The 55,903-nt window shown below is 47.9% G+C and overlaps 2 protein-coding genes and 1 pseudogene across 4 annotated transcripts; 2 read left to right on the forward strand and 1 right to left on the reverse strand.

Moving 5' to 3' along the window:
• The first annotated feature begins 7,474 nt into the window (after window positions 1-7,474).
• On the forward strand, window positions 7,475-11,343 carry PLA2G2E (phospholipase A2 group IIE). Of its 2 annotated transcripts, none has more exons than XM_045585095.1 (5): window positions 7,475-7,677; window positions 8,173-8,262; window positions 8,875-9,013; window positions 9,193-9,299; window positions 10,890-11,343. In XM_045585095.1, exons 2-5 carry the CDS (start codon window positions 8,223-8,225, stop codon window positions 11,030-11,032), a joined length of 429 nt encoding a protein of 142 aa, XP_045441051.1. In that variant the 5' UTR covers window positions 7,475-7,677; window positions 8,173-8,222; the 3' UTR covers window positions 11,033-11,343. The 2 variants fall into 2 exon arrangements, with proteins under 2 accessions (XP_045441051.1, XP_036301357.2); XM_036445464.2 differs by having other exon boundaries at window positions 7,476-7,885.
• An 8,441-nt stretch (window positions 11,344-19,784) lies between these two features.
• Window positions 19,785-21,476, forward strand: LOC118723153 (annotated as a pseudogene).
• Window positions 21,477-22,339: 863 nt separating this feature from the next.
• OTUD3 (OTU deubiquitinase 3) lies at window positions 22,340-44,783 on the reverse strand. Of its 2 annotated transcripts, none has more exons than XM_045585097.1 (8): window positions 44,433-44,783; window positions 37,868-38,016; window positions 33,649-33,761; window positions 29,089-29,211; window positions 26,524-26,610; window positions 25,893-25,989; window positions 24,372-24,556; window positions 22,340-23,462 (listed from the first exon to the last, which is right to left on the reverse strand). In XM_045585097.1, exons 1-8 carry the CDS (start codon window positions 44,645-44,647, stop codon window positions 23,289-23,291), a joined length of 1,143 nt encoding a protein of 380 aa, XP_045441053.1. In that variant the 5' UTR covers window positions 44,648-44,783; the 3' UTR covers window positions 22,340-23,288. The 2 variants fall into 2 exon arrangements, with proteins under 2 accessions (XP_045441053.1, XP_036301353.1); XM_036445460.2 differs by having other exon boundaries at window positions 26,479-26,610.
• Between the last annotated feature and the right edge of the window lie 11,120 nt (window positions 44,784-55,903).

A 55,903-nucleotide genomic window follows, 5' to 3' on the forward strand; every position in this document is an offset into this window, starting at 1 on the left:
TTTTAGCCCTAGCTGGTTTGGCTCAGTGGATAGAGCCACTGAGCCAAACCAGTTTTGGCAACCCCTCACTTTTTATTAACACAAATTCCCCTAAAGCAAAGCAGATATACATATAAAAGGTAAGGTTTGGTATCAAGTTGGGGGAACTGATTTCAGCTGTTCCAGCAGCAGGTAATAATATATGCAGATTTTCAGCCCTACTCAAAGCCCAAGGTTCACCAACCTTTTGATGAACTTCTGCATTTATGACCTGCTGGAATTAGACCCCAGCATGCAAGTCCATGCATTATGACTCTTATTTGGCTGTTAGTAGCAGTATTACTTGTTGGCACAGAGTTGGGGCCTCCCTACAAAGGTCCTTCCTGCCTGGAACCTCCCCTCTTCTTTTCTGGAGATCTCAAGGACCGGTTCTGGTTGATAGTGTTCAGGTTCACCCCTATCATTCTAACCTTTGCGGGCTCTGGGTTCCTCATGCCATGTGTCTAAATCTTTAAAAGTCATTGATCAATCTGACAGACTGGAAAATAAAGCATGTTCAATCCTTTCTAAATATACTTTCCTAGCATCAAATTAAAGAATACATGGAAAGCTAATTTCCTTGTGACTGAAAGTCAGAAATATGTCCAAATTGATTGAGTTGAATTATTGATATGTGTGTCTGTGTGTTCTGTGGATGGATTGGCAATGTTTGAATGACTTAGAAAATATAGACATATGTACTTCATAAATTGTTACACATTTATTCCATAAAATTACTTTCTCATTTCAGCAAATTCTCCAGTTATGTTACAATCAAATTCTTTTGTAATTTATGTTTCTCTGACAGTAATGGCATAAAAATTTTAGAAAGTGTAATTGTACACTCTGGCCAGTGTGTCTCAGCTGGTTGAAGCATCATCCCATGCACCGAAAGCTGGTGGGTTCAGTTCCTGGTCAGGGCAGATGCCTAGGTAGTGGGTTCGATCCTGTTCAGGGTATATATGGGAGGCAACTGATGTTTCTCTCTCACATTGATCTTTCTCCCTCTCTCAATCAACAAAAACATATCCGCAGGTGAGGATTAAATGGTAAAGTAAAAAATGTAATTGTATTTGAAGTGTATAAAATCCAATTCTTTTTTCAATAAAAACTCGAATTAGAGTAAATCTAGAGAAAAAGGTAAAATTATTTTAATATTTCAAAAAGATTTTCTTCTAAAAGAGTCTAAATTCTCTATTAAAATTAAGAGGCAAAATATACATTATAGTTAATGAGTATAAAACATTTTAAATAAAATTAGTTGAATAAAGTTGGCTTAAAAAGTTTTTTTTCACTGAAATTTAGTTGCATCTTACCTAATATTTACAAAACCATCTGCCATTCTAGTGTTCAGCATCATCTAGGTGCCGATGTAAAGAGTTGCTCCATGACACAGGTTATGTGTGGACCTGAATTTACATAAATTGATGAGTAAAATGCAGTTCGTTTGCATCACCAGGTGTTCCTTATCGTCCTGAATTTCCCACCAATTCACCAGCATCTCCAGGCCCCTGAACTGTAGGGAACAGAGGATGGATGTTTAGAACGAACGGGAAGGGACATTTTGTGATTTAAGACCTGGTGCGCTCAGGCAGCAGGGGAAGATCTGCCAGGGACCGTCCCTGCTGCTCCTGCTGCTCGACCCCTTGGAAGCCGCAACTGCTGTCTCACGATGTGGCAGCAGCACAGCCACAGCCTCCCTGGCACTTTGATGTGGTAGTTTTTTGTCTCCAGGACACAAGGCAAGAAACCAGGGGCTGTGTTTCATGGGGGCCTACAAGTGCTAGTTATGAGAGAGGATGTTCAAGGTTGGTAACTGCCCTGCCTCAGTCAGTGCCGAGTGCTGGTGAGGGACATAGGCACTCACAGGCCTTGGAGAAAAGTTAGTGTGGATGGATGGGTGTGTGTGTCTGTGTGCGAAGCTCCCACTGCACATGGCCCAAGCCCACGCAACGCAACATTTGAACATTCTGGTGATAGTCAGAATGGGGAAATGACACAATCCCCAGAGGAAAGAAAATGAGGAGTCACCAAGAAAGGAAATTAGCAAAATTGAAGCATGCAACATGACAGAAAAAAGAATTCAGAATAATGGTTGTACAATTCATTCACTGGATGGATGAGAAAATCAACAACCTATGCAAGAGTCAGGAAGAAATGAAAAGTGACATAGCTACAATCAAAAACACCATGGCAGGTTTCAGCAGTAGACTAGAAGAAGCAGAGGACCAAATTAGTGTGTTAAAAGATAAGGTAGAGAAACAAGTTCAATATGAACAGTAACTGGAGGAAGAAATTTAAAAAGTAGGAGGAGAGCCTAAGGGAGCTTTGGGACAATACAAAACAGAGTAACATACGTATAATAGGGCTGCCAGAAGGGCAAGAAGAGTAGCAAGGATTAGAAAATCTATTTGAAGAATAATAACAGAAAACTTCCCGGATATGGGGAAGAAAAAAAGTTACCCAAGTAGAGAGAGTCCCAAGCAAGATGAATCCCAAAAGACCCACACCAAGACACAGTATAATTACAATGGCAAATGTTCACAACAAAGAGAGGATCTTAAAGGCTGCAAGGAGAGAGAGAGAGAGAGAGAGAGAGAGAGAGAGAGAGAGAGAGGTACCTACAAAGGATACCCCATCAGATTATCAAATGATTTCTCAACAGCAACACATCAAGCTAGAAGGGAATGGAAAGAGGTATACAGAGTGTTGCAAAGCAAAGAAGTAAATCCAAGAATACCCTATCCAGCAAGACTATCAATCAAAATTAAAGGGGAAATCAGGAGCTTTGCAGACAAAAAAGAAAAGAAAAAAAGGAGTTTATCACTACCAAGCCAGCAATGCAAGAAATGCTAAAGGGAATGCTGTAAAAAGAAGAAATAAAAAGGTAAGAAAGAACACAAGCACAAAAATAGAAGTGACTACAAAGAAGTACCTTTCAATAATAACTTTAAATGTAAATGAACTAAATGCTCCCATTAAAAGACATTGAGTGGCTGAATGTATAAAATAAAAAAAAGAAAAAGAAAAAGAAAAAGAAAGACAATCCATATATATGCTGTCTACAAGAGACCCATCTCAGAACAAGGGACTCACACAGACTGAAAGTGAAGGGGTAGATGCTGAAACCGGTTTGGCTCAGTGGATAGAGCGTCAGCCTGTGGACTGAAAGGTCCCGGGTTCAATTCTTGTCAAAGGCATGTACCTTAGTTGCAGGCACATCTCCAGTAGGGGGTGTGCAGGAGGCGGCTGATCAATGTGTCTCTCTCATCCATGTTTTTAACTATCTCTCTCCCTTCCTCCCTGTAAAAAATAAAAAATACTTTTTTAATTTATTTTTTTAAAAAGTGAGGGGTCCAGAGATTCAGAGAACTTGGTTACTATACTAAGTCTCCTCTGGCATTCCCAAGAATGCCTTCCAAATTTATATTACATGTCTAGTCTCTTTATTAATTTACCTCAGCTCCTTCTCCAGGTTCCTGAAACCTTCTAGATGCTGAGAAACACCCCGGCACCTGCAGGTTCCCCTGAGGTATTGTTCTATTAACTCTGCCAACAATGTCACACGACAGATGCTGTTATCCGCCCCACCGCACAGAGGGGTAAATAGAGTCAGGACACCGTGGCACTCAGAGTAAAGGGGCCCCTCACAGGCACTGACAGCAAAACTCACAGGCCTCGTTCTGCATGTGGCACCTGCCCGGCCTCTGTGGGCATACCCGCTCCCCTGGGCCCTCCCACACCTCCCCACTTGAGTCAGCAGTGATGCATTGTGGGATGAGGGTCCGCAGTTTCCTCTCCCTCCCGTAACCACTGCACCCATGAAGGGCGTGTGGCCCGATGCACTCACACCCCTCCTCAGGCTCCGCCACCCAGCCAGTGCGCCCAGCACAGCCCCGCCCCGTCATCTATGCCTGGGAGCACCCTGCTTCCAACCCTCTCTTCCCTCCTATTCGCTCTCCTCTTGGCAGCTGGAGCATCTTGTCCCAACATGGGTATGCGCCCGACACCTCCTTGCTCCAAGCCCTCACTGGCTCCATTGTTCCCCAGACAAACATCAGCAAGGCGTGGCCATATCGTTTATAATGACATTGGTCACCTTCTGACAGGGGACGGCAGGCCCACACCAAGGGCTCCTGTTCTTGACTCTCCGTCACAAATGGAGAACCCCGCGGTGATGACAGCTGTTCCCACGGAAGGGACAGGCCTCCCTGTGGGCTCCCATTTGGGGTGAAAAGAACTGCCTCGTTCTGCGAACTCTAGGCCACCTGCCCATCAGGCTCAAGCCAAAGGCTCCCGGTGAGGTCAGTGGAAGGGCAAGGTCCCTGGATCAACTTCCCAGTGAATCACAGCCTTCAAGGCTGCCCATCCCCAGCCCAGCTACCCGGGCCTCCTTTCAGCCCTGCCTGGGTAGCAGGTCCCTCTGACACTGGGCCTTTGCACAGGCTGCTTCTTTAGGTAAATCCTCTCCGCTTCCATCTTCAGCCGGTAAATGTCTTGAGATCCCTGCTAAGTCATTTCTGCCGCAGAGACGCCCTCCCTGACCTCCTGCCCAGATCAGACGCCCTGTTAAACGTTCTCATAGCCCCGTGGAACTTACCTCAGTTTGCCATGCTACTTACCTCAGTTTGCAAGCTTCCATTCAGCAGGTAGTCTCTAATGTCTGTCTGTCTGCTGGTCTGTCAGACAGGAGGGCAGGAATCGTACCCGGTTTTGCTCTCCTGCGTATGCCCAGCACGTAGTAAATCCTCCATATAGTGTATTGACAGAGCAGGCAGACTCCTCAGGGCACCCCACTCTGCTGGGCGTCTGCAGGATTCTTCGCAGACACAGCAGAAGAGAGAGGCCCAGGCTGGTGCTGGCACTGCAGGAGCTACGTACGTGCAGTCGTCTTGCCGCTGTTATTGTTAGGATGGTGACCATGATGCCTTCTAAACCCAGAGATGGAGGGCAGAGCTCTGTGCCCTCCACTCCCCTCTGCCCCAGCCACCCTCCGCCGTGGAGTGAAGACCTGCAGAGTAGGGGCAATAATCCCACGGAAATGCTGGGGGCCCTGGCCCAGCTGCGTGGGACCGGGGATGCTTTGGGGTACTGGCCCAGCAGCTGTCCTCTGTGGCCGGGTAAGGAGGAAGGGAGGGAGGGAGGGAAGCACCCAGTATTTCTGGGCCCTCCTACTGGGCATGGCATCTTGCAAAGGATGCACACGGTTTGTTTCCTTTCCACCTCGTATGGATGATGAAGCGGGGCCCAGAGAGGTGACAGGACTGGCTAAGGTCACACAGCTTCTTTTTTTTCTTCTTCTTCTTTTTTGTTAATTAATTTTTTACAGAGAGGAAAGGAGAGGAATAGAGAGTTAGAAGCATCGATGAGAGAGAATCATCGATCACCTGCCTCTTATACACCTCCTACTGGGGATGCGCCCGCAACCAAGGTACATGCCCTTGACCGGAATCGAACCTGGGACCTTTCAGGCCACAGGCCAACCCTCTATCCACTGAGCCAAACCGGCCAGGGCTAAGGTAAGACAGCTTCTGTGGTGGCGCTCACACTCCAGTCCCTGTCTTGCTGATGCAGAGACAATCTGGTGAGAGAACCAGAAAGCCAACCTCATTCCCTGAATACCTGAAACTCTCTTCCAAATCCAAGTCTGTCCAACATCCCCCCCTCCCACCTTCAAATGGCAGGCTTCCTCCAGGAAGCCCGCCTGGATTTCCCCACCTGGCTCCGGCCCTACAGTCCTCAGTTTCCTGTCACAGGTATACGCACTGGCCAGGCCAGGATTCAAAATGGCTCACAAAGGGATTGTCTCAGACACGCTGCCGCCCTCCTGGGAAACACCCTGCAGCGGCTGCAGGAAGGGCTGTGGGCCAGGCCTGCCCAGGACTCAAAGCTAATCCATGGCTGTTTAGGAGGCAGCTCCTCCATGACTCACCGGTTGGCTTTGTGACCAGGCCAGGAGCCGGGGCTGCCACGAGGCGCCCTCATTAAACCAGAAGGCGATGGTGAACACAGAGGCGCCGCTGACTCACCGCAGCCAGGCTGCCGGGCAGGCTCACCTCTCCGGCCCCTGGGCCCCCAAGTCTGCTCTAAGTGGGCGAGAGCCCGGCATGAAGAGTCCCAGGAGGAGCTTCTAGCACAAAGTGGAGGGGCAGGAGGCAGGAGGCGGGAGGCGGGGCCGCACCCAAACTTTACTGACTTTACCTTCATGTCAAAAACCTCTCATGCCAAACCTGTGCCAGGGATCCCAGCCTCCGCCTGCCTGCCCTCTCCCAGGGGACACCTCCCAGGACTCCATCCCGGCGGTGGGGAGAGGGAATCCTGCCTGCAGTGTGCACCCCGCCTCTCCTCTGCAAGGAGGTCAAGGCCAGTCAGCTCCCGAGAGGGTGCTCTGGCCTGAGGTCAGCTCAGGGCCGCAGAGGGAGGGAGGGAGGGAGGGAGGGAGAAAGATGCTGTGACCTCACTGGTATGGAGAGAAGTAGAATGCAGACTGGATGATAGTCATTCTTCTGATTTTAAAGAAATGAGAACATTGTGAGGCACCGAAAGGCATTGTGGGCGCTGGGCAATGTTGGCAATTAGTTAAGCCCTTTGATCTGCCTGGCCAGATCCTGCTCACCATGGACGTAGCGTGTGCCTCGGTTTGCCTCTCTGTAGAGTGGGCATGAGGTAGCAGTCACCTCGTGGGGCTCTGAGAGGCCCTTGAGACCCACTGAGGGGGGCTGGGCGTGCGGGCTGCATGTGAGCTTCCCACGGAGGAGGCAAGGGTGCGAGGCCTTCTCTCCTCATGACAGGAAAGCCAGGCTCTGAGCCAGGAAAGGCCCTGCCAGCGGCCACGTAACAGCCCTGTGGCTCAGTGGTTAGAGTGTCGGCCCATGCACCAAAGGGTGGTGGGTTCGATTCGTAGTCAAGGGCACATGCCTGGGTTGCAGGTCGGTCTCCGACTCCCATCAGAGCACGTGAAGGAGGCAGCTGATTGGTGTCTTTCTCACATCAATGTTTTTCTCTCTCTCTCTCTCCCCCCCTCCCTTCTTCTCTCTTTTCCTCCTTTCCACTGTCTCTAAAAATCGATGGAGAAAATATCCTCGGGCGAGGATTAACAAACAAACAAAGCCACGGGATAAGTGGTGGAATTGGGCCTCGGAGGCCAGGATGAAGCAGCTCCCAGGCCCCACACGAGGATGGAAGTGGTTGGTCAAGTTATCCCAGTCCCAGGCCAGGAAGAGGGAGGGCTGGCAGGAGGGAGACGCCAGGCCTGTGGCCTGGAGGGAGGGGCAGCCGCCGGCAACCCAGGGCTGTGAGTGCAGAGCCCGTGGGATCTGGCATTTCTCACCCAGGACAGAGCTTCCCTCTCCTCTCCCCTCTGACCGGCACAGCAGCTAGCCCGTGGGGGGGGGGGGGAGAGACACGACAAGCTGGGCTGGGGGCCACTGTCTCCCCGACCCAGCCCCAGTGACAGCAGCAAGCTGGAATGCGGGTTCCGCTGACTCAGGCCCCCTCTCGGGCAGCCACACTGCCCAGCCCGGGGCTGGGGAACTTGGGGAGACGGGACTCACATCTGGGAGCGTTTTCACTGCTCACAGACCACAGGAGCCTCCCCAGGAAAGAACAGGACAGAAAACCCCGAAGCTCAGCCGGCCAGCTCCCAGGCTTCGGCTGCAGGTTCTTAGACAGAGGCCGCCCAGGCCCGGGCGTCCTGCGGGGGTCCAGCTGCTCTGGGCTTCCCTCTGGGCAGCAGGGAGGCCGGGGTGAGGTGCAGGCGGGTGGAGGGCCCGCTGGAGCAGCCGGCACAGGGAGAAAGGACCGACGTGGCATCCCCAGGCCACGTGAGCACCTCTCTGGGCCTCAGTTGCTGCATCAGTAAAACAGGGTGAGAACAAATACCCAGAATGCAAAGCCCCTGGCACAGCCCCTGCCTGGAGCCCGCCGGTCAGGAGCCCCGGGGGCTGGGGAAGGGGCGCTGAGATGGACGGGAGGGGCTGAGAACAGAGCCACAGCGGCCCCTCCCCCGCCTCGGCCTGTCAGACCTGGACGTGTTTGCTCACGGGGCACTCAGGGGTTAATGATGGGGAGTGGACAGGACCTGGGTATTTAACTATTGAGGGAGCGCCAGCCGCAGACCAGAGGGGCCCCTGCTCACCTCCTCCTTCTCCGCAGCCCAGCTCCCGGCTCCCGGCTCCCGGCCCTGCTCACCGCCCTCCCCCACGATGAAGCCTCCCCCTCTTCTGGCCTTCCTGGGCCTCCTGGGTAAGTGACCTCTGTGACCTCCACCCTTCCCCTGGCCCAGCCAGGAGCCCCAACCTCCCGGAGCCCGCCCTGGGAGGGTGTGGCGGGTCATCCTGAGGCCCTTGATCCAGCGCTGACCATTGGGGAGCACTGACCAGTGGGTGTGGGGATGCCTCGGAGATGGCCTGGGGGCAAGAGAAAGGGGCCGGCTGGGACCCCACGCAGCACACACGGGGCTCCATCACCCACACTCCAACCCCCACCCTCACTTCCCCGGTGAAAAGATCTGGAGGAACTGGGGGAGGTCCAGGGGATTAGGAGGCCCAGCTGGTGGCATCCGGTGGCACTTGGAGGGAACAGGGCGCATCTGGGGGCACAGGCCTGCTACCTGGGAGCAGTGGGGTTATCCCGGGAGGTGGCAGCGGGGAGCGGAGGGGATTGGGTGCAGTGACGTGAGGGGGCGGGGAGGAGACCCAGGGGCCATGGCTGTCACGGAGGTATTATTACCGATTGGCGTGATGGATGTTGGGAGGGAGGTGCTGGGGACACGAGGCTAACTGGACAGCCGGAGAGCTGTCTGACTAGGATGGGAGGGGACCTCCGGGGACGCTCAGGGCACCGCCCGCCCCGCAGTGGCCCTGGCCGGCGGGAACCTGGTCCAGTTCGGGGTGATGATTGAGAAGGTGACCGGGAAGTCCGCGCTGCAGTACAACGACTACGGCTGCTACTGCGGCATCGGCGGCTCGCACTGGCCGGTGGACCCCACGGACTGGTGAGCAGGAGGCGGGGATGGGGGTGGGGGGCCCGCCTGGGGGGCGGGAGCTGGGGGAGCATCCCTGGAGGAGGGAGGAGCCGAGCCATCCGGGAAGCGGGGCTGACAGCTCCTGGGAGCCCCCCAGCAGCCCCCCAGCAGCCCCCAGCAGCCCCCAGCAGGCCCCGTGACCCTTCCAGGTGCTGCCACGCCCACGACTGCTGCTACGGGCGCCTGCAGAAGCGGGGCTGCGAGCCCAAGCTGGAGCGGTACCTCTTCTCCGCCAGCAGGAGCAACATCCTCTGCTGTGAGTGCCGGGGAGGGGCGGGGTCTCCCGCCACCGCGACCGGGAGAGGCGTGCCCCCCCCCACCTGTCCCGCCTGGCGCCCAATCCACAGAGCCCAGGCCTCCGGCGCTCCGACACCCCCGCCCAGAGGCCTCCTGCTCCAGCGGCTCGGAGGGGAGCCAGGGGCAGAGCTGAGCCAGGCCCCTGAGGAGCCGGACCCCCACACCCTCCCCAGGCCTGGCGGCAGCTCTGGGTAAACCCAGGACAGAGCCTCAGGGACGGGCCCAGGCAGGGAGCTGGGGCTCTGATTGGGACAGCAGACCCCGTGCCCGAAGGCCGTCTCTCCCTGGGGCTGCCAGGCTGGCTGGGCCCATGTGCTCAGCTCTGCCAGGCCCAAGGCCCACCTGGACCAGCTCCCTTTCCTCCTGGCCCCACCCTGAGAGGCAGCCCGAACCATGTCAGAGTGCGAGGGCTTCACACAGCCCAGCTCCTGGGCACCCTATTAACCCAAACCCAGCCATCTCCCAGCTGCAAACAGGGGCGGCCTGGAGGGAGGGCAGGTGCCGTGTGGGGCGCAGGGGGGGGGGGGGGCACAGCAGACTCAGCTCAGACCCCGGGTTTGTGCTGGGGGAAGGCAGAGCCAGGACCACCGCCGCCGGGGGCAGATCTGGCTGTTTCTCGCTCCCGCAGCCTTCTGCTCAGCGAGGCGGCTTTGTGAGGGAGTGAGCTCCCCATCCTGGGGTGCCTGCAAGGCCAGATGCCCCCGTCAGGGCTGTGCTGGGAGGTGTCAGGGGGGAACAGACACAGGCGTGGGGCTGGGCACCCCCCGGAGGCTGCTGCCTCCTCATCTATCAAATGGAGGTGGTCACACTCACTCGCCCAGCTCCGGCCCAGCTTCTGCAAGAACCAGCCTAAAGAACGGCTCGGCCCTTAAGCCCCTTCCAACTCCGAGTTTTGCTGAAATGGCAGCACAGAAAGTGGAGAGCGTTCCTGAGCGGTGGGCGTATTCCTGGGACAGAGAGGAGCCAGAGCCGCGGGGCAGACAGGCGGGGAGGGAGCGAGGCTTAGGGCCCCGGGGCCTGGTACCAGCTCTGCTCCGCCTGGGTGTGGGCACACACGTGGAGGGGGGTGTGTAAGGTAAATGTCAGAGAATCGGGCTCCGTCCACTCAGACACAAGCACAGACGGGGGCCCAGCTTCAGGCCCCGTGGCCTCCAGTCTGGGCGCAGGCTGCTCTGGGGTTGGGTGGCTGTCATTCGCAATTTTCCTCTCTGCTTGATGGCTGCAATCCACCGTCAGCAGTACTCCACACCGGGCGGGAGCTGCCTAGAAATCCCCTGGCACCCCTCCCCCGGCCTCCCCCCCCCTCCCCCCACAGATGAGTTAGTGGTCCAGCTGCAGGGTGGAAGCGGGTGGGGGGAAGGGGAGGGCAGAGGGGCGAGCTGGGGGAGGAGGGACAAGCTGGCAGCCTCCCAGCGCCCTGGCCGGGCAGCCCTCCTGTGTCCGCCCTCTCTCACCATCCCTGCGACATCCCCATGAGAATGAGCTTCCGGCAGGACAGGGTGAGAATGTGGGCCGGAGCTCGGGTCCCTGACTCGCCTTGTCCCCGCAGCCGGCAGAACCACCTGCCAGCAAGAGACCTGCGAGTGTGACAGGACGGCAGCACTCTGCTTCCGCCAGAACCTGGACACCTACGACCGCAAATACGCCCACTACCCCAACAGGCTGTGCACAGGCCCCACCCCCCCCTGCTGAGGCCGCGCCCCTCCTCCCTGTGGCCTTCCGAGGCCCCGCCTCCCGCTGCTGCAGCCCAGGCCTGGGGAACATTGGCACCAAAGGCCCTCCTTCTGGAACATTCCTTTCCTGCAAACCCATCCCGCCCTGAGGATGCCCAGAGTGTGGCCTAGACCATCGCTGGCCTCCCAGGCCATGCACCCTTTAGGAAGAGACAGGCCCCAGAAGCTTCAGCGCCCAGAAGATTCTATAATCCACCCCTGGACCCTCAGTTCCCTCTTCTAACTGAATGCTTCCCATCCTATATAATAAAGAGGTAATATGCAAATTAACCCTCACGCCCTCACAAGATGGCTGCCTACAACTCAACAACTGAACAAGCAGGCTGCATGAGGTGACCAGGCCGGCAGAGGGGTTAGTGAGGGATGACTAAACAACAGAATAGCAGGCTGCGTGGGGCAACTCGGCTGGGGGGGGGGGGGCGGAGGGGCAACCAAGCTGGCAGGTGGGGGCAGTTGGGGGCAACTAGGCCAGCAGGGGGTGACCAGGCCAGCAGGCAGGGTAGTAAAAGGCAACCAGGCCACTGACGGGGTGGTGGGGGAGGGGGCTCTTAGGGGCAACTGGGCTGGTGCAGGGGTGCAGTTGGGAGTGACCAAGCTGGTGGGGATGGGCAGTTGGAGGCTATTAGGCTGGCAGGGGGCAGTGAGGGGCAAATAGGCCAGCAGCAGGGGGGCAGTTAAGAGTGACCAGGCCAGTATGGAGTACGGGTAAGTAGGAAGCGACCAGGCTGGTAGGGGGGTCAGTTAGGAGCGATCAGGTCAGCACGCAGAGGCAGTGAGGGGTGATCAGGCTGGCATGAAGGGGGGGGAGTGCAGTTAGGGATGACCAGGCAGGCAGGCAGGTGAGCGATTAGAAGGCAGTGGTCCAGGATTGTGAGAGGGATGTCCAACTGCCAGTTTAGGCCCGATCCCTGGGATCAGGCCTAAATCAGCTGTCAGACATTCCCCAAGGGGTCCCAGATTGGAGACGGTGCAGACTGGGCTGAGAGGATCCCCAAACCCCCCACACGAATTTTGTGCACCAAGCCTCTAGTAATTCTAATATTCTCAGATTCTATCTTTATAGAATTTTATTTCATTCACTCATTCTTTTTTTGAGCACCACCCATGTGTGGGCAATGAGCTAAGCACTGGGAAGCAGCTGAAACAAACCAGTAAGGGTGGCCCCTGCATGCGATGCCAACATTCTGTCCCTTTGAAAACCCAATAGACCTGAGGGCTCTCACTCTGCAAGGAGGTGTAGCAATAGTGCCCTCTTGTGAACATTCTGAGAACAGCACCCTAATAAGGAATTAGCTACAACAGTGCCATCTTGTGGACATGGACATTAAGACAACTGACTAGTAAGTGGGTCAGTCATAATAGCGCACTCTGATGGACATTCTGAGGACAGCACCTGAGGAAGGGATTAGTCACCATAGAGTTCTCTGTAGACATTCTGAGAACAGTAAATTAGTAAGATATTAGTTACAATAACATTCTTTGGTGACATTTTCAGGACAGTACCCTAGTAAGGGGTTAGCTGCAATAATGCCCTCTTGTGGACATCCTGAGAATGGCACCCCAGTAAGGTATTAGCTTGCAATGCTGCCCTTTTGTGGGCCTTCTAAGAATGGTACCCTAGTAATGAATTCTGGAAGTCTAAAAACCTATTAGAGAGGGCTCTCAAAGCCTTTGGCATTTACCAGGCACTGTTCTATATAATTTTTTAAAAGATATTTTTATTGACTTCAGAGAAGGAAAGGGAGAGAGAGATACAGAATCATTGATTGGCTGCCTCCTGTACATCCCCTACTGGGGATCAAGTATGCAACCCAGGCATGTGCTGTTGCTCTATCCACTGAGCCAAACCAGCTAGAGCCGTAATTTTTAACTCATTGAAAGGAAGGGAGGAATGGAGGGAAGGAAATGGGGAAGGGAGGGGAGGGGAGGGAAAGGACAGATATAGGGACTACGTCAATGCTGGAGAAGGGACCGTGTTGCCTGATTGTTTCATATCTTGCCTCTCCAATTTTGATGACAAGACTGGTATTGGTTTTGCTTTTGTTCTCACTTAGTCCCTAACAAAGCTATTAACGAAGACCTCAGTTAAACAGCTTGCTTGGCATTCAGAGTTCAATTATGATTCCAGGGACAATTGCCTGCTCCTTTGGGGGTCTCTGCAGTATCAATGGAATGCTGTCTTGGAAGTTCACTCCTCCATAAGCTTTTCTACAAACTGTGTTCCTGGCTCCTTGCCGAAGGCTGATGTGTCCAACAAGCAGGCACACCCTGGTTATTCCACACCGTAAATGCTGTGACAGCTCAGACTGGCATTTCAGAGCCAAGGGCTCTTCCCACCGTCCTCCATCCAGTCTCCATCCAGTCTCCATCCTGTCCACTGATGCCACCTTCGCCTTTTGGCAGCTTGACTTCTATCACGTCACTCCTCTGCCACTGAACCGTCGGTAGCTCCCCATTGTTGCCAAACCCTGGCAGTCAAGCTTGGTGCCATCTGCCTTGCCAGCCTTGTTTATCCAGCTATTTCTCGATACTTCCCGCCATTCCAGAGCACACCCTCTGCTTTCCTGCCTTCACACCTCTGTCCAGTAGCTTCCTTCCACCTAAAGCTTCCCTGTTCACAGGCTCCCTGTCCCATGTTCAAGTCCACACGGGGTAGGACACATCTCCGATGCCACCTTTCCCTAATGCTTTTCCACCAGGAGGATCCGCCCTCCTCCGAACAGCCGAGCAAGGTGTTCATCCCTCCCCTGGTTATCTGAGTTCCGGGGTTGGTTCCTATACAGTGGAGCAGATTGCCCTGGGTTCAAACCTTTGTAAAATGATGACAGAACCACCAGCCTAAGGGTAGCTTTAAGGTTCAAATAAGATGCCTTATTCAAAGTGCCTGGAGCATCTAGACTAGGTCGTATCTTGCCTCCCCTGCTGTCTCCATCACACAGTAGATGCTAAATAAATTCTGTCCCTACTGATCACTGGAACTGTTTCAGGGAAGTGGCATCATGCATATGGTAAATAGTATGCTAATATTTTAATAGCCCTCTGGCCCGCTATTCTGTTCATTTATCTTAAGTGGACACACATTTGAAAGTCATTAACCCCCAGTGCCCTAAGCGGATGCCCCAGAGGCAGAGGCAAAACCGGCTGCTGGAGAGAATTCTCCTGGAGGGCTGCTGCCTGTGGCGGTGGCCAAGGTCATCACAGGCACCCACGGGCCAGCTCCTGACAGAGACACGGTCAGAATAGCACTCTCGATCTTTGGAATCCACGCAGCACATGACCAGCATTTGTAGCTCAGCCTCTCTCCACATGAATTGCACATCCTTAGTCAATTCTGTCCTAAGCACGTGGGTCGGCCGGCTCTAGTTTCATTTATGCTGGTCTTTCTGTCCAAAATGATTTTGTCCCCATTTTCACATCCCATCCCCCTTCCATGCCCGGTCCAATGTCATGTCCTCCAACGAGCCTTCCTGGAGCTCCTCTGAACTCACAGCCCCTCCACCCCCCATCAGCCCTTCTTCAATGGCCTCTCTCCACGTTCACACAGGTCCAATGCCCAGCCACACAGCACCCCCACACAGCACAGGTGCAGTCAATGTGGATGGGGCCTGGATGTCTGGGTGGGTGAACGAACTGCATAAAAACCGAGTCTCTTGAGATACTCAAGTCCCTCAGCCGCAGGGAGGTCCAGATCCCGCCTCTGGGGTGGTACGTGTTCCTTCTGCCACGCCGGAATCGAGGCAGCGGCAGGACTCTTGCTCCTTTACAACCACAAAAGCTCACCATGGCCCCAGTGCCCGCAGTGGGCAGCCAGAGCCACACTAGCGCAGGGCACCTACTATGGGGATTGCACCTCAAGGCACATGCACGTGTGTGCACTGGGGAAGGGCTCTGAGGTGTCCCTGTGACGTAGGAGCTCCACCCTGAATTCCCAGCTCGGCTTTCTCTAGGCACCAGGAGCGGTTACCAAGAGACAATCCCCCCGTGGTGTGTCACCTTTGGCTTCATCAACGGCCACTCAGCCCAGAGGGAAGCGTGGTAATAAGTCTTATGTTCTGATTATTCCTGACGGGCCCGAGTACATCCCTGTCCTTAGACTTCCGCTCTCATCCACAACCTTTCCGGTCGCCCAGACCAGGCAGCAGGCCCCTCCACCACCACCCAACCTGTCAGGGGGCTCTCAGCCCCAGCTGAACCCTCAACAGAGAATTAAGGAGGCCACAAAAGTAGTCTCAGGCAGGATGTTTCTAGAAGAACCTCAGGTTTACCGGGTCGGAGTCTGGGCCCCATGGGCTCTGGAACCTGACAGCAGGCATGCCCCCAGGTCTCTGGGTCCCGGGATGCGGTGAAAACCACACAAACAGGAGGATTCTCTGTATCATCGCAGTCACAGGGAACCCACTGGACGGCTCCTTGATGCACAGAAACCAGAGGGAGAGCGTGCGAGTCTCGGGTTGCGAGGCCAAGGCGAGGCCTGGTGAACTGTCTTGACCTCAGTGTGACCAGATCCCTGGTGTGGGCTGGGCCCTGCTGGAGGTGCTGAGGATTCTCCTCCCTCTGCTTTTTTTTTTTTTTTTTTTTTTTTTTTTTAATATATATTTCATTGATTTTTCACAGAGTGTAAGAGAGGGATAGAGAGTTAGAAACATCGATGAGACAGAATCTTCGATCAGCTGCCTCTTGCACACCCCCTACAGGGGATGTGCCCGCAACTAAGGTTCATGCCCTTGACCGGAATCGAACCTGGGGCCTTTCAGTCCATAGGCCGATGCTCTATCCCCTGAGCCAAACCGGTTTGGGCCTCCCTCTGCTTTTTTGTGGCCACCCCCCGCCCCTACTCCCACCCCCGCCACTTCGGAGGACGTCTAGGTGAGTCACTGCTGTCCGAGTGTCTAGCCCCCTCCTAGAATGATCAACCTGACCCCTGGAGTTCTGGAGACCCCAGGTGGCAGCCACAGACAGCTGCCCCGGATTTCAGTGCTCCGTCCTCAGAGCGGCTTAGGTATCAGCAGAAATCCCAGTGTGCAGCCCTCGGGATGGCTCTGCTGTGCGCACCCACCAGCACCGACGCTCCGATCCGCGCTCCCCGCTCGGGAGGCCCCAGAGGCCCAGGCAGGGAAAACGCTCGGTGGGAAGGACACATTGTCCGCGCACAGGTCTCCAGAGGACACTCCACAGGTGCTCCCACCCGTGACTCACGTGGTCAGACAGAAACGACGCGCAGCTTTGCCGATAAACTAGAATTTATTGGTATACAATAAATCTGTCATAGATAAAGTGGCACATCTTTGCAGCTTCTATTGCACCAAGTATTGAAGATTAAAAACACGAAGGAAAGAAACATTTGGTTTTGAAAACACTGCAAACAGCCAAGTAACAGTACTTGGGTAAATAAACATAAAAGGGTTGGAACGAACACGTGTGGAAAGGACGCGCCTAGAGGCACGGGCTGTGGGCGTGGGACGGGTCACATTTCTCCGTGGCCCTCCAGAGGCGGCGAGGCTGCTCGTCTGTGGGTCATGACCCCACGGAGGTCGTACGTGTATCTCCGGACTGAAGCCAGAACAGGGACAGGGGGACAAGAGGAGGGTCCCTGCCTGGGAAGAGCTATGTTCTCCACAGACACACACCCTCCCTCCCTCCCGCCGGCACATCCACCTCGGCAGCAGGAACAGGGAGTCCGAGTCCTGGCCCTTCGCGCTGAGCCCGGTGCTGGTGGAAGATGCTGAAGGGCAGCCAGGGAGGCCGAGGCACTCCCGCCGGGGAAAATGAACGAGGAGGGGGAAGATGTGAGGAGCCACGTCAGCAATCCTCCAGTTTTGGTGGAGGGATTCCCAGGGGAGCGAACCGCAGGCAGAGCAGGGCTGCGCTCTAACGCTTGCTGTGGACAGCTGGCAAGAGCGGCCTGCAGGGTGTGGACTGCAAAGGTCAGGGCAGACCACGGAGGCGCTGTCCAGTGATCACCACCTTCCACGGCCCCCAGCACAGTGAGCTGGGATGCCCTGCCTAAAACCACGTCACCAGGCAGTTCTGCTTTTACAGAAATATGCTCTTCACTGGACCACCCTCTTTTAAAAACATTGCATGGATGCTCCCCATTGTAATGGAGCTATAAAATAGTCTTAAGGAGGACAGAGACTAGAAAGTAACCCTGAAGGAATGGCTCAGAGCCTGAGATGTTCCCAGGAATTTAGGTTGGGACGGAACAGGGCCGGGCAGCCCCCGTCCGGCTCTTCGTGGGGTCATGCCGAGATGCACATTGGCCCCACGCTGTCCAAGCACGTTGTGACTGGTGCTCACTATCTCCACTTCCGTGGTCCCTGTCCCCGTATTAGAACGAGATTGTGGGGGATTTGCTACGATTTATGCCACCTGGATCTCCAATTCAACATCAGTGGAAGAACATGATTTGCTTTAAAGTCAGGAAAACACGCTTTGCAAGGGTTCGTGATTGAATCACGTCAGAACGACAGCTGGAAGGCCCCAGAGTTCACATCTGTTCCTCCAGCTGATGAGCCGTGGACAAAGAGAATGGCAAACAGGAAACTGCACCGCACTCTGTTCTAAGGTTTGCTACGGAGCCTGGAGGTAAAAAGGTTCAGAGCTATGCGTCTGCCCAGAGGGAGTCAGAGAGGCCACAGGTGTGATGCTGAAACCATTGCGACAAAGACCCTTCTGGTCAGGGCGACTCAGTTGGCTCTGACTAGGAATCCAAGTGTCCTTTAACTATTTGAGTTGGACGTTTCAGAGGTAAACTGACAGCACTTTCTGTTCACCCAGTAAAACCCAGGCACAGGCTCAAGTTTCTCAGCATGAGAGAAGCTGCACATTGATGACAGGGACTCACTACGAGTGCAGTTCAAGGCCAAGTCCTTCTAATATCTACCAACCCCGCCCCCCCCCCCCAACCGTATTGTTTCCCATCGCAGAAGCATTGGGAGTACAGGGCAGTGTAAACTACCCAGCAAGGCTCCCTTGAAGCCCAGCACCTACTGCCTCAGTCAAAAGGGGTTTGGAAATGCTTCCGGAGCTTATGAATGAAACCACACAACCTCAACTGCTGTTTGACATTCTTCTTTCCACCACAGTTCCTCCTCCAGTGCGAAAGCACATGTTCCATACCAAAAGGTTAGAATACACACATTCATCTCCTGTGGCAACTGTATTACTAGCTGTTGTGGTTCTATGCTGCTTTAGTACATCTATCCTAGGAAAGCTGTTGCCACTACAATTTCATTTTGAACTTTAAAAAATCTTTTAATTTTTTAATCCTCACCCAAGAATATGTTTTTATTGATTTTAGAGGAGGGAGGAAGAGGGAGGGAGAGAGAGAAACATCAATCAGCCTCGGCCTGTACACACCTAGACCAGGGATGGAACCTGACCAGGAATCAAACTGTCTTTGGTAATAGGATGATGCTCCAACCAACAGAGCCACCTGGCCAGAGCTAAAAATATATATTTTTTAAATTCTTAAAACCTTTATATATAGAGTTTATAAGACTAGGAAGCAGCTATGATCACTGCTCCAACCCTTCCTCCTGGCCTCATTACAAACTACTGAGACAACCCCATCTATCTACACTAATAAAAGAGAAAGATGCAAATTGACCATACCTTTGCAATGCCCACCAGCCAATCAGTAGTATTCAAATTAACCCAACAAAGATGGCAGGTTAATTTGCATAAGCAGATGCCTAGCAGCCTGGGTGGGGTGAGACTCTTGCATTGTCGCCATGGTGACGACGCAGGCATTCCACACCACTCCAGCAGCTCCGGGCCTCTGGGCAATGTGGGAAGGCAAAAAGGCCTGAGTGAAGGTGGTGTTGGCAGCCAGGGGAAGAAAGGCCCATTCTTGCACAAATCTTCATTCAACAGGCCTCTAGAGTGTGAGTGTGAGTGTGTGAGTGTGTGTGTGTGTGTGTGTGTGTGTGTGTATTAGAGAAATATGCTAATTAACCAGGACACCACAACAGGTCAACCAGATAGGAGAAGGTTGTGCATAGCATCACAGGCCTCCATGTGCCTGTGCTGGAGGAGGGCCTGATCAGCAGTGGCCGCGGCTGCTGTGGGGCCTGGGGAGTGAGGCAGGGCCAGACTGGTGACCCGAGGGTGGGCAGCACCGCACAATTTCAAATCGCATGCTGGGCTCCTGGTGTAACATAAATCTCTAAAAGCCAAGATGTGACATAAGTTACAAAGACTCATTCCTAACTTGGAGTGCACACGAGTAACTGTGCTAGGTACCAGTTACTGACAGTGGCCATTCAGGACTGAACACAGCCTCCATTCTGACTGCCAATAAAGTAATTTTCAAGTGACTATGAAAGCAACTAAATATATGGATTCCATGCACCTCATACTTCAGTGATACTGATGCAATAAAATCTAAATTCAAACCTTAGCTAGAAGTTATCACTGAAGTTGGATACACATATCCCATCCTATATAATAAAAGCCTAATATACTAAGTGTCCAACCAGTTGCCCACCAGGGGGCAGGTGCTCCAACCAGCAGGTTAACTTGCTGCTGGGGTCCAACCAATCAGAACTGGGTGAGATGGGCTGGACACACCCTGGAGCCCTTCCATGGTCCCTCTCCAGCTGGCCAACCTCCCATGGTCCCTGCCCAGCCCCGATCATGCACCACTGGGGTCCCGTGGCCTGGCCTGCACCCTCTCTCAATCTGGGACCCCTCAGGGGATACAGGAGAGTGGTTTTGGCCCAATCCATGCAGTCCAGGCCGAGGGACCCCGCCAGTGCTATGCATTGGCCTCTAGTCCTATATAATAAGAGAGGAATATGCTCATTAGTCAGGATATGCTAATTAATCACAACCAGTAAGATGCTTAATAGTCATGACCAGTCAGGTGCAGCCCAGGAGCGGCCCCCAGAGGGAGTGTCCACCTGCGAGGCTGTCATGATCCTGCGCTCCCAGTTCCTGGATGCCAGACGGAAACGCCGGAACTTTGGCAAACAGGCCACCAAGGCCCTAAATGAGTATTTCTATTCCCACCTGAGTAACCGTATCTCAGTGAGGAGGCTGAGGAGGAGTTCGCCAAGAGGTCTGCATCACCATCTCTCAGATTCTAACTGGTTTGGCAACAAGCGGATTCACTGTAAGAAAAATATCACGAAGTTTCAAGAAGAGGCAAACATCTATACCATCAAGATCGCCATGTCTGTCACCCAGGGGGTCACAGCCAAACCAGCTCCCCAACACCCCTTCCTCAGCAGGCTCTGGCGGCTCTTCCAATCTTCAGGATCCGGAGGCATGTTTCTGGGAAATTCCTACCCTGCTTCCCAGGTGAATCACTCTGACACTCAATGGGCCCAGAGGGCTACGGAGATAACTTCGGGGGAGTCCAGATGTAGAGCCCTCTGGAAATGAGGATAAACGGCGGCTGGCAAGAGGCTATGACCCTGTCCTCAGTGACATCCCCAAAGGAAGGACCAGGGAGCATTCATTCCGAACTTCCAACTGATCTCACCCCTCAGGCCACAGGATGGGGGCACATGAGGTGACTCTTGATGAGAGGACAAAGGCATCCAGAGGACAAGCCCCAGACACAGGAGAAGCACAAGATGGAGAAGGACAAATGGGCTGTCCTATCCCAGCTGACTCAGTGCTGGGGTTGCTGACTACATGGCAAGGAGAAGGGGGTCCCCTAAGGGGAAGGTGGGGTCTGTCTCCCCTTTTGTCTCTTCTTTTCAATTCCCTTCTCCCGGGGCTGGTGATGGTCATGGGAGTCTGCAGGTGTAGCTTGGTGCGGCCACCCTCACCTCCCCGGGCCGGCATTGGTCCCAGGAGACTACGGCGTGGCTTGGCACCACTGCCCTCACCTCCCTGAGAGGTGATGGTCCCGGAGGCTGTGGGTTTAGAGCCAATACCCAGGCTGCTTGGCACCACGCATGCAAATTAACCTGCCATCTTTGTTGGGTTTATCTGCATACCCACTTCTGATTGGCTAGTGGGTGCTGCAGAGGTATGGTCAATTTGCATCTTTCTCTTTTATTAGCTTGCTTCCTCATCGCCTCTGTGGAAATACCAGGGAACAGGAAGTCCTCCCCCTCCTTGCCAGGGCAACCACTGAGAGAAGGGGAGTGCCCCGAGACCAAAGCAAGCCCAGCAACCCACATGCTCTGGGCGCCTCTGGGCCTCTCTTGGCAGTGACAGAGGCAGAGGGAGGGGGTGTACGTGGGGTGCCTCCGGGGCTGCTGCCACCATCTTTGTGGCTATGGGCGCCATTTTTGTCACAGAGTGATGGTCAGTCAATTAGAATATAACCCTTTTATTGGTATAATTTTTTTGCAGCTTCTAATTCTAAAGTCTAATAGTGCCCAAGGCCACCTTCATTAACCAAGTAAATAAAGCAATTCCACTTCGTACAATGGGTCTCCCTTAAGCTATTTCTGACTCCTATTCTGCTTAATTTCTGGCACACAATCTTGCCTGTTCTGAGAAAATGTGGTCTCCCCCACTCATAGTACAAAACCGACAAGGAATGTTCATTCCGAGCAGGTCAGTTAGAGTCAGGACTCCCCCAGAGGTGAAAGCCCTGACCTCACTGGGGGGGACAGTGAGGGCGCAGGGACCTGGCTCTGGCGCTCACACTCAGGACTCCGTAAGGTGCAAGGGCCAAGGCTGTGCAGCTTCTCAGACTAAGTATATGATGTATTATACCAGGAAGATGCCCAAACCATAATGTCCTGGGAGCAATTCCTAGAGACAATTGATGCTCCAACCACAAAGAAAAAAAAGCTAAACTTAAAACATCATTAATCTGAAGAAAGCAAACCACTCTGACAGACAACTGGATGAATCCAGGGCTGGCCCAGGCTATATGTCTACACAGGTCAGTACTTTCTTGTAGTTTCGTCTCGGGCCTTTGAGATCTGAGGTGGGGGAGATGACAATTCACCTTTTGATTCAGCATTCCTTATTTGTTGAAATATTAGGTCCCCAAAGACAAAGACTGTCCAAAACTGGCCACTTCCAATGTCAGTTTTAAAGCTCACATCCACCCAAGTCAGTTTTAGGAATGTCGGCTCTCCACTGCTCAGATCTGTCTCACTCAGAACCGTGGAGTCACCCGGAGTCCACGGCCAAAGCACACCCTCTGCCCTGCTGGTCCCACCCAACTCCCTGAGAGTCTGGGATGGGCGCTGGAGAGTTCTGCCAGCGTCAGAATCCCCAAGGGTTTTATATAAAGAGAAACAAATGCAGCATTTTATGGGATTTCATTTTTCACAATACTAAAAAACTTAGCAACAGGCCAAGTTGCCTTTTATTTTTCTGAAGGCAGCTAAGTCTAGAAAAGTGGGGAAGGAAACGGTTATTTACAATGTGAAGGCGAAAAACCTTATTCTTCCAGACATTCTCTCCTACAAAGTCAAGTAACTCTTTAGACTCTTCCCAGGCAAACACTCAAGGATCCCTCGATTTCTGCCTTCCATACTCTCAGAATCCAGAACTGTATTATCTTCCCATCTTCCAAAAACAAGTACCAAAAACTCAACAAGACTATCACTTTAATTAAGCAAAGCCCAAGCTTACTTAACAGTCAGGCGCATGTATCTATGGCTTGAGTGTAAATGAACTAGCCGCACCTGCATCCCGTATGCAATGACATCAGATCGGGAAGGAGAGATGCAGTTGACTGCAGGCCACACCCTCCCTCGCATTACTTAGGGAGAACACTTCCTGAAGTATTTTCTGATTAATTTGGATTAAAAGAAAAATAAACCTAAATATGTTCCTGAGTTTTGGATCATTTACAAACTACCTTGCATATTAACATATCTGTTTGAAAATGAGAGAGAATCAAAGGAAACTTGTCATTCTGCGCTTCTAACAATTAATCTAAACCACTTCATGAACAGTTTCAGCAAAACTCACCCCAAAGGTTAAGGGAAGATCCCAGGGTCACAGAACTCTTGATTTCAGAACAAATCAAACCATACCTGACAGGTTTCCCCTGATCTACTCTCCACCCTAACACTCAACCTTTTTATCACAGAACGTGAGTGGCTTCACTGAACTTTCATGAAATAAAACACATCTCTACAGAAGGCTGGCAGAAGAAGGTGGCCTGAGGTCACAAACGCCGAGGTTGTGCTCCTGGGTGGGTTCTGGGCGGTCCTAAGGCCTGCCTCCCGGAAGCCGGGGCACAGCACCCCACTTCCACTCGCTTCTTACGACTCCGGCAGGCGGTGGCGTCAGATGTTGAGAGCGGCGAAGGTCTTCACCAAGGTGACCTGCTCGTTGGCCTCCGCTTCACTCCTATTGTCCTTGTGGCCGCTCCTGCTCTCAAGGGCTTTGAGCCGGTGCCGCTCCTCCTGCCGCTTCTTCTTCTCCAAGCGCTGCTGCTCCCGGCGCTGCTTGTTGGTGACCTGGAGGAGGAGACGCTGGGTGAGCTGTCTGCGGAAGGAGGTCGGGGCTGACAGAGCAAAGAGCACAGCTGCCTTCCAACAAGACGGAACAGAGAAAACCCACCTACCAGACCAAACACGATGGGGTTTCCATTACTGCTCAAACTTCCATGTAAATGTATGTCCCCTTGTTGAGCTAGCAAACAATCCCGTTCTCCTCATAAACCGATCAAAGTGACCTAAGAAACATTCACCCTGCTCCAACAGAGAGAACCCTCAAACAGGCCACAGGCCGCCTTCCCTGCAGCCTAATGCTCAGGGGCCCTCACTAATGCCGCAGGTTAGCCTCTGCCGGTGGCTTTTTGCTTCACGCTGCATTCTGAGCTAGAACTTTCTGTGAAAGTCTTTAAAATGGTGTTATATTGTATATTACCTGTGGGCGTGGGGGGAGAGAGATATACAACTTCTTGACAATTTACCAAGAAGCCTTTAAAATTTTCAAATATCCATGCCCTCTAGCCTGTCAAGTCCTCTTCTGGGACTCTAGCCAAGAAAGCAATGCAAAATACACAGGTTCATATAAACAAACTATGAGAGTGTTCACTGCAGATGACGGTATTTGTAAACATGGGATGCTACAGCGTGAATGCCTGTGGACGGCAGCCATCCACAGTGGTGGAGGTGGGATGGTCTGGCTGTGTCTACAGAGTACAATCCAGTGTGCCCTTCCTTCCAGTCATCACTGCGTATGCCAGACAGGACAAGCGAGATCTTCACTCAAGTTTCCTGCTACACCTGTATGAACTCTCCATATTTTCTACAGTCACTACTTATAAGTGGAAAGAAAATTACACATTGAAATGAGCTCCATGTTCCCACCACTGCCAGATTACAGCAGCCCACCCTTTGCCCTGGCAGCCCCTTCCGTACCTTTGGGAGGTTGTTTTTATTTGCTTTGTTCTCTTCGCTAGGGCTGGCCTGCGCCTTAGTATTTTCAGTCCTGCCTTCAGGTAAGCCCTGATTTCCAAAGATTCTGGAGCCACTGCCACCCTCCTCCCATAAAGGACCACTCTGCTTCAGCACTCGGCCACGGGACTCGAGATTCTGCTCTGCATCTTCCAAAGAAAGACATTTTATTAAAACTGAGAACTAAGAGAGTCACACAACTCGGTGCTTGTTAAATGATTCAAAAGTACCTGGGTCCCTCGTTCACTGTCATTTGGAGACCAAGTATCTTAATAACAAGTCAGTACAGCGGGGAACACGGGGAAATTTTGATAAAATTTGGAAGGTAAGTTTAACAGTAATCTGCTAGCCATCAGCTTCCCACCAGCAGACTGATTTGTTTCATTATACAAACCACTTCTAATGTAAGTATTTATGGGGAAATCTTTCATTTGCAGCCAAAGAGAAAACAGGCTCTAAAGATGTGTAGCTACATGTGACTATTTAAATTAAATTTAAAATTAATTCTTCAGTATCAGCCACATGTCAAACACACAACATAAGAGACAGCGCAGACACCAAACAGTGCCGTTTTAGAATCACAAAGACTGAGTTATTGCTTTCTAAAAGGCACAGCATATATATAAAGTGGATAATAAAATGCCCCATCACATAGAAAGCTATGCCAGGAACAGTATACGGCTCATAATAAGTCTTAAAATCATTTTATTTTTTTAAATATGTTTTCTTTATTTCATAGAGGAAGGGAGAGAGAGAGAGATAGAAACATCAATAATGAGGGAGAATCACTGATCAGCTGCCTCCTGCACGACCCACACTGGGATGGAGTTTGCAACCTGGCATGTGCCCTGACTGGGAATTGAACCCTGAGCTCCTGTTCATTTGTCGACGCTAAACCACTGAGCCACGACGGCCAGGCTGGAAATCATTTTAAATAAATGACTTGAGAAAACAGTTAAGACATCATATCTTTTTGCTTTCCTATCACAAAATTAAATTCAGTTCAAGTAAAAATAATTCTGAATTAGCACCAGTTGATAGATGCTAGCAATCTAAATATTCCCATTACAAAAAAAAGGTATTTTTCTCTCCATTTTAATTATCATTTTGATTTTATGAAGTCGTCTTATTTCTAAAAGGATAAAGTGTTCCCTGGCACTCTCCACCCTCCAAAACTGGGTTAGGTGGCCTTTCCACGCTTTTCCCTGGCACCGTGAACCTTCGCCTCCATGATGTATTGCTGTGCCCGTTTACTTATCTGTCTCCACCACCCTCATCCCCATCCCCACTGACTACTCTCCCCCAGATGCAGGATGAGAACCTAGAAAACCAGCTTGCATAGAAGTGCTCAATAAACCAGTGCTGGATGAGTGAGGAAAAGGACAGTATATTATATTACTACGGGTGACTTGATTAAACATCAGTATTTGAGAAATCACCAATACAACCATTTTGAAAGCTTATAAATATCAACCATGGACTTACTATTTCTTTTCCCCTGGTTCATCTGAAGCATGGCAATTATTGCAGATTCAATATTATAATTTTCAGCTTCCAAGTTCTGGACTATCAAATTAAAATCCTATCCAAGAAACAAAGAAACACTTCAAGACTCTAGGAATACTTTCCTCTCTCTCCCCCCCTTCTCTCTACTTCAATAACTTGGTAAACGAAACAATGCAATAATGAGGATTAAGACAAGGTTTCAAGATCTTTCCCATTTAGAAAATGTCAATTTTCAATAAGGTTGGTCACGTGAAAAACCAGTTACTATAAATGAATTCCCTTTTAAAATGCTTTTACTTATAAAAACACGAATCAGAATAAAATAAATCCACATACTTCCTTAGGATTTTGAGCAGTATTGGGTCAAGTCTAGCAAACAGGAGAGAAATGAATAAACAGCTCTCATTAAGTCGTATCACACCACCTCATCAAACTACAAAGAGCACATGGACCTGCTTTGGCCCATCAGGTGTTGGCATGCTAACGGTGCTAAAAACTAGCAGGGGAACTAGGCACAGCAACGCTTGCTTATAAACCAGGGCTACTGCGGGACAGGAATACTAACTGAACAGCCAGTCGCATTGCAAACTTTCTGAACTGCATCTTCCACCTCATCTCGCAGGTCGTCTTCAAAGTCGACTCCTTTTGTCTTGACCTTTTCTCTTTTATTTGATTCATCTTGATGAAGTATCTGAAACTATAAAAGGAATATTCAGAGTCATCACCATGGAACTCTTGCAAACTATGTTCAGAATCTTCAACACAGGAAGAAACTCTAATCTCAAAAACACTCATATACATAGGGGGAAATTCTACAAACAACCTTAAGAGCTATGATTAGGCTCAATTTCACCCAGACAGTTCATCCAGTCTACAATACAAGCACCGTATTTTCCGGCGTATTTGTTTAACTGTATTTTACAGTTAAAACGTAGGTTTATGCATATATTCGCTGTATAAGACTACCCCCCACTTCCGAGGCAACACCAGTTCTTTTTTTAATAGACTGCCTCTCTGACTCTGGCCAATCTGAGCAGGCTTTTTACTAGAACACAGTGTAGCTTCGGGTACAGAACATGTATAATTTGCATGCATAAAAAGCCTGCTTGGATTGGCTGAGTTAGAGAGGCGGTCCGAGCAGCCTTGCAGTGATTGGTGCGGGATCGAGTTGGAAAATTAGTTTAGTGGCATATCGAGACGTTTTTTGGGATATACTCGGCGTATAAGACGACCACCGATTTTCAGTTGTCGTCTTATACGCCGGAAAATACGGTATTAGAGAGAACGACCCATGAAGCGGTAGGAAGTGCTCAGTAAGAATGGCATTAGCGCTCCTTTGGTTTCTAGATGCTTATGTTTTGGCCATGGCTGCTGAGTCAAATGGCACACATTTCTCAGCTGATTTCCAGAGGCGTGAGCCTAGCAAGTGATCCTCTGTCCTAGCATCTGCAGTAGGACAGCCCGTCTCAAAGACACAGGCATACACCTCTCAGCTGGCTCCCTAGGCCTTTGTAAGCATCAGCAAGCTCTGAATTCCGGTCCCAGTTGGACAGTCACAGTGACATGGCTCATCCAACCTCACGTGTGCACCACCACGCTCAAGGGAGCCTGTCAATCCAAACTCTGGCGCCACAAAGAGCAGTCCCTTAGAATCCATGCAGCCTTTGCAGCCTATGCCTAAACCAGAAGAGCCCAAGGCATCCCTCTGCAGCTGCTCAGTCCCTGCTCCTCTGCTTGCTATTAATGCAGGGAGATGGGAACTGGGCAAGGACCTTTCTATTTTCTGCATGTGAAAGTGTAAGTGCCGGACAGAGTGTTAATAAAAAGCAACTCATTATAAAAGTATATTCTAACAATTTGGCAATGTGTATCAGGAGTCTTTGAAATGTATCCAAAGAATTAATGTCAAGTACAGAAAGGACTTATATAAAAGTGCTCATCAAATTGCCCAACAGTGGTGAATAACTGACAACAAGCTATCCGTTTCATGGTGCGGGGGTGGCTAAATAACCACGGTAAATCCACAGAATGATGCCTCACGCCCACTAAAGTAAGGAACACACCACTACCATTATTATTTAACAATGTACAGAAGGCATTAGTCAATGCAATTAGCCAAAAGAAAAAAAAATTATAAGTATCAAATTAAAAAGGAATAAAAGTTATTATTGTCAGATAATTCTATATCTAAAAATACTCCACAAACAAAAAGAATTCTAACAAATCATATATTTTATAAAAATCTAATATCCAGAATATATAAAGAACTCTTACAACTCAACAACAACGAAAGTACAAATAACCCAATTAGAACCTGGGCAAAGGACCTGACCAGGCATTTCTTCAAAGATACAAATGGTCAAGAAGCTCAACATCATTAGCCAGTAAGGAAATGCAAATCCAAACCACAAGGTACCACTTCACACCTGCAGGATGGCCATAGCCATAATTTTAAAAAGGAAGAAAAGGGTAAATATTGGTGGAGATGTGGAGAAAGTGGAATCCTCAGAGCAGTGCTAGTGGGACTGTAAACTAGTGCAGCCACTGTGGAAAACGGGGTGGCAGTTCCTCTCAGAGTTAAACATAGAATTATCGATCTTATGACCAGCAAGTCCACTCCTAGTATAAACCCAAAAGATTAAAAACGGGCACTCAAACAACTTTACACATAGATATTCATAGCAGAGTACTGTTGATCTCTTCTGCCCCCCTCCCCCCACACACACCTCCCCGCCATTCCCCGCCACCGAAATCTGTCGTTCTGTTCCATGTATACATGTCTGTGGATCTATTTTGTTCATCAGTTTATTTTGTTCATTAGATTCCACATATAAGTGAGATGATGCGATACTTGTTTTTCTCCAACTGGCTTATTTCGTTTAGCATAATCATCTCCAGGTCCAGAAGCATGGATTAAATTTAAAACTAAAAGTAATTTAAAATTTCTATATAAATTCTATTCCTGGAATCAGAACTATCAGCTATTAGGAAAGCAAAAGAATGGCAAGCAATTTTATCTGTCATTCTCATCTGAGCTAAAGAAGTAAAAACGAGTAAAACCCACAGATAATTAAAGGCAATTCCATAAAAACATCACTGTTTTTAGCTCCAGGCACCCAGCCCTCCACCTGGCTCCTTCTGAGCTGAGACTACAGAACACGGAGGCCTCACTCACATCAGTCTGGAGGTGAGCAGGAGCCTCCGAGTTGTCATTGATCCTCCTAACGCTGTCATAGTGCTCGCCGTATCGATATGCGATGTGTAACTCCCGCACGCTGCTTTTATCTGTACCTCGAATCTGGAAGCAAAAGAAAGGAGATGCCGGTGAGGATTTGGTCGGTGTCAACACATGGAGAGAAATGCTACCCAGGAAGCCCAATCTACAGGCTGAATGTGAAATAAATTAGGAATAAGACTGGGTATGTCCAGAGCAACTTCTGACTTATCCTTCTCCCTTCCATGCATGTTTGCTTCACTGTGCTTAGTATGGAACTGTATGCTGCACTCTGCTTAGTATGGAACTGTATGCTGCACTCTGCTTAGTATGGAACTGTATGCTGCACTCTGCTTAGTAGGGAACTGTATGCTGCACTGTGCTTAGAATGGAACTGTATGCTTCAATGTGCTTAGAATGGAACTGTATGCTTCACTGTGCTTAGTATGGATCTGTATGCTGCACTCTGCTTAGTATGGAACTGTATGCTGTACTCTGCTTAGTAGGGAACTGTATGCTGCACTCTGCTTAGTATGGAACTATATGGAAATAAATCCATATGAAAACACACATTCAACAACCAGAGAAGATCCACAGTGAAGTTAAACTGGCATAAGTTTCAGGCATCTCCAGATGCACAGGCTCCTTACAAGAGGGAAGGCCCTATGGGCACAGCAAATTCACTGGGCTTAAAGTGCAAACAATTTGGAGGTGCTCTTTGAGAAAAAGAAAAATACAAGATTGCAAATATAGAAATGCCACAGCCCTTCCCAGGACCTAGAAAGAGGGCCATAAAAATGAGGGCCTTCCACTTATGCTTCAATACTTCACAATATGCGTGCCCCTGTTGTTACAACAAAAATAGCGTTTTCCATTAACCACATACTGAGCAACACAAACTCAAACCTCCCACTTACATCAAGTGCAAAACAGTATTATTTAAAGTCAAGTGGCACTACTTCCCTGGACACCTTGGAGGCACTCCTCACAAGACATTCTACGTCTGTGTTTCCCAAACTTTTGACATACGTGTACCCCTTCTATAATTTTCGTAACGCTGAGTACCCCTCGTACTCATGAGAACATAGAATTAGGCACAGCTAAGCACGGTGCAGTGCATATCCCCACCGAACTCCGGTGCAACGCGTACCCCCACCAAACTCTTCCCGTCCCCCTGGGGGTACGCGTACCACACTTCGGGAAACACTGTTAGGTCAACAGTACCCCTGGACCACTCCCCAGCAAGAGCAGCACTCCCCAGTCATGTCACAAGGGTCAGCCTGGATGTACCCACCAAACACACCCCCTGACAGAAACTCTAAGTGATTCTGAATCTGCCATTTAGAAAGCCCAGTAACCATCTCTTTGTTAAAACTCTAAAATGTTAGCACTTCCTTCTTGTTTTGACTGATAGTCAGGCACTACTGTTCATTTTAACACTATCTCTGCCCTAAAAGTACAGCAAAAACCATGGAACAAACAAGAACCACAAGGAACCAGAAGCTGCAACCACGAAGTTTTCTTCAGGTAAACCATTTAGGTCTCAAAGTACAGATGGTCTGCTTTTCACATGTACAAATACAGGCAGCATCACTTATCTCCCAGGGGGAGTACTGGGAAAGGAAACTCGTTATTAGAATATCTGAATGACATAATCCCTAAAGTACTTACATATTCAAGTCATACTTACTACATACACAGTATGAATAGGAAAAAAATAGGAAGAATAGTCACCAACAGTTGATTGCAATTGGCATGAGTAGGGAAGATTACAGAGGACTTTCACATCCTACATCACACAGGTCTATACCGTTCAGATTCCATTTGTAATCAGGGAAGAATGTAGGTTCCATATCCCCATTATTGTATGAGCCTACCATTTCAATGCGCGAGTTTTACCCAGGACAGTAACAATCAAAACAATTTCAATTCTTAAATTTCATAAGATGCTTCATTGGGGTGAAGAGATATGGGGGGCGGGGAACCAGTGGATAGTTCCATTATACAACAAATATATTTATTTTAAACACATATACTTTCGATGTTCAGCAATCCATGAAAGATAGCTCTATAGAAATGTATTTTAAAACATTCTACCTATGCAGATTTATCTTTCACAACGACTTAGATAATTAAGAAATTAATATAAAGTTATCGATGGAGAAAAAGCAGGCTATGGTTACTGAGTTGGCGCGGAGTACTTTCCTCAAGAATGGGTCATTATGCTGTATATTCAAATTACTTTGATGACTTCTGCTGAACAGTAATCATTTAATGACAAAACATTGGAACAATGAAGAAGGTAACTGTTGGCTCACAGCCCACCCTCAGAGAATACCTCACTAAAGACATATAGCTCTCCCTGGTGTCGGTACACCCAACAACACTGCCCCAAAGGACACACACACACACACACACACACACACACATCATTTCCCTCCCAGTAAAATCCCTCACCAGCCCATAAATTTTCTAATTTATTTTGCTTTAATTTTATTAAAAGGACATTATGCCGGACATAAAGGCTATATACAGCCAATTAGATAACATTCTAGAAAAGCAAAACTGTAAGAAACCAATCAGATTAGTGGTTATTGGGAGTGGGGACATGGGGAGCGAACTAGTGACTCAAAGAGGCATGAGGAAACTTTTGGGGGTAATGAAAATATTCTATGTGTTGTCCGTAGTGGTGGTTACAAGACTATTTTGTAAAAAAAAAAAAAAAAAAAAAAAAAAAAAAAAAAAGTATGTCTAAGAAGGATTAATTCTGCTATATGCAAATTATATCTCTGTAAACTCCACTTTATTTTTAATGATCAAAGACTATGAATAAACAACTTACAAAGGAAAACATTTGCTGGTGGTCTATAAAAAGTGAGAAAAAAGGCCACAGTTGCCTTTATAATAATGATAACAATAATAATAGAGATACATAAGTGTGTGTGTACATATAGACATGTCTGTGTAGATTTATTTAAAGGGTGTATAAAACACTGTGATACATATCTTTCCATGTGTATAGCTAAGAGTATGTGTGAATGACACGGATACACACTAAAATTTTAACAGTAATAACCTTTAGGGAATGTGACTCTGGCTGATTTTTATTTGCCTTTGTTAGTTTTTCTGAATTTTCAAATTTTTCTACATTTAGTATGTCTTACCTAATTAAAAAAAAAGTTAGACCCAGAGGAGCACTGGAGGGGAGGACTGATAGAAATCACACACCCAGTCTGCAGGAGAGCTACAAAGGACAAAAAGCACTCTGAATAAAAGGAGGAAAAGAAAGAGGGTGGCCTGCATACACTTTCTCCTCGACCTCTGACCTTCCAAACACAATGTTTGGTTTGATGGACGGGGAGAGCAGGCTAATTCAGGATACCAATGGTAAAGAAAGCTGAATGGACGGCTACTTCACTCAGTGGCTCCACAATGTGCTGTGCCACCCTCCAGCACAAACTGAACATTTACTGTACGATTTCATCTGCCGTAGAAAACCACTGGGACCACAGATACAGCTGAGCGGGCCAGAGCAATGGAGCCTGCCATCCTACGCCATGAAATAAATTTTGTTGTTCAGACTATCCTTTGTAGCAATGGTTAGTAAATTTGGTCTCTGCGTCCCTCCACCTAAAAAACACAAACGTGGTTGTGGGACTAGGTATACATCAAAACTAAATTTGTGTGCACTGATCCTTTAAAACCTCGCTTAGATATTTTACAGAATTATAGACAGTATTTTCACATCAGGCTCTCTGCCCCAAACTACCCAACTGACTGACTGTTGGATAATGTTTCTGACATTTAAAGGTTTCTGAATTATACTCCAGACTCCATGTGAACTTGGCACAGGGTAATCCCAATCCACTAAACGCTTCTAGTCTTTGGTTAGGCTCAAAATCCAAGTTACCCTATACCAGTGGTCGGCAAACTCATTAGTCAACAGAGCCAGATATCAACAGTAAAATGATTGAAATTTCTTTTGAGAGACGAAAACCTACTTCTGTGCATGGGCCACTAAGTTTCAATCACACTGTACGTGCGCGCCCACACGTGGTATTTTGTGGAAGAGCCACACTCAAGGGGCCAAAGAGCCATATGTGGCTCGCAAGCCGTGATTTGCCAACCACTGCCCTATACAGTTCAATAGCACAGGTCATGCCTCACCGTCTTAGGACATCCCAAAAGCTAAGTTATAATGAAGACCTTCAGATAAACTATTTTTTTGTTTTTCTTAATCCTCACCCAAGGATATTTTTTCCATTGAGTTTTAGAGAGAGAGGAAGAGAGGGAGGGAGGATGAGGAAGAGAGAGAAAAAAACAAAAACACTGATGTGAGAGAGACACATTGATTGGATGCCTCCCACATGTGACCCGACGGGGACCAGGGATTGAATCTGCAACCCAGGTACATGCCCGTGACTGGGAATTGAACCCACGACCTTTCAGTGTGTAGGCTGACGCACTAACCACTTAGGAAAACTGGTCAGGGCCAGATAAACTTTTGAATAGGTGACCTACCTGCCACAAAGGGGCATTAAGTTGATGAATCACCACATTCAATTGATGATTTCTTGCAAAGGCTACAATTGCATCATTGCCAGCAAATGTACCAGGCTTTGCCAAACTGGCCACTGCATGGAAATAGGAGAGAGAGAAAAATGAAGTCTTTATAATGGAAAAACCCAAATGCAAACATGCTTTAGTACTTATTTAGTTCTAAATAATGAGAAACAAGGGTAGACGTCTAAAACGTCTGTCCATTAGCATTCTCAGAGTCTAGGAACTCAGATGCTTAAAGAGTATGTACACAGGGCACCAATCATTCTAAAAAAAGGATTCGTTTATTCTTTCAACAAATGTTTGCTGAATGTTTCTTATAAGCCTAACTGTAAAAAAGACCCAGGAAATGTAACAATAAAGCAATGATTATAATAGCTTGCATTAATGAATGCATATTATGTGTCAAGCACTGCGCTGCTCCTCAAGGATTATCACTTTTAATCCTCAAAACAATCCTGGGACAGGCATTATCATGCACACCACCTTAGAGATGAGGCACAGAGTAAGGTCACAACACCAGGACAAAACAGAGCTGAGATCACATCCCAGGCATCCTGACTCCAAGATCCTGGCTTTTGGTGACTCCATTAGACAGCCTGTCAGTTTGCCCTTGAGAAGTTTATAACCGATGGGGCAAATAAGAAAACACATTACTGAAGCATAGAAGTGCTACAGGAAAGGATGTGTTGTAAAGAATCTGGCCTTGCCCAAAGGAAGTTCTGACCTTTATCCCTGGCTCCTGAGAGATAACCTCTAACCCTTCAAATTTCCCAAGTGACAGGATGTCTTTGTTATTCAGTGGGCTCCTCTGCCACACCTGACAGTTTAAGTCACATGTGTCAAACACAAGGCCCGCGGGCCAAATCCGTCCCGCCAGGCCTTGCAATGTGGCCCGCACCGCGCTGTCATCACTGCACTCCGCTGCGTTTCCATCACAATGATAGTTTATGACTGTTCAATAAACCATTTGGCCCGCGATTTAGGCTGGATTTTAGATTTTGGCCCCTTCTCTGATTGAGTTCGACACCCCTAGTTTAAGTTAATGAGGTGACTCTCTGACCATACGATATCAGCCAGATCTGGAAACTGGGGAGCTAGGCAATCAATCAAACCCACAGAATGAAACGCCAATAAAAACTCTGGACACCAAAGTTCAGGTGAGCTTCGTGGCTAATACTCTATCCCACATGGATGCCAGGAGGAGGATGCATCCTGAGGACAAGAAAAGCTTTGTGTTTGGAACCTTCCCACTCTGCCCTTTGGCTAATTTTGAACTTTAACCCTTCCGTGTAATAAACTATACCTGAGGATAAGGGCCTTCAGTGAGTTCTGTGAGTCCTTGTAGCAAATCATTGAGCCTGAGAGTGGTTCAGGAACCCAAACTTGTAACTGGTGTCAGAAGCGAGGGGAGTCTTGGGAAGACTGTGTGTGCCCTAAAACCTTGCAGCTTGGCTAACTCCAGGTGCGGAGCATAAGTCAGTTTGGTAGTAGGGAGGGGGAGGTAAGGTGTATCAGATAAGCTTCTTGACTTAGACAACTAAGCTAATTCCCAAATGACAGGAGACAGAAATGATGTTCCAGGCAGAGGAGAGAGAGAGAGAGAAAGAGAAGGGAGATGAGTGGGGTAGATAGAGGAGTCTGTGGGCTATACAGTTTTGCAGGAATTTAGAATGCTAAGACAGCAGGGTGGAGGTGAGAATAGATAAGTAAGAAAATCACAGATAGTAAAGGGCTCAAGAGTTTGGCCTTTATTCTGACTGAGGTCAATGGGGAGCAGCCAATGGGTGGTATATAGGGGAAATATTTATTTTTAGGTCACTACTCCATCTGCAAAAACAACCAAACTGAATGGGTCAAGTGGCAATGAGACCAGTCAAAAAAGTATTGAAGAAATCTAGGCTAATGACCACAGAGGCCTGATTTTACAAGATGGTAGCAGTGAGAGAAAAAATACCAAGGCAGATGTGACAAAACTTAATGAATGACTGGGTACGTAAAGGGAGAAAGAGCAGCATTAAGAACACTGAGGATTGTAATCTGGATATTTGTACAATTGGGGGGAAGAAAACATGTTGCTGATTCTCCAGCCAAAACTGGTTTGGCTCAGTGGATAGCGCGTTGGCCTGTGAACTGAAAAGTCCCAGGTTCGATTCCAGTCAAGGGTATGTACCTTGGTTGCGGGCACATCCCCAGTAGGGGGTGTGCCAGAGGCAGCTGATCAATGTTTCTCTCTCATCGGTGTTTCTAACTCTCTATCCCTCTCTCTTCCTCTCTGTAAAAAATCAATAAAATAAAAATAAAGGAAAATAATAATCCTAGTAGAGCCAGATGCAGGGTAACTGTAGGTCCTGAAAAGTTAAGTGAGCCATTCATTTATTCATTCAACAAACATCTTAGGAGTGCCTATCATTACCAGGTTGGGGAAGAATCACAGTCCCTGCCCTCAAGAATCTCAGTGTAACAAGGTAGACAGACGTTAAAAACGCGTAACTATGATACGTGGGATAATGTCATAAGTCTAGTCTTCAACTGGCACACAAACATAATGTGCAGACATGTAGGTTTCTTTCCACTTCTGCTATGGCAGTCAGGGCCACTCCCCGCTTTGAAGCTCAAATTCTTTAAGAAGCACCAACGAGCGATCAGGAACACACAGTGACATTTCAAGAAAACAATTTCCCATTGTACATCTAACGTGACTATCACACTGGACACAAGTCCCTGACCCTGTCATACCTTTAACTCAACCACTTCATTCAAAATGTTCAAAGTAGAATTTCAAGTCACAAACTAAAAACTCACTTCATCAAATATATTTTAATTGGACCAATGACAACTCATTTTATTTAGCTAAACTACAAAACATGCCCCATTTACCCGAATTTAATTTGTAAACTGCTGACCAGCTGGTAAACTGTGCCTATGTGCTAGACAAAAAGTGATCAGAGAGAGGGACCATTAACTCAGTGGATACTATCAACTCCTCAGGGGGAGTTTTACTGCTGTGCCTAGTGAATGAGTTCTCCCCTTCTGAGTTATGAACCACTGAGCTCCCTACCCGCAAGAAGTCCTCCTATGGCCCTCTACCTAGTTATTCCCCAGACAGCATCTTCAGAATCACTTCTGCCTCTCCTCTCTCCACCTCCAATGAGTCCTGCCAATTATACTACCAGTTGTATTGGTCTGAACCCGCTCATCATCCCCAGCAGCTGTCTTGGTGGAGACCCTCTCACTCTCTCATCCAGCCAATGTGGACAGCTCCTAACTCATCTCCCTTCTCTGTCTCCCCCCCCATTCTTTCCTGGCATGGTTCCTAGAGTTAGCACTCTAAAACATAGGAGATGTTCTCTCTCTTTCCTGATAAGAGACAGATAAGACTGAACTCTGCGATAAAAATGCTATTGTAAAACATAAATATATCAGCACCTAGCACAGAAAGTCCTCAGTAAATAATTGTCAAATTAAAGTTTAAAAGTTTATATGTACTTTCTTACTAGATTTGTGCCTATACGGAACGAATTAAAATCACTAAATAATTTGCCTCAAAGAAGACAGATTGTATCTGGGGTTTGGGTGAGAAATTAAAGTGACTTGATTGATTTTTCTGGTTAAAAAGTAACACATGATCACTTAAAATCAGAAATATCTATAGAAGATACTTTAAATTATAAATAGACCCATCATCCCCAGATGACAAACAGTTAAGAACTTATTTTAATTACATCATTCAATCTACATCAAAAAAGTCTATAATAGGTGCTATAATTATCTCCCCTTTACAGATGTGTAAAGGGAGTAAAAAATAAGTGGAGCCAAGAATAAACAATCATGAAGTGTTAGTATTTTACAGGAATTTTTCTAGTATGCTTCTCTGTGTGTATACCTTTTAAAAATAGGACTCTATTTCACAGCCTGCTTCCCCCGCCATCCCATTGAATAAGAAGTCATGAACAGCTTTTCAGGTCACTGAACATCAGTCATCATTGTTATTAAGGGCATACTCATCTAAACCTACCAAAACCCAACTGCCTAGCATTACAGAGCAGACGAATAATATTTGTTGAATACGCGCCATAGCTTATGTAAGCAAATCCCTGGCTGGGAGGATGAGGGTGCTGATGGATTTAGTTACCCAATGAATTACTCCTGGAGGATCCAGTGTCCCACGGGAACCTACCATGTTTCTCAAAGGGAATGTCATCTTCTACAAAGGGTTCAAAATCTTCCCGCTGCTTGATCATGTAGTCTACGGTCTCTTGTCGGTGCTGGAGATGATTTCGTGAGTGTCCCTCCAACTGATCACCAAGAGCTCTGAACAGGCAATTACTATCAAAACAAAAACGTTGGTCACAACCTTTTAAAAACTTAGTTCGTCGAAAACAGCAATGCGTCGTGCCAAGCCATCCACGGACGTCCTCCACACAGACAAGAGAAAGCCTCAACTCTGACACTCCATGGTTCTTCCCGGACACTGAGGGAGAGCACGAGGGCAGACGTCCAACCACATTACCTTCCTGAGAGGAACACCAGGATCTCTATCTCCACCGACCAGCTGGCCCACTCAGCAAGTCATCCAACATCCCCGGGCCTCGGCCGCTTCAGCAGTGAGGCTGGTGACACACTAACCACCTGAGACGGGGTCCAACACTACAGGCATTTCTCCAGGGCTCTGGTTCCCACAGGCTCTTCCGAAATGACAAAGCGTATCCACTGCCTCTTTCCTGAAACAAGTTTCACTAGAGCTGCCCAGCTGACTAGCCACTCACCTAACAGAGAGAACCCAAAGGAGTAATCTGCCCACCTCCCGATACAAACAACTGCACCGGGCACCCCACATCTTAAGAACACAGGGGAGAAAGCATGGGAGGTGCTTGGCCAAGGCTCAGGCGCACTACACAGCGACCCTCTCCCTCCTCCTTGGCTCACTCCTTCCCCAGCGACCCTCTTCCTCCTCCTTGGCTCACTTCTCTCCCAGCGAGCACTCTCCCTCCTCCTTGGCTCACTCCTCCCCCAGCGAGCACTCTCCCTCCTCCTTGGCTCACTCCTCCCCCAGCGAGCCGCAATGCTCTGGTTATTCCTGCTAAATGAGAACTTCAGACACAGTCTTTACTTTGTTTTGTCTCTAAAATTAAAATGCTGGCAACAAACTTTAAGACTTATTACTTTCAAACCCCTCGAAGGCTTCTAAAATTCCAAACTGTATCGCAAACACACAACCCAGATCCTCAGAGACAAACACAATCTGGTACCTTAAAACGAAGGAAACACAAAACTCCCAAGCCAAACAGTCGCCCAGTTTCACGCCAAACGGTTTTCTCTTCCAAACGAAAACACGTGACGTTCTAATTCCAAAACATCAACGTGTCCCTTCCAGAAGGGCTTTCAGATGCAAAGGCATACGAGAAAGGTTTTTTTTGTCTTTCAGCTCAGAAAAATGAATTTTCAGTAGAACGTTATACAGACGCAGGCATCTCTTCAAAAGTATAAGGATTCATACTATTTTTTTTTTTTTTTTTTTGCAAGGGAGAAGGAAATATTTAAAGATGACAGATTCTACAAACTAGAAACCAAGAAGCTTTGCCTCAATCTGAGGCAAGATTCTAGAAGGGACAGGAATACAGCAGTTGGATACTAGACTGAGGTGTCTGCTGCTGAAATCTAACAATGGCAGTCCTTGTTCAACCATGGGGGAGGGAGAAGAAGGCTAATGAATAAAGTGTTTTCAATTTTAAGCTTTTCTCTCAAACTTTTTTTTTAAATTTTTTTAAATTAAATTATTATCTGTGTACATATTTTAACATTGCCCCCCCTCCTTCTCTCAAACTTTTCTGAAACCTGTAGGTCTATTCTTTATTCTTTAAAAAGGTGTCACTTAGCCCAAAATTGTGTATTTAGTTCTTTTATATTTAATATATCAAAATACAGAAAGTAACATGCTTTCTAAGTACTTTTAGTAACATGGGCACATGTTCTCCATATAAGCCAAAAAAGTAGGTATACACTACATTGCGTGAGCTCAAATGTGCTCATCTGCACACAAATGTATGCAAGGAAAATTAGACATCTCTGACAATGTGCCCAGCACTGCTGGAAACACTTTACAGGTATTAAAAGGGCTCAGTCTTCACAACGCTGAGCTAGGCACTATCCCCCTAGGGGAACTCGCTCAAGGTCACATAACTGTATGTAGTGGACCAGAATTCAAACCCAGCCACCAAAATGTCAGCCGTAGTTACTCCTAGGTAATAGAATTAGAAATAAATGTTAAATTATATGTTATTTAATATACTTCTCTCTATTTACCAAACTTTCCTGAAATCACTCAAAATAGTCAAAATGAAAAATCACAATAGACAAATCGCCTCCTTTTCTGAGAGTTGCAAGGTAAGGACAGAGGAAATGTGAACAATCAGCAGAGGGACCTGAGTTCCCTGGGGAGCCCGCAGTGAGAGCACTCTGAACAAAGCCTCATTGCTCAGAGGGCCTCTGGGATGCCACGGTGACCGGAGTCCACACCCTCACACACCACAGCGGGGCTTCTCAAACCCCACACTACTGACATTTGGGGATCATTCTTTGTTGTGGGGGCTGTCCTGTTAACTGCAGAACGTTTATTAGGAGTATCCTTGGCCTCTACCAACCACCACGATCACCGTCCTCCCGGCCAGCTGTGACACCAAAAATGCCTCCGACATTGCCAAAGGTCACCGTTCGCCCGGGGAATAAAATCATCCCCACTTAAGAACCACTGTGCTGCCAAAACCGGTTTGGCTCAATGGATAAAGCGTCCCAGGTTTGATTCTGGTCAAGGGCATGTACCTTGGTTGTGGGCACATCCCCAGTGGGAGTGTGCAAAAGGCAGCTGATCGATGTTTCTCTCTCATCAATGTTTCTAACTCTCTATCCCTCTCTCTTCCTCTCTTGTAAAAAATTTAATAAAATATATATATTTTTTTTTTTTTAAAAAAAGAACCAGTGTGCTATAGGGAGGATATATGTAAAGGTCTTGTTTTTGAGTTCATAAAGCCACCAAGTACACAAAGTAGTAAGGGTTTTAAGGGCTTAATAATTTAGCATGGGCCACTATTATAAGATAGACATCAAAAAAATTAATGGGCTCCTAGATTACAGTAATACTAGTCCATGTGCAGAAAAGGAGGGGGACAGGTTATGTTCTTTGAGATCAGCTAGAAGATTGGGTGCCATTCTAGTTACTGCATGTTAAGAGACACGTTCAGATAAAATGATGTGGTTTTAAAGTGCATAATGAGAACATAAACAATTACTAATGTTCAGGCTAACAGAGGCTCGTCTAGAACCTAGACTCTAATAAATAGGTGGTTTTAATTATGACTGCACGTAAGAATCACCTGTGGACCTTTTCAAAAGTCATCAGTGACCAGGCTGCACTGCCTGAGATTGTGGTGTTGCTGATCCAGGGGAGCCCAGGCACCGTAGTTTTCCCAAAGTCCCCCAGGTGATTCCACTGTGCCCGAAACCAAAGCTGAGGCTGCCGCACGGGGGATGCAGGGAACTGACAGACAGGCAAGATGGCGTGTAAATGCCCTTCCACCAAATCCTACAGTTCTAAGAATAAAAAATAAAACAACTTGTTTTATTATCAGAGATAAATGGCTTAGTGATTCTTTAATGTTTTAGAACACTACCAATTAGTTATGTAATATAGACTATATTTAGTGAGATATAACTAGACATAGCTCAGAAAGATGATAATGTGGTTTGTACTGCCTAATCCAATCAGAGGTTCTTTTCACCCTATAGTCAATGATGTTTTTCAGGACAACATCAAAGTTGAAATATCTCTCTTGTTTTGAAATTGAATCCAATTTATGTGGGTCCACGTCAAACAACATAACAAATCTGGAGATGGCCCATGATACATTACAAAACCCCATAGCTCCCTAATTAATCTATGCTAAACTGACTAAAGTAAGGGAAACATTAGACTCAGAGGACACCAGCTAATTTTATCCCCAAGGACCCGGAGGCTCCAGAGTGCCACAAGGACCACACCATCAACAATGAACATGCCTACATAGCAAGATGCTCTCTCAGGCTACTCAATGTTGTAATCAGACCAGAATGGAAAGACAGAAGAGTGAAGGCTGTCAACCATTTCTTATGTTACCATAACTTTACTACAGTTCACCAAAGAGTACATATTACTGCAGAGTATCCTTGTTACATATTAGCAAAAGGATATGCTGACACCTGCCAGCCCGTCACATACAGAGGCAACACCATCCACTCAGGGATAAAACCCATCACATAACCCTAAGCACAATGCTAAGGAGGGGTGACACCCAGGCCACCTCGTGTGCCCATGGGAAGACCTGGGTAGCCTCGTGAAGCCCACAGAAGAGGAATCATCGCTTTACCTAACACTGTCCAAAGAATAAAGACCTTGGAAGTGAACACAAGCATTCCAGTCAAGTTGACCTCTGGCCTCTGCACCTCATTGGCCCTGACTTCTGCCCTTGTATCCTACACTCCTGTCACCCTGGTGCCTTTACATGTATTACTCCTCAGTCTGGAAAGTTCTCTTGGCATATTCCTATTGATCCTTCATGACCAGTCTGTATGAGATCTCCTCTGAGAAGCTTCTAGCAGAGTGCAGGTTTGAATGGGAATTTCTGAATGAATGAAGACTCCCTGACCACTTCAGGTAGTGTCAGCTGCCTCCGTCTCAAAAGTGCCATGATAATCAATCACTATTAAGAATACATCAAACTTTATCTTATTTACATAATCCATGCTCACAGTGTGGCCCAGTTTAAGGGCTCGGGGAAAAGTACCTCTGAGACCCTTTCAGGGTACCGTGAGTTCAAAACAAAGGTGTTATCTTTTTCACTCTCCAACTCTCACAAGTGTACAGTGGAGTTTTCCAGAGGCTAGCTGAGAAATGAGATTCTCTCTCTAACAGCTAATGGAATGTTTGCATTTTCTTGGTTTAAAATTTTCTTTTGCTTTCTTATATAGTAAATACTGCTAGCTGTAACGCACATAAACAAAAGCTCTTTGGAATCCCCAGTAATTTTTAACAGTGTAAAGGGGTTCTAAGGCCAAAATGTTTGAGACTCACTATTATGTTTCTCTCTTACTAAGCTATGAACTCCTTAAGTATCTTATCATCAATGGATTCCCAGCTCCTTGCTTAACCGATGTTTGCCAAATTAACTCAAGGATGCTCTCTTTGATGGTTGGTGGCGAGGGGGAGATAGAACCCCCAAAGTTTCCCATAGCATTAGGAAACTCCTTCAAGATTTTACAACTCCCTGTGATGTGATTTCTAAGCAACCTTCTGTTGAGTATTCCCGTTTCCTTGGCACCCTAACATTGAGAATACCATGCCTAGCCGAGACCGGTTTGGCTCAATGGATAGAGCATCGGCTTGGGGACTGAAGGGTCCCGGGTTCAATTCCGGTCAAGGGCATGTACCTTGGTTGCGGGCATATCCCCAGTGGGGGGTGTGCAAGAGGCAGCTGATAGATGACTCTCTCTCCTCGATGTTTCTAACTCTCTATCTCTCTCCCTTCCTCTCTGTACAAAATCAATAAAATATATTTTTTTTAAAAAGAGAGAGAGAGAATATCATGCCTAGTATAGCAAACACAAACAATCCAATCATTTGCAAGGAGTAGCCCAACCCCAATCCCACTGAAAAGCATTCAACTGGAGCAGTGCCTTTTGCTTGTGAGTTTGATTCAAGTAAGTAAGGCCCTGAATTGTTAAAGACTTTGTATGTGACAAAGATCAAGGTACTAGGTGAAAAGAAGGCAAGCCTTTCACTGGAGTGGCTCCACTAAGGAAATGCCCCTTTGAGAGGCCCTGCTGAGGGTCTAGCTGGCCTCCCTCTATACTGCTATCATTCATTCATTCCTTCACCAAAAAAATGCGCTGAATGCCTCTATGTACTGGGCACTGTGCCAGGTGGTGGTGACTACAATGTCATCAAACTAAATCCAATTAGCCTAAAGCACTGAGAACATGCACCATAGGAAAGGGAAGTAAATCTGAGCCAGTTCATAAACAGTATCCATCATTACTGATCCCCCCCCCCCCCCCCCCCCCCCGCTCTCCCCTGCCTACCCTTCTCCCATCCATACTCCAGTTTCCACATCCCCTTTCCTGAAGCCATTTTTCCTTCCTTTCTCCCATCCTCTCCCCTCTACCCATTTATTTACCCCGTGTCCCCTAAAGAGGCTGGCCCTAGACTCCAGTCCGATCTGAAGCCCATGGGAGAGTCAGCAACACCAGGCCCTCAGAGAACTAAGTCCCCAAGGGGCAGGTCAGGACTCAAAGGAGGCCAAGCGCTGCACCAGTGACCACGCCCCCACCGATCTGAGCCTGCCCTGCGCGCCATCCCGCTCTTCGGGTGACGGCTCCCTCTCGTCCCTGCTGGTCTCAGCCTAAATGTCACCTTTCGGAGAGGCCTTCCGGGACACGGACCCAAAGGAGACCTGCCCGGTGTTCTAGTGACTCCGGGCCACTTTACAGCCTCCTCCCGGCCTCGGCCGCGATCAGGGGGCTTGGGGTTGCTGGAGGTCTCCGGGGAGGGGCCTGGCCGCCTCGCCCGCCGCGGGACCCCTGCCCCGGGGAGCCGGCTGGCTCGCGGCCGGCGCTCGGGCCGCCCGAACGGGTGGGTGGACGAGAGCGGGCGGCGGTCGCCAAGCCCGGCGCGTCCCCCGGCGCCGCCTCCCGCGCTCCCGGGCCCGCCTCACCCGTCCCCCGGCACCTCCCGCAGCTTCAGCCCCAGGGCCTGCAGCTGGTTGGCGAAGCTCACGAACTCCTCTTCGCCGCCGCCGCCGGGCTCCGGCCGGCTCCGCCGCTCCTTGGCCAGGGCCCGGCGCGCCGCCCGCTCGTCCCGCTTGCGCTCGGCCTCGGCTTTCCGGCCGCCGCTGCCCGGCCGGCTCTTGGCCGCCTGCTTCCGGGACATGGCCTCGGCCCCGCGGCCGCAGCGGCCGGAGGAGAAGCCGCAGGACCGCGGGGCGGCAGCCCAGGTGCACGGAGAGCGGAGCGGAGCGGACGGCGCGGCCACGGCGTCTGCGCCGGCCTGGCATCCAGGTCACGTGGCAGGGCCCCGCCCCCTCCGCGCAGGTGGAGGGCCGGCGCCATAGAGAGCTCCCCCCTGGGAGGGGTAGAGAGGCGCCCATCCTTGTTGGTTCCGCGCTGCCCCCTGGCGGTGGGTGGTCTTCCAAGTGGGGAGCCAGTGAGTCCGGAGAACAAATGAAAAAGTCTAAACTAAAGGGTAGGTGAAGGGAGAGAGAGAGGTGAGAAGAGCGGCAAAGGGGAGGAAGAAATGGACACTAAAACTTTTAACTCTGTGAGCCTATAATTGGGATAGGCGTTTTCACTCATTATTGTTTTTTGTTGTTGTTTTTTTTAAAATATATTTGATTGGTTTTTTACAGAGAGGAAGAGAGACGGATAGAAAGCCAGAAACATCGATGAGAGAAAAACATCGATGAGAGAAAAACATTGATAAGCTGCCTCTTGCACACCCCCTACTAGGGATGTGCCTGAAACCAAGGTACATGCCCTTGACCGGAATCGAACCCAGGACCCTTCAGTCTGAAGGCCGACATTCTATCCACTGAACCAAACCGGTTTCGGCTCATTCTTGTTTAATTGTCTCAAATCACAGGAAACTGAATCTGAGAGGTTAACTATGTTCAAGATCGCACAGCTCAGATGCAGAGCTTTTCCCTGGTTCCAAAGCCACACGCTTTGTTGATTTAACCTGCCTTTCTCGACCTCTCTACTGTCCCTCCTAATTCAAGGGAGAGGTACTCTTCATTCCAGCCTAGGTTTTCCTGGACTAAGGAAGGGTCTTCCTGGGACACAGGAGTTGCCCTTTTAAAACCGGGACAGTCCCCTGGCATACCAGGATAGTTGGCCATCCTATTCCACACCCACCTACTCTGGAAGCTAACTCCATCAGCAATCCCGGCTGCTCCTCTTCGGCAATAGCCTCCACGTCCTCGGTTTCAATTAACATCTGGATTTATGTTTGACGTGTAAATAACTCTCATTTCAGGCCTGTGCTGGTGCCAGGTATAACACTGAAGCAAAGAGACATAGCTGCTGCTCTCAGGAAGCCCAGATTCAAATGGGACACAGGCAAGGACACAGCAATTATAATAATACTCCATGACAAATGCTATCAAGGAGGAGGTACAGGATGCTATAAGGAAAAAAGGAGTGAAAAAAATACAAAAAGATCCTGGCGGCGGCTCAGTAGTTGACTATCAACCTAGGAACCAGGAGGTCACAGTTCAATTCCTGGTCAGGGCATATGCCCAGGTTATGGGTTCAATACCTAGTGTAGGGTATGCAGAAGGCAACCAATCAATGATTCTCTCTCATCATTGATGTTTCTATCTCTCTGTCCTGTAGGGAGAGGTTATAAGGGTTAAACCTAGGACTAACCTGCTGGCAAAGCCATAAATAAATCCCAGCTTAGAGGGCACAGCCCTGTTAGCATAATTAAGCTTGACCTTATGACCCTCCCTAGATCCTTCCTAGGTAGCTAATGGGCTGTGGGAGGGGCAGCAAGTGCTGCCAAAACAAGTGAAACTCACAAGAACATTGTAACTATGGTGACCACTACCTTGTTTACCTCTGACTGTAAAGTAAAGCATCAGCTTGCCATCTGGATCTATTCTGTGGTCTCAGCCAGGCACAGAAGATCCACCTACACACAGCTTATTCTCCTTGTGTGCCTTTTCTTCATCCTTCACCGGCCTCCTCAGGCTCGCCGAACCCTTGGCTGTGCTGTCGCGGCACACTGTCCCTCTCCCTTCCCCTTTGAAATCAATAAAAATGTATATATGTATATTTTAAAATCTTATTTTTTAAAAAGGCTTCCCAAAATATCTGAGTTCTATGCAGAAGCTTAAGGGGTGAGAAGGACTTGTCCAGACTGAAAAAGCTCAAAGCAAAAGGGATTGTGTATCCAACACAGAAGCTCGGTTTCGAAGAACTGAAGGAAGTGCAATCTAATAGGATCGCAGGGCTTGAGCCACGAGTCCGGAAGCAGAAGGAAGGCTCAGCTTTGGACAATCTCACAGGACTAATGGAAGAGTTTTACTCCAAAGCCTTAAAGCCGGGGGGTAGTCATGGAAGGATTTTAGTCAGGGAACTGCCATGATCAGGTCTATTTTAGAAATATGTATTTGGCTATAGTGGGGAGAATGGGTTAAAGGTGGAATGCCAGGTAGGAGGCCCCTCTAGATGTCCAAAGACAGGTGATGGTGATAGAAGGCAACCAACCAACCATCACCACTGTGATGGTGATGGTGATGGTGATGGTGATGGTGATGGTGATGGTGATGGTTAAGGTTGATGGTGATGGCTGGGACTGGGATGAAAGGGAAGAAAAATAGAGTGAGAAGGTAGATTCACACGTTAGTAAAAAATTCATGTAACAAAATTGGACTGAATTGTTGTGGAATGTGTTACAAGCTGCACTCAAGTTCCTGAAATTCTTTCTCAACAGATCCTTCTTTGATTCTCAGGAAGAAGAGAGCATGAATTGTGACTGGCCCCGCCTTTTCTTAAACAGACATTCCAAGCCTGCAATGACCCACCCCTTTGCTTGTATGTAGTGAAGTTGGGAGGCAGTGTGAGGAGTGGGCACAGATATTCCAAACCTGCAATTACCCACCCCTCTGCTTGTATTTAGTGAAGTTGGAAGGCAGTGTGAGGAGGGGAAAACCCCCGCAGGGAAGGCAGAGACCTGGATGGGAATCACTGACTGACTCCGTGATCTTGGGTTAGGTGCTTCACCTCCATAGTATCCTTTCCCTCGCCGGTAAAGTGGGGATAACAGCAAAGACCAAATACAATAATAAAGATCGTAATGACAAACTTTTATAGTGTTTACTATGTACAGGCACCATTCTAATTGCTTCACAGACACTATCTTATTAGTCATTACAACAACCCAATGAAACAGGAATTTTTAAAAAAATATATCTTTTTATTGATTTTTTACAGAGAGGAAGGTAGAGGGATAGAGAGAAACATCGATGAGAGAGAATCATCGACCAGCTGCCTCTGCACACCCCCTACTGGGGATGTATCCGCAACCAAGGTACATGCCCCTGACCAGAATCGAACCTGGCACCTTTCAGTCCACAGGCTGACGCTCTATCCATTGAGCCAAACCGGTTCCGGCTGGAATTTTTTTTTTTTTTTTTAATTTCTGCTTTGTAGATGAGAAGACAAAGGCACCGAGAGGTTAAGTAACTTCCCCAAAGTCACATGGCTAGCAAGTGGCAGAGCCATGATTTGAAGCCAGGCCATCTGGCTCCAGAGTATATGCTTTTAACCACTATATTATACTGTTCATGTAATTTGTTATAAACTGTAAAGAATTCTACATTATACATGAATTTTTCATTATTGACTTTCATATGCTTCCATATTTGTCCCTACTACAATCTTTCTACCATCGCTGTTGTCCCATATCATGATTGCCTCATTTTCTGCTTCACTTTGCCTCCATTAAAACAGATCATAAAGATGTAGAGCCTGTTAGGCTTGGGTTTCCATCCTAATTTCACCTCAGGTGAATTATTTAACTTCTGAACCTCAGTTTTCTATTCTGCAAAATCACTAGGTAACATAAGAAAGGAGGGTAGTAAAGATTAAAGAAAAATGCAAAGTCCAAGGCCCCAGCAAATACCAGCTTAATGAAGTTCTTCAAATCATTCCTCTGTAGAAGGGATGGGACTGACACTGCAAAGCTCAGAAACTAGGAAAGAAAGGTTTGTCATAAAACGTGGAAATACAGAACATGTGAAAACGTCGACAGACGTGCAAACACTTGTCCTTCTTGAAACACCCTTCCTTGCATAAGCCCTGGGCCTATCGACCCAAGCCGAGAATTGTGAATGAGCTAGTTGCTCTTCTCTCAGCAGCAGTGTATGTTAGACAGTGTCTCCCTTTGAGTGCAAATCAATACTGCTTACAAATCATATCTGAAGACCAGGGCAAAGGAGTACTTGTGAATTATGTGGGTGCTATACCAATGTCGGCAGCGTGAATTAAAAGAATCATTAAACCTCATGGGGTGGTATTTGGTTAAAATAAGTAAAAAAAATTGTGACTAGGTATTTGGTACAAATCAGTAAAAAAAAATTGTGACTAGGAGAATTATAGTGAAGAAATGCAACTTTACGCGCAAGAACACACCACCAAGAAAGTGCACAAAGGAGGACCTCACCCACTGCTGTTGGAAGGCAAAGTAGTCTGGCTGCTTTGGGGAGCAGTTGGGCAATCTCTGGTAACATCCTAGAAGCCAGGTGACCCAGAAATACCACAGATCGTTATCTATCCTAGAAATCTTGCACCCATGCACCCGGAGATGTGTCCAAGAATGCTTACGGCATAATGGAGTAAAAAAGTTAATAATTAAAAACAATGTAGCCGAGACTGGTTTGGCTCAATGGATAGAGCGTCGGCTTGGGGACTGAAGGGTCCCGGGTTCGATTCCAGTCAAGGGCATGTACCTTGGTTGCAGGCATATCCCCAGTAGGGGGTGTGCAAGAGGCAGCTGATCGATGACTCTCTCTCATCGATGTTTCTAACTCTCTTTCTCTCTCCCTTCCTCTCTGTACAAAATCAATAAAATATATTTAAAAAAATAAAAAAATAAAAAAAATAAAAATAAAAACAATGTAAACATCCATCAATAGGAAAATGGCTTCTTAAATTATGAAACAGTCATTTGTCAAAGAGTCTGCAATAGTTGAAAAGGATGAGGTGGAGGGGAAGTGAGGTAGGTCTACATGAACTCACATGGATACTCCCCTAGGCAGAGTGAGCCATTCCAGATATCCTGTATGTAAAACAGAACAGCATGAAACAAAACAGAAAAACTGTATTGTTTTCTGATGTATACAGGTGCACTTAAATACATAGAAAATGGCCTGAAAAGATAAAGCCCAAATTGGTAAGAGTGGGGAGGGAGGAAAGAGTGAATGTGAACTTACTTTTATATGTAATTATTTTGTTGTTGTTAATCCTCATCCCGAGGATATTTTTCCATTGATTTTTAGGGAGAGTGGGAGAGAGAGGGAGAGACCGAGAGAAATATCGATTGGGAGAAACACATTCGATTGGTTGCTTCCTGCACGCACTCCAACCAGGGCCCAGGCCAGAGAGGAGCCTGCAACCAAGGAACGTGACCCTGACCGGAATCAAACCCAAGACCCATTGATCCCCAGGCGAACACTCTATCCACGTAGCCAAACTGGCTAGGGCTGCAATTCTTTTTAATGAGGAGAAGGTAATTGTGTGTTATGTATATAATTAGTAAAATTATTTTAGTGGACTGGCAAAATCTATTCTTCCCTTCGGAGTTCTTTTGGGGATCTGCTTGATCAGCTAACTTGAACTTGTAACAAGCATATTGCTTTTCCTGCGCATGGCCGTTACAGCCTCATTAGACCCAGGAGCCAAAGGATACTCTCCTTGCAGGAAAGCCACTTCAGCCCCAGCAGCTCTTGCCACATCAACAGAAGAAACAGCCGTGGGCTCTTCCCTCTGCACTGATGTTCCTCGGGCGATGGAAGCTTTATTACATCCCCATCACACTCGACATCTTTCCACAAGCTGTCTTACCTCTTACGGAATCCCGTTCCTGACTTCTTCCCACATCACACTCTCTCACCGCAATCATCTCAGCCCTGCCACTCACCTTTCTCCGCCTTTGGAGGAGACGTTTCATGACAGTGTGACTTCGACTTTGACCAACTACTGACACCTAGAGCTAATTTTCGTGAAACTCCTATTATGAAGGCCAACCTCTCACGGTTCACGGATGGTTCCTATTTAGATGAAAGTGGTCTAAACAGCTATGCTGCCGACAGCCACTTCAAGTCAACAGGCTGAGCTCTATGCCTCACCTAGAGATCACACTTTAGCAAATGGTAAAGCTGCAAACATTTACACAGACAGTCCTTACCCCTGTGGAGCCGCTCATGATTTGGTGTGATCTGGAAACAGAGAGGATTTCTCACCTCTGAGGATCTCAAATTAAGAATGGGTTCTTTGTTAACAAATGACTAGTCACAGTCTAACTTCTCTGTGCCTTGGCCATCATCAAAGTTCCTGGCCATTCAAAATAAGACTCAGAAGAAGCTAAAGGCAACAATTTGGCTGATCAAGCAGCGAGAACTGCTGCCTTAACATCTTTCAAAACTAAGGTCCACAGAGCCAACATTAACTTACTTCGCAAAGGGAAATCTAAATTCATTATTAAGGACTGCAGACCCAATGCACAAAGATTCGTACAAGAATGGGCCTTCCTGCCGAAACCGGTTTGGCTCAGTGGATAGAGCGTCAGCCTGTGGACTGAAAGGTCCTGGGTTCGATTCTGGTCAAGGGTATGTGCCTTGGTTGCAGGTTCATCCCCAATAGGGGGTGTACAAGAGGCTCTCTCTCATCGATGTTTCTAATTCTCTATCCCTTTCCCTTCCTCTCTGTAAAAAATCAATAAAATATATATATATTTTTTAAAAAGCATGGGCCTTCCTTCCCCCTGGCTGCTGGCACTGCCTTCACTCCGGCCAGGAGCCACCTTCCCACGCTGCCCAGAGGACCTGAGCAGCTGGGGAGGTGTTGAATGCCTGTGTCATTGCCATGGCAACAATGCAAGTGTCCCACCCTAGTAGCTCAGCATCTGTGTATGCAAATTAACCCACCATCTTTGTTGGATTAATTTGCATACTCCTGATTGGCTGGTGGGCGTCTTGGAGGTACGATCAATTTGCTTCTTTCTCTTTTATTAGTGTAGATGCTCAATCTAAGGCAGCCTACAAGGAAAACCTTGATTGAGCTGACAGTGGTTATAGTTTCAGTCCACTGTCCAATTTGCAGTATGGCCCAAACAAGAAACCAATCCTTCCAGAGTCCATGAAAAGACCCCAGATAGAAATGACTCATCAGACAACCCACTGGGCAGCTGATAAACTTATAAGTTTCATGGACCAATACTGGTGGGGAGATATATCAAGGGCCACCAAAGAGATACAATGCACTTGTACTGTATGTCCTACGTATAATCCAGAAAAGACTACCCTTTCATCCCCTGAACATTCTGACTTTCCCAAAGGACCTTTCAAAGCATGTCAAGTGGATTTTATTCAGCTGCCTTCTTGCCGAGGTTGTAAATTTGTTCTTGTTATGGTTTGCATGTTTTCTCATTCAGTTAAAGCATTCCCTTGCTGACAAGCCACTTCCTTGGCAGTTGCAAAATATGATTAGGAAAGATCATACCCACTAGGGGCATATCCTCAGAACTACATAGTGACTGAGGAATGTACAGGGGTGGGCAAAGTAAATTTACCATTGTGAGTATGTGAAAACACAGAGTTTATTCTTGTTATTATTTATTTATTTATTTATTACTATTGTTAAACCTATTTTTGCCCACTCTCGTATTTTATGGGCCACATTGCGAAATCAGTCTGAGAGCTTGGCCTATTTGATTGGCCTTATCATCCTCAGTCCTCTAGACTGATAGAAAGAACAAACGGCATTTTTAAAGATTAATTGGCAAAATAGTTCCTTCCTCCTGTCTTCCTTGATTCTCTGTTTTTTCCTCCCTTTCTCATCACACCCATTCTCTTCACTTTTCTTTGAAGGCTATGAAACTGAAATACATTGCATATAATAATTATTTCTATCTGTAAAATGAATCGTTTCATATCCTCCATTGTTACCTTTTTCTGGCAACTAAATAGAGCATCTCACACTGCTCTCCAGGGGAATGAAAGACATCGGTTTTTGTTCTCGTGTGACTCTCACTCGATGTCTCCATTTCATCAATGGCCCTTGCAGGGAGGGAAAGGCTGTGGGTATAGGCACTGGGGCTCCTGTCTCTGAATTAGACATTCGTGTTCATTCAATGACTCCACTAGTCCTTGAGCCTCAGGATTTGCTTTTACAGCTCCGTAACTATTTCTTTGTTTCATGTCTGTTGTTATAATCACCTCGCTGCATAAACCACCTGGTACTGACCCCGCCCTGTGGCACAGGTTAACTAATCTGGCCCGTGGCCGGAAGGGAAGCCCTGTGCTGTCGGGCACACAAGGGGGCAGCAGAAAGACAACTTTCTCTCTTTCACACATGCACATACAAACTTTCTGGTATGAAAAATATAACATGTTCATGGTAGAAAATGTAAAAATACATTAAAGAATAAAAAAAGGGAAAAAGTACCCATAATCCCACTCTCAGAGATAGTGATTATTGTCAGTTTGGTGTATTAGGTCGAACCATACAAGATTGCTGATATTTGACTATTTTTAACCTGCAAAATTGAATATTTCATATGATTTAGCCTAATATATTCTCCCATCTATTTTTAAAATACATTTTTATTGATTTCAGAGAGGAAGAGAGAGGGAGAGAGAGATAGAAACATCAATGATGGGAGAGAATCATTGCTCTGCTGCCTCCTGCACACCCCACACTGGGGATCCAGCCCACAACCCTGATGCTCTATCCACTGAGCCAATCCAGCTAGGACTATTCTCCCACCTTTTCACTGCAATGAACATAAATGTATTTTTAAATACAAAATTGAGATAGGCTTATATGTGTATATATGTGTTATCTTTGAAGCCTGTCTTGTTAAATAAAATATTAATGATTACAAATATATAGAATTAGGAATGTCATGTACACTAGTTTGTGTAACATTTCCTTGGAAAATAAGATGTCACACATACAACTGAAGCCCCATGAGCAGCCTTCCCCAAAAGTCACCCCTTCTCTAGCTCCCTGAGGTAATCAGCCTCATAAATTTGGGGTTTATCGTATAGGTTTGTACCACTACACAATATATAGGATTGGTTAGCCTTTGGGAAGGAGGATATTTTTTCCATTGATTTTTAGAGAGTGAAAGGAAGGTGGAGAAAGAGAGAGAGAGAGAGAGAGGAGAAACCTCAATGTGAAAGAGACACATCAATTGGTTGCCTCCCACATCCACCCCAACAGGGCCAGATATTGAGCCTGCTATTGAGGTATGTGCCCTTGACCGGAATTGAACTCATGACTCTTCAGTTAATGGGCTGAGGCTAACCACTTAGCAAAACTGGCCAGGGCAGCATTTAAAACTTTACACAAATGACACCAAAGTAGATATATTACTCTGCGACTTTTATTACTTACAGATTGTTACATTTTTAAATATGTATGCATATTGATGCATGTAGCTTTTGCTTATTCATTTTCAATGCTTTGTTATTAACTATTTCGATTTGCTCTCTGCTTTTCCCCACTAGACTCAGCTCGTTCATGCTGGGGACTCAGTCATCTACGGCTTGAGAGGCTCCAGAAGTGGGTGTCCAGCGGAACAGACAAATGCAGGAAGGGAAAGAATGAGAACCAAGCCCAGCCGAGGCAGATGGCACTGATGATAAGAAGGTTTCTGAGAGAAGCAGATAGCAAAGTTGGTCACTTTGTGATGACGTCACCTCTCCGGTGCCAGACTTGGGGGGCTAGGGCATCCCACCCGAACTTCAGGAGAGGGCCAGAGCCTGGGGAACGCTTCTGAACTGCCCTAAGCACACTCCTGGAAGACAAGTGGCTCCCTTTCACCACGGCCACCGGAAGCCCACATGTCCTGAGAAAGGCGTGGACATGTTCTTAGGGTTCTTTAATTATATTTCCCTCCAAGTTTTTCAGCTAATTAAAATATATTGCTGGTAGAAAATGGTATTGCTGAAGCCTTAAAAAAACAGACAACCAAAAAAAATTTGCTTTAATAGTCAGAATCTCCCTAACCCTGAGGAGTTTAAAGTGTACTTTTTTAAAAAATATATATATTTTATTGATTTTTCACAGAGAGGAAGAGAGAGGGATAGTTAGAAACATCGATGAGAGAGAATCATCGACCAGTTGCCTCCTGCACACCCCCCACTGGGGATGTGCCCACAACCAAGGTACAGGCCCTTGACCGGAATCAAACCCGGGACCCTTCAGTCCGCAGGCCGACGCTCTATCCACTGAGCCAAACCGGTGCCAGCTAAAGTGTACTTATTAACTGAACTGCAAAACACCGGGCCAGCAATCAAGCGCAGTAGCCGGGAGGCATGCTAGCAAGAGGTTAGTGGCTCTAAATCAGACAAAGCCCAGTTAGATTCCTGACTCGGCCTTCCTGGGTGTGTGATCCTGGAGCTAGCTAACCCCTTGCCACTTATGTCTCTTTAACTGCAAGCCACAGACACCAATGCCCACTTCGCAAGTCCACAGGTTGAAAATGCTGGTTTACTGCCCGGTGCACATTCCATCCATGCGATCCACTTTATTAGCAACCTGGTTTGGCAGGGAACTGCCATTGACTGTTCAAGCTGAACCCACGTGGTCCCTGAGCAGGAATGAAAACTCCTCACTGTTGCAAAAACCCGGAATCCGACTGTGACTGCTGTCCTGTCCCGCGGCTGGAAACCACCTTTCACGGCCCTTCTCAAGACATGGGCTGTCCTTTGAAGAAGGCACATCCCTGACATCCCAGGAAACTGCCTTTGGTTCTGTGGCCATGTCTCTTCTCGGAGGACATGGGGGAATACAGGGCACGGACCGGCTAGTTCAGGAGACACCCAGACCTAGAAATGGGGGCTCTCCAATGAAGTGAACGTTTCAAACTCTTGTGGCCTCTCCAGATGCAAAAGCACAAACTCAAAAGCGTCCTGAAAGAAGGTGAAATCAGATGGTTTCACCACCCCTGCTACTGCCCAGGCAAATCTCTCTCTCTCTCTCTCTCTCCCTCTCTCTCTCTCTCTCTCTCTCTCTCTCTCTCTCTCCCCCCCTTTCTCTTCTTCTTCTCCTCCTCCTCCTTCTTCTCCTCCTCCCTCATTCTCTCTCCATCTCTTTCTCTTTCTTGGTTAGAAGATAAAGGTATTGGAGTCAAATGATCCATTTGGGATAGATCTATTCAAAGAAATGAGTATTTCATTTTTGTATCCATGGTTCACCATAATATCTCTCTCTCTCTCTCTCTCTCTCTCTCTCTCTCTCTCTCTCTCTCACGCACACACTCACACACACTTTCTTTAAATTAGCTTTTGTTTTCATCCTCACAGCTAGAGTCACTGGGATTTCTCCATTTTGCAGGTGAAAAATAAGTCATCCATTTGGTGCCTGAAGGTTACTAGAATTTTCATGGCGATTACTTCAT

The sequence above is a fragment of the Pipistrellus kuhlii genome, unplaced genomic scaffold, assembly GCF_014108245.1.
Source record: "Pipistrellus kuhlii isolate mPipKuh1 unplaced genomic scaffold, mPipKuh1.p scaffold_m20_p_2, whole genome shotgun sequence".
NCBI classification, from domain to species: Eukaryota; Metazoa; Chordata; class Mammalia; order Chiroptera; family Vespertilionidae; genus Pipistrellus; species Pipistrellus kuhlii.

Excerpts from the sequence above, each read along its gene's own strand:
- PLA2G2E (XM_045585095.1), top strand. The coding sequence starts at position 8,223 with ATGAAGCCTCCCCCTCTTCTGGCCTTCCTGGGCCTCCTGG. Across the intron at positions 8,263-8,874 it reads GGCCTTCCTGGGCCTCCTGG|TGGCCCTGGCCGGCGGGAAC; the intron begins GTAAGTGACCTC and ends CCCGCCCCGCAG. Across the intron at positions 9,300-10,889 it reads CAGGAGCAACATCCTCTGCT|CCGGCAGAACCACCTGCCAG; the intron begins GTGAGTGCCGGG and ends TTGTCCCCGCAG.
- OTUD3 (XM_036445460.2), bottom strand. The coding sequence starts at position 44,647 with ATGTCCCGGAAGCAGGCGGCCAAGAGCCGGCCGGGCAGCGGCGGCCGG. Across the intron at positions 24,557-25,892 it reads GAACCAGGGGAAAAGAAATA|ATGCAGAGCAGAATCTCGAG; the intron begins GTAAGTCCATGG and ends TTTCTTTGGAAG. Across the intron at positions 23,463-24,371 it reads ATAAAAACAACCTCCCAAAG|GTCACCAACAAGCAGCGCCG; the intron begins GTACGGAAGGGG and ends CTCCTCCTCCAG.